This window comes from Podarcis vaucheri, assembly GCF_965113315.1.
Source record: "Podarcis vaucheri genome assembly, chromosome: 14".
NCBI lineage: Eukaryota > Metazoa > Chordata > Lepidosauria > Squamata > Lacertidae > Podarcis > Podarcis vaucheri.
The window spans coordinates 19,272,726-19,332,273 of record NC_138752.1 but is presented as its reverse complement, the minus strand read 5'-3'; the positions used below and the strand labels follow the sequence as shown (position 1 = coordinate 19,332,273).

The window sequence follows — 59,548 nt, the reverse complement described above, 5'->3', positions numbered from 1 at the left end:
AAAGGGCTCCCCAACCACTCTGGGCTGCTTCCAACAGAATATTAAAAGCACCATAAAACATCAAACATTAAAAGCTTCCCTAAACAGGGCTGCCTTCAGATGTCTTCTAAATGTCAGATAGTCGGTAGAGCCTAAGTTAAATATGTAACCTATATGTGTAATTTTTGAATGTATGTATGTTTATTGAAAATCAATAAAAATTTAATCATCAAACTAAAAGTCAGATAGTTGTTTATTTCCTTGACATCTAATGGGAGGACGTTTCACAGGGCTGGCGCCGAGAAGGCCCTCTGCCTGGTTCCCTGTAACCTCACTTCTCGCAGAGAGGGAACCGCCAGAAGGCCCTCGGAGCTGGACCTCAGTGTCCGGGCTGAATGATGGGGGTGGAGACGCTCCTTCAGGTATACTGGGCCGAGGCCATTTAGGGCTTTAAAGGTCAGCACCAACACTTTGAATTGTGCTCGGAAATGTACTGGGAGCCAATGTACTGGGAGCCAAGGGGTAATATAGGCACACAATTTTTCTCCCACCCCTATGCCATTGCATGCTGCCATTTATTCTTCCAAAGCAAAAGGGTCTGTTGGGTTCAAGCCTCTCTCTTCTCTTCCATTGTCTGGGTGTGTGTGTTTGTGCATATGCACACGCATGCACCCAGGTGTGCATGTTTTAATTTGAGGATCTTCACCCAAAATTATAATGAAACACTGCACACATCAAAGCTATACAACAGCTACTAAACTGTAATCCTCGGCATTTCTATTCAGAAATACTGGTAAGTCCCCTTTAATTTTATGGACGTTACACATCAGGCTTACTGTTGGGGTGTTTAAAAAAATATTGCTAATATCCTGAAGCTTCACCATTGAGTTGAAGGGAGAAGCACGTGAATAAGGGCCAAATGTTATATGAGAAATCTATTCTCTTGTTTTTACTTAATAGAAGCTGCAAGGATATTAAGGCAGGAACTTTGAATTTTTTTGCCCCATCTCCCTGAATGTTGACCAGGAAAATTGTTAAACACACCCTTCCCCCATTGCCATTGCTCTGATCTCCATTCGGGGCACCCCATGGTTGCTTTTACAAATAAAGTCAAGAGGTCTAATCACAGGGATTTCATGCCTAACATTCTGTAGTTTTGGCGGGCCTAAAGTATTGGGAATCAGTGACATCCCTAGGGAATTAAGACTAGGGGTCATGACAGATTCCAAATACCATCCCTGCATGGCCTTATAATTGTTATAAATGCATGCAGAAAAAGCAAAACATACCGGTATTATATGAAAAACTATCTGTTCCAAGAGGAAGTAAATACAGTACAAAGCTGCACATTAGAAAACACAATTTAACTGTTTTTTAAAGCACAGTATATAAAATGGGGGGTATTGGTTTGGTTTGGTTTTATTATGTATTTTGTATTCTCACTTTGTATTTTTCTGTTGTGAACCACTTTAGGATCTTCAGATGAAAGGCAGTATATAAATTAAATTAAATATTAAAGTATCATCAGCATCGTTATGCAAGCAAACAAAAAGCATAGGTGTACTTTATATTGAAAAACTGTAGATTCAATAATTAAGAAAGTTGTTTTTAATGTTGTAACCCTCCCTGGGACCTCAGGATGAAGGGCATGTAATTAATTAATTAATTAATTAATTAATATGGACCCCGTTTGACAGCAACCATGACCAGTCTCATGTAGAAAGAGGCACTGGAGTTTTTCATTCAGCTGCTACACAGCTTCTGACAGCTGTTAATAGATGCTGGAGTTTCTCTGCATTTCACATTTTTCCGTTTAGTTAGAATGGGCGGGGAAATTTGTGGTCCTCCATCTCCCATCAGTCCCAACTAGCATGGTCAACAGTCAGAGATGAGGGGAGCTGAGGTCCAGCAACATCTGGGAGGCCACAAAAGTCCCCCACCCTGAGTTGTATCCACTGAAGCTCTAAGTGAAAGGCGCTTAGTAGTGGCACACTCGTCCCAATAGTGAAATGCTTTGTGCCAGCAGATCACTGTTGTGCAAGAGAATGCACAAGCAGGTGGCTGGTAATTTTGCTGCACGATACGTTGCACAGTCTGCTGCGCAATGCATTTCCACTCACGCAACTGCTGTGTTGGATTCCTCTCTTGCACAACTTTTAAACTCAGCTATCCACTAGTAAAAGAGCTATTGTGCTAGCGGACTCAGGGAGTCAAATCCAGTCTTTGCCATCTTCATCTGTTGTCACTGCTACAACAACCAGTGGGAGCCAGTATGGTAGAGAAGAGGTTCAGAGCCACCGATACTGGGCATCATGGCAGCTTACCTGGACAGGGCTGGGACAGGACAGAGCAGTGGTAAGGTGAGAGCTGAACTGGAGTCAATCCAGCACTCCTGCCTGGGCACCCACACAGACCCAAGCTTGTTGCCAGCCTGTCCCACTCCACCAGGTAAACTGCAGCAACAGGAGAGAAGCTCCATTTCACCACACTGGTCACTATTGATGGTGACAGTGATGATGAATTAATGGAGTCTATCTGAACCTAGCTCCTGCCCACCTAGCAGTTTGAAAGCATGTCAAAGTGCAAGTAGATAAATAGGTACCGTTCCGGCGGGAAGGTAAACGGCATTTCCATGCGCTGCTCTGGTTCGCCAGAAGCGGCTTAATCCTGCTGACCACATGACCCAGAAGCTGTCTACGGACAAACGCTGGCTCCCTCGGCCTATAGAGCGAGATGAGCGCGCAACCCCAGAATTGTCTGTGAATGGACCTAATGGTCAGGGGTCCCTTTATCTTTACTATCTGAACACAATATTGTTGTTGTTGTTGTTGTTGTTGTTGTTGTTGTTGTTGTTGTTGTTGTTGTTTATTTATTTGTTTGTTTGTTTTTAAAAAATCTATCCCCTCCAAGGACAGCATACAATAATAAACAACAATCACAGAGCACAGTAAGAGGGAAAGGTAAATCATGAAACCAACTCACAAAATAAGGACCAATAAGGACTATTGGAGCATATATCTGGGGTGAATCAAGCAGGAGAAGAGATTCTCTTTTATCCTGACCTGAATGCACAAATTCCTCACGTGGCCCTTATTTCTGGGCAGAGTCTGAATGAGAAAAGGAACTGGAAAGTTGTGTGCATCGTGACCCTGCTGGCCTCTGGGCCCTCTGGGCTGTTTCCCTGTGCTGCAATGTTGTTATTCTAGGATGAGGAAATGGGGCTTGGATCCAGCCATGCTGTGGAAGCAGGAGATGTTCAGACTTCAAAGTAAACAACCTTTATATATATGCACAGACACACAAACACACAGTGAGATATAATGAAGTATTTGCATGGCCTAGGCACAGTCCCTCCTTCCCAAGACGCACACTACCAAGAACTCATCTACCACAATTGGGTGCGATGAACATCTAGGGATGGGGAAGAACTTTGGTTCCATTCACATATAAGAGTGAACTTACTTAATTTGCACTTTGGGTTGCTAGGGGGAGTTATTTGTTTGTTTAAGTCCTCCTGAAAATTCATCAGCATTTTCATAAAAATTTATCATAGTATGCACATTTTGCAATGCTTTAAGTTATCATTACATTATTCCACAACGTTCCACAATGCAAATCGAGGGAAGAAGAAACTCAATGATTATGTATCACTTGCCAACTGAAAACAAGAGCAAATACTGGTTATATTTGTTGGTTTGATTTCTGCTCTGCACATAGGACAAATAAGCAAATATTTGCAATTTCCAGCCCCCTTTCCATCAAAATTCTCCTATATCCTTAAGAGGCAGATCAGCCCCTCCTGGCATTTCTGCCCCAATTGCTCATCCTGAAAGCAAATGGCCTACAGTCCGTCCTTTCCCAAACACTGCTCCTTCTCAATGAACTATTCCCGCTTTGATCTCAGAGGCACAAGCCTCTCTGATAGGCACTGGGCTGAAGCTGTTTTCTCTCTCACTGTCTGATATCTACAAGAGGCTTTATCTGTCAAGACAGACTGTCTCCTGGTTACGAACAAGGAGACCTTGTCTAAAAAGGATGGGCATCACATTGCTTTGCATCAAAGGTCACACTCAGAAGGTACAATGAGCTGGAGCCACAGACTGCTGGGCACTTCTAACTTGGCCCAACATCTATTTTTGCCACCTGGGTGCATAACTTGTGTTGCCTGCTTCCCTGAGCAATAGCAATATCTACGAGCAGCAGCTTTGGTCTTGGTGCAGGGAAATTAATTGGCATTTTAGTGCGAAATTCTCCTTATATACACATTTTTGTATATTTTTCCCTATGAGATGTATTTTTGCAAAGCAATTTCGCTTAAATGAAATATCCTTTTGTATGCTATTTACACTTATATGATAATCCAGCTTTTACCTAGGGTTTTAATAGGTCATAAGATTTTATGGTAACTATATTTGTAATGTATTTTTGTCGGTGTTTGTCCTTTGATGCTATGGCCTGTCGGCTACGCAAATAAAGTCTATTGGTTGATTGATTGACTTTTATGCATTTTAATGCACACTTTACCCCAGTATATGCATTTTATTCACATTACTTGGCTGGAGAACTGCACTGCAAAATTCAGAGAAGTGTGAATTTCTAAGGACAGCTGTGAATTTCTAAGGACAGCTGTGGCTAACAATCTCCTTTCCCTTCCTTCCCCACAACAAACACTCCATGAGGTGAGTGAGGTTGTGAGACTTCAGAGAAGTGTGACTGGCCCAAGGTCATCCAACAGCTGCATGTGGAGGAGCAGGGAAGTGAACCCAGTTCACCAGATTACGAGTCCACCGCTCTTAACCACTACACCACGCTGGCTCTCAAGACTCGATGAAACTTCTTATTAACTGATGTCATTACTTTCTAATGTAGTTTTATGTTTACAATGTAATATTGTATGCTTAGATGTGGTTTATGCAGAGAAACTAATTTTTTTGTGGCATTGCCTGACATTTTCAGGAGATAAATTTTGAATTATTTGGTTTTCCAAGAAAACCAAACGTTTTCTTCATAAAACGTAGGTTAGCCAAGCTAAACGTTGTCCAATCATAAAAATCATAGCAGATTTGAATTCCTCACAAAAATGTATTTTTAAGACCCCTCCCCCTCACTGAAGAAATTTGCAAAAAAAAACCACACCAGTTTCTGAGGGTGGCAGAAGTACCATAACGGCCCCCTCTGCCAATCTTAACACCTGAGAGGGTTGGTCGTGATGGAGGTGGTCTTTTGGAAATTTGAGGCCCAAGTTGTTTAGGGCTTTAAACAACCTTGAAGTGGGTCCCAAAACAAACTAATAACCAGTGCAGCTGTTTTAAAACAAGGGTTATTTGAGCTCTGAATTGAACTCCAGCTAGCAATCTGGCTGATGGGTTTTGGACCAGTTGAGCTTTCCAAAGCATATTTAAAGCATCAAGCCCAAACAGCTGGGTCCATCTCTAGGTTTGAGGGGAGGCGCTGACAAAGTCATCACCCTGCATTGCTATACCCCCACCCCACCCTTCAGGATTACCTGCTGGGTGTGGGAAGTGAGAAACAGTTGCCGCACAGCCAGTTGTGCTAGACAGCTGTGAGCTGTGAGCTGTTTTAATTATACAGAAAGCCCCCCATATACTTGTTGGTCCTGCCATGCATCTGGGCCCGTGGCAACATCCCAAGAATGCCAGTTCTGAACCAGGTCTCAAAAGAAGAATGATTTCTTATCCTGCTCCAGCTGGCCAATGACAGTGAGGGCAGCCATCTTTGCTTTCCCAAGGACACCCCTGGGCACAGTGCTATATCATGATATAACATTGTTCCCATTAGGACATTCTGTCAAGGCAGCTAAGGGGAGCCAAAATGCTGTTTGAAGCAGTGACAGATTTATTTTTAAATGTGCGGGGCATCTACCACCTTCTCTTTAAAGACAGGACCCCAGAAAGTTATTATGACTCCCCCCCTTCCCCCGTAAAGATCAATATCTGTGAGCGTTTTTCTGTCCACACTCACCTCTCTGAAACTTCCAGAACTTACTGGGCCTGAATACTTCAGCCTAGCCAATATGGTGCCCTCCAGATGTTGTGGACTGGAGCCGTGGCAAATGGACAGGGATGCTGGGATTTGTAGTCCCAAACATCTGGATTTGGGGTGCAAGTTTTATTCCTGAGTTGGAAAAGGTTAAGGCAAGGATGGAGAATGTTGCTGGACTCCAACGCCCATCATCCCTGAGTACTGACCATGGTGGGCTGGGGCTGATGGGTGTTGGATTCCAACAGCTTCCCCATTCCTGGATTAAGGTCCTAGGCATCTCAGGTCCAGCATAACCAGGGGAAGGGCCATAATTCAGTGGCAGAACAGAAGGTCCCGGGTTCCATCCCCGACAACTCCAGGTAAGAGTGGGAGAGGCCTGTCTAAAACTCTGGAGAACTTCTTCCAGTCAGTGTAGGCAGAACTGAGATAGATGCAGCAATGGTCTGACTTGATATAAGGCCCTGTCCTCCGTTCCTAATCTTTCTGGGCGCGTGAATATCTTTGGAATATATCGCACGTGCAAAACCATGGACGCATCATCTCTTTTCCCGGTCCCACGTGGCTTAATAAAAAGAAATTGCTTGGCAAGAGCTTAGGACGATAGATGTTTAAACACTTAATAGGCATTAAAACCTGATCTGGGAAAAGCTGGATAGCAGAAAGGAGAAGGAGACTGGCGATTGTATCTGTTACACGGTTCTGTTAGTATTGGATTAAGGAGCTTTCTAACTAGGCGCCAGAAGAAAGGAGTGTGTTTGGGGTTGGGAAAAGGGCAACAACTTGACCAGAACCCAAATGGAGCAGCTTACTAGCTCGCGAAGTAGATTTGCAGCTTCTTGAAATTAAGGTCAGTAGGTGAGTAGCGGGACTAGGATAGACTTGGACACATCATCCCTCCACAAAAAGGAATCACATTACATCTAAGTAGGATGCTGTTGTGTGAAACACCATAGATATTGGAGATGCTGACTGATAAAATGTATGTGTTTGGGGAAGGAGTGGAGCATCTGTTGGGGAAACCCAGGCAGATGGGTAGGGTATTATTATTATTATTATTATTATTATTATTATTATTATTATTTGCTTTTTTGCAGAGGGTCTCAGGTTCAACTCCCCAGCATCTCCAGGTAGGGGCAGTAGTAGGATTGACATATTTCAAAAAGGTGAAAATCTGGACAGAAAAGTTGTTGATCTTTTTTCTTTGGGGTGGGGGGTTGTTGAGCTTTCATTCTATTCCCCCCCCCCGCTTTTGAGCTTATTTTGAGGGAAATCGCCAAAAACAACGCCGACATGGGTTTTTCCTGGATGTTTCACCAATTTCCGCCCAGACACTGTTTCCGATGGCCAATTGCTGGTTGTGTCCGTGAAATTCCGGACGTATGGCAACCCTAGGCAGTAGACAAGCCTGTCTGAAATCCAGGAGAGCTGGGCCAGTGTTCTTCCACTTGCTGTGTACACGTCATCTATTTATAGCACATTTATAGCACATTTCCACCTGAAAAATGTAGGATGGGATACATAAGTAGCAGTCAAGTACAACATTCCTTGTTTTCCTAGAGTGGACATGCAAGGGGATGTTTGGTCCAGTCAGTCAAAACATTCTGTTTCTTCCTGGGCTAGAGCATCCTTCCTTTTGCATGTGACCAGAGGTGGGTGTGACCTTACCTGTCCAGGTAGCAAAAAGGACAAGGCACGCAGCCATCTTCCTCCCTTTGAGCTTCTCTATCATTGAAGAACTTTTTAGCTAGAGATGCTCTGTTGGCTTTCTGCCAACAGAGGACAAAGGGACAAAGGGACTATCTCCATATGGGATAGGCGCACATGTATATACTTTGTAACGAAGTCTGCCTTCAGGGATCCAACTGTGAACTGATGATGTGAGTAAACTTCTTTCATATACTTTACACAAGATTGTGGTGTGTATATTCTTTTAAGGGGGAAATGAGGGAACTTACCAGGAATCTAATACTGAGAGGCTTAAACAAGCCTGCAACCGCCTACCTGCTGTGAGTTTAAAAGGGGAATGTAAAACTCTGCTAAGTTACAGAACTTGCTAGCACACCTTAGGAAGGATATTAATAAACAATATATCCTCCCCTTCCTCCCTGAACATTCCTACAGAATTCTGGGAAGCGTAGTTTACCCCTCACATGGCTATAATTCCCAGCATCCTTAAAAACTGCAGTTCCCAGGACTCGTGTGGGTGGGAGGAAAATGTGCTTTAAATGTGTGTCCATGACGGGTCCAGCTGCAGATGTCTTTGGCAAGCTGGTGGATGTCTGGAGACCGCAAGAAGGGAGAGGCCTTGATGGGACACCCATTGCTACATTCACCAAGCATGAAATCATTCCTAGTCGGGAGTACCGGTCTCCTGGGGAGGGCATGTTCATCATTGTTCCTTATTCCTTCCAACAATATGTAAAATGCTTGTTGTTGTTGTTGTTTTACACCCCCTAAAATAAATCAGCTAATTGGTTTGTTAACGAGCTTGCGGTGATTAAGATCTCATGGGTGCCTGGGCACCACCAGGTTGCTATGGCGTCTCCTTCCTGGAATGTCGTTTCTTTGCTAGAAAGCATTCCGGTGAGAATCTGTGGGGAGGATGGTGTGTTTAGGGTAATATATGTTGCAAGGAAGGAGATGGAGTCCAGGCCTCCGTCCTCTCTTTAAGAACATGGGCAGAACTCTTGTATAAAACAGCCCAAATGTCTCACAGATAAAGAAAGGAAATATATAGTATTAGATACAGACAAGTGGTTCCATCGAAGGGACAAGTCTGTTTTTAATTATCTTGTGGGAGGCTTTTTTTTATATGTGTGATTTGTAATTTTTATTCTGAACCACCCTTAAATGCTCGTGTCAGAGCCAAAAGGTGGAGTTTTTTAGGTCACCTCCAGTATTTTGCAAGAGGGATTGGAGCAGATACCGGAAATGTGGGTTTGTGCAATTGAAATGAATGAAAGCACTCTGCTGCCCTAGTGTAAGAAACCCTTTTTATTTTATTTATTTTTGTAAAAGGGGGTGGGAGGACTTATTGCAGTTAGGAAAGTGAAGGGAAGATGGACTGAAAAGTGTGGGGTGGAGGAATGATTGCAAGGAGGCATATAAAGAGCCCACAAGCAAATCTGGATGGATGCTCATCCTATGACTCTCCCATAAAGAAAGCTGCCAAGGTGGGATGGCCTAGTTGGTAGAGCATGAGACTCTTAATCTCTGGGTTGTGGGTTCAAGCTCCACCTTGGGCAAAAGATTTCATCATTGCAGGGGGCTGGACTAGATGACCCTCCTGTTCCATTCCAACTCTACAATTCTATGATTCTATTATTCTAAATCAGAACAAATGTTCAATGAAAATTAGACATAGCCCGACTTCCACATGCAAGCAAATCAGGATGAATACTCAATAAACTGGTAGTCTGGAAGAGACTTTACAAGTGCAAACTGCAACTAAATGTTGCTGTATATCCTTGCTCCCTAAGAGGAGTGCTTCCATATTAGGGTTGAGGTTGCCAGCTTCCGAGGCCATCCTCCAGCAATACTGTAAATTTTTAGGGGGCCCAGGCAAGCCCGTTCATCCTTCCCCTCCCGCTTCAGTTTTCCATTTTTCTTTTCCAGCTGATGTGTAGCATTCCGCAGCTCAACATTCCATATTAAACTGAAAAACCTTTCCTGAATACAGTGGTACCTCGGGTTAAATACTTAATTCGTTCTGGAGGTCTGTTCTTAACCTGAAACTGTTCTTAACCTGAAGCACCACTTTAGCTAATGGGGCCTCCTGCTGCCGCTGTGCCGCCAGAGCACGATTTCTGTTCTCATCCTGAAGCAAAGTTCTTAACCGAAGGTACTACTTCTGGGTTAGCGGAGTCTGTAACCTGAAGTGTATGTAACCCGAGGTACCACTGTATTGTAGAAGAAATCCCTTGCTTCCTCGATCAAAGGGAACTCTCAAAGTGTTTTAAGGTGTTGATATAATTATACAAATATATCACAGAAAAATATAGGCTTGTAGCCAATGTTAGTCCTACTCAGAGTAGGCCCAGAGTAGAAATTAATAGATCTGCCATGTCCATTAACCCAGATGGGTTTACTCTGAGTAGGACTAACATTGGATACAGCCAAGTGTGTTTTAATATCAAAACTCATTATTTATTACTGAACAATACATCTTGGATTTCTGTTTTTCTGTAATGTACGTGAAACTGAATTTCTACCCCATCTTTACACTGAGTATTGCAGTGATTCTAATTTTACACACACACATATGGATAGAAGAATGTGTCACAATCAGCACTGTAGATGAGTCTAAACAATGCCATATGCTGACTGAGCAATAGTCACAATTCTTATTATTCCATTAAATGTTCCACTCCCCCTCATTTCTTTGGCTCTGTTTTAACACTACAAATCAAAGCAGAACTTAAAGATACAATCAATACATTTTAAGGAGTCGGATTCAAATAGCAAATTCAGTTTCAGAGGTAACTTTCGCTGTGCTCAGTGGGGTTTACAGCCAGATTAGTGACAATAGGATTGCAGCCTAATCATCCAAACTTCCTTTTGTGCCACGCTTTCTGGGCACAGGTTTGGGATTTCCAGGTCCATGACAAAGAAAACCTGAGTCCTGTTTACTCCGATTCAGCTATAAAATGTGGGTTTTCCTGGGGAAAGGGGCGGGAGAAAATAAAACCACTTGGACACAGAAATCCCAAACCTTTGCCTAGAAATGAGGCACAAAGGAAATTTTGAATGAGCCCTGTGTGATCCTATACATGTTGACTCAAAAAACTAGCTCCAATGAATTCAATTGAACTTACTCCGAGGTAAGTGTGTGTATAAGATTGCAGTCTCATGTTAACATCTTATCATAGCTGTAAACATTTTCCTTTTTTTAAGGGAAATTCCCTTATTCCAAATAGGATTCCTCACAAGAAAAGGGAAAAGTTGACAGCTATGGATCTTATTAACTTTAATTCAGGCTAAAATGTTTGATGGGCAAAAGCCTTTAAACCAAAAAATCATAATACAGTGGTACCTCAGGTTAAGTACTTGATTCGTTCCGAAGGTCCGTTCTTAACCTGAAACTGTTCTGAACCTGAGGTACCACTTTAGCTAATGGGGCCTCCTGCTGCCGCCGCGCCGCTGGAGCACGATTTCTGTTCTCATCCTGAAGCAAAGTTCTTAACCCAAGGTACTATTTCTGAGTTAGCGGAGTCTGTAACCTGAAGCGTATGTAACCTGAAGCGTATGTAACCCGAGGTACCACTGTACTTCTGATGCATTGTACTTTGTTTAAGCCTTGTTTCCTGGAGCAGGATTTGGGCATATGGGATGCCTTGGGTCATATCTGCTCATAGCTGTCAACCGTCCCTTATTTGGTGGAAAAGTCCCTTATCCCAGCGCTGTGTCCCACTGCTGTCCCTTATTGATGATGTCCCTTAAATTTCCGGGGTTTCAAAGGAAGCAGCTCCTCTCCCTCCCTCCCTGCCGGCCAGGGAGGAGGGAGGCTCCAACTGTGTTGCTTGGCTGCGTTGCTCACCCAATAAGGAGTCTAAGAATGACTGGGGGGCTGGAGCTTGCATGCCTTGTGCCGATCAAATCGGCCACGTTGCCTGGGGACTTGCCTTTGCTCAGCGCTTCCCAGAGGAGAGGTGACGGTGCTTTTCCTTGATGCATCCCCTTTGCCGGGTTGCTGCGCTGTGGGAACCACCGCTTGAGGCTTCGTTTGGCTGCTGGCTGGGCTTTCTGCCTTTGGCTCGGAGGGGCTCAGAAGTTGAACATACCTGTGCTCTGAAAATCCCTTATTTTGGCTGCTGATCCCTTATTTTTGAGGCTGCTGGTCCCTTATTTTCAAATCTGTAAGTTGGCAGCTATGTATCTGCTTCAGCCCCACAGAGTTATGGGTGTCTCATTGTGGGAACCAATGCACTTCTGCAGTGTGGTTAGGAACGAATGGCTGCTTCTAGGGGAAGCTCTCAGTTAATACCCAGCAGAGCACGACTCCGCTGTTTTTCTCAGCTGCTTTCCCACCTTCCCAAGCCGCACCTCAACAAAACGTATTTTGCTTTTGAAGAGTTGTGGGCCAGGGCCTCCCTCTCCCCCTACGCCACTGCCCTTGCAACCCCCTTGCTGTTTTTCGGAAGTGCCGCTTGCCCTGGCAGCATCTTCTGTCATGGGTACGGTGTTTCCAGAGCCTCGGAGACACTGAGTCACCTGCTCCATTGTTCCAGGTCAAAGGAAAAAGCTGTCTGGTGTGATGCGTGTGGCGATGGGGCAGCGATGGCTCCCGAGAGGCCCAAGGAATGTGCTGAGGTGTATGCAGCCTTCTCTCCTTTTCCTGGAAATACCACTGAGGGAGGATGCATAATCACAATGCCTGTTTGCTGCCAAGCATCACAAATCTCTCTTGCCAAGGGATTGGCTGAGCTGACAGGGTGTCGCAGACAAAGGAGGACTGGGATTGGTTGGAGAGCAGGAATGGAGAACCTCTATCAGCCTTCCAGGGGTCATGTGACAATGACCAGCCCAACCACCTCTCTATACTGGGCAGAGTGGTTGGGCGATTAGGCATAGGATGGTGACGGCCTCAGACACATTTAAAATCCAAACATACTCCATTTTGATATAATGTATTAGAGGGTAGGACGCGGGTGGCGCTGTGGTCTAAACCACTGAGCCTAGGGCTTGCTGATCAGAAGGTCGGCGGTTCGAATCCCCATGAGGGGGTGAGCTCCCATTGTTCAGTCCCAGCTCCTACCAGCCTAGTACTTCGAAAGCACGTCAAAGTGCAAGTAGATGGCACTTCGCTCCGGCGGGAAGGTAAACGGTGTTTCCGTGTGCTGCTCTGGTGTCGCCAGAAGTGGCTCAGTCATGCTGGCCACATGACCCGGAAAAACTGTCTGTGGACAAACATCGGCTCCCTTGGCCAGTAAAGTGAGATGAGCACAACAACCCCAGAGTCGTTTGCGACTGGACTTAACTGTCAGGGGTCCTTTACCTTTATTAGAGGGTAATAAATAACAACAACAACAACCCAGCAGCCTCACCCCACCTGATGGCTGTGCCAGCCCTGACACTGAGCTTTGTTTAGACCAACTTGATCAATTTCCCTTACCAATTTCAAGACCTTTCAGGGTTCAGCTTCTTCCTGCGTTTGCAACCATCTGGCTTCTTTGGCTCACCGAACATGCTCTCTTTTTTACACTGGATTCCGGTTCTCCGTCCACTGTGTTTCAGTGCTCTCTTACACTATCTTTTGTCTCTCTAACTTTCCCTTATCAATAAATAATAATAATAATAATAATAATAATAATAATAATAATAATAATAATAATAATAATAATTTATTTATACCCCACCCATCTGGCTGGGTTTCCACTCTAGGCGGCTTCCAGCAGAATACAGTCATACCTCGGGTTACAGCCGCTTCAGGTTGTGTTTTTTTGGGTTACGGACCACCGAAACCCGGAAGTACCGGAAAGGGTTACTTCCTGGTTTCGGAGGTCATGCATGCGCAGAAGCGCTAAATCGTGCTTTGCGCATGCACAGAAGCACCGAATCGCAACCCGCGCGTGCACAGATGCACCGCTGCGGACTGCAGACGCTGCGGGTAGCGGATGTGCATCCTGCACGGATCACGTTTGCAACCTGAGCGTCCACTGTATTAAAATACAATGATTCATCAAATGTTAAAAGCCCTAAACAGGGCTGCCTTCAGAGATCTTCTAAAAGTCAGATAGTTGTTTATTTCTTTGACATCTGATGGGAAGGTGTTCCACAGGACAGGCGCCACTACCGAGAAGGCCCTCTGCTTGTTTCCCTGTAGCTTCAATTCTTACAGTGAGGGAACCGCCAGAAGGCCCTTGGAGCTGGACCTCAGTGTCCGGGCTGAATGATGGGGGTGGAGATGCTCCTTCAGGTATACTGGGCCAAGGCCCTCCAACATTTCTCCAATGAAAATAGGGATGTCCTAAGCAAAAGTGGGACATCAAATCCGAAACCAGGACAGCTTCTGTAAATCTGGAACTGTCCCTGCAAAATAGGAACACTTGGGGGGGGGCAGTCTGCATTACTTCAACTCCTCCCTCCCAACCTCAGAAGGGGAGCAGAATTCTGGATACAGGACCACTTCCTCTAATCAATTAGCTTCCATCACTTAGGTTCCTTCTCCTTTGAAGAAGTGCTGTGGCTCATATTTCTGTATGAAATATTTCTGTATGAAATATCATATTTCTGTATGAAGGATCCCAGGTTCTTTGTTTTTGAATATTTTTTATTGAGTTTTACAGATTTTCTCATCATCACAATCAACATTTTCTCAAAAACAGAATAACATATAAATCCCCAACCCCCCCCCCATCCCCGACTTCCTTTTCTGGTTCTTTGGATGTTTACTTCCCCTGCTTGTTTTATTTTACCTTAATATGTAGTCTTTAACTTAAATGTTATATATATATATATATATATATATATGCTTTCGTAGATTTTCACGGGTACAGGAATGCAGGTTTTGGTGTCTTCGGGTGTCTTCCCGTGTAAGAGTCGGGGTGTCTGGGCGACGTTTCGACGAGGTCTCACTCGTCATCTTCAGGCTGGTGCTTTCGGCTTCTTGTTACTGGAACAGAGCTCTGTTCCAGTAACAAGAAGCCGAAAGCACCAGCCTGAAGATGACGAGTGAGACCTCGTCGAAACGTCGCCCAGACACCCCGACTCTTACACGGGAAGACACCCGAAGACACCAAAACCTGCATATATATATATATATATATATATATATATATATATATGGACGCGGGTGGCGCTGTGGGTAAAAGCCTCAGCGCCTAGGGCTTGCCGATCGAAAGGTCGGCGGTTCGAATCCCCGCGGCGGGGTGCGCTCCCGCTGCTCGGTCCCAGCGCCTGCCAACTTAGCAGTTCGAAAGCACCCCCAGGTGCAAGTAGATAAATAGGTACCGCTTACCAGCGGGAAGGTAAACGGCGTTCCGTGTGCTGCGCTGGCTCGCCAGATGCAGCTTTGTCACGCTGGCCACGTGACCCGGAAGTGTCTCCGGACAGCGCTGGCCCCCGGCCTCTTGAGTGAGATGGGCGCACAAACCCCAGAGTCTGTCAAGACTGGCCCGTTCGGGCAGGGGTACCTTTACATATATATATATATATATATATATATATATATATATATATATATATATATATATAAAATCACATTTTTATACCCTGCGTATTTTCACATTTCGTCTTGCACTTTATTAGTTCCCCATTTTTACATCTTCATTTCTGTGTTGCTAATTGTAAATGTTTACTCAAACCCTGCTAGTGATTCTACTTCTTTACAGTTTTGAAAAGGGTTCCAGGTTCTAATCTTGGCATCTTCAGGTACCTCTTTTAAAGAGCCTTGTCGAAATCCTGGAGAACCACTGCCAGTCAGTGTAGGCAATATTCATCTAGATAGACCAATGACCAGACTCCACATAAGGCAGCTTGCTACATTTCCCCCTTTTGACTTTAGGCTTCATTTTCCTCTTTACTACCACTCTGAACTATTGACCCTCCCGTGAACTGTTAACCTTTCTGGTTAGAACAGACCCTTTCAAAAAGAAAACATGCGTTTTGGAACAGAGCACCGTCATTCACGTTCCTTCCTTCATAGTTTCACATCCCACCTTTAAATTCCTTCCCCTCCCCACGCACAATTAAAACAATAATATAGAATAATATAGAATTTAAATGTTGCAGTGAGTTCAGTAATAACAGCGGTGATATCTCCAGAGGCATCCCTAACCTAGAGAGAATGAACGGGCAAAACGCATTCCAAAATATATAGCAGATTCGTTCTGATTTGGTTATGGCGAGGTTATACAACAATAAGCATTCACACTGGGATCATACTGTTTTGTTTAACATAAGAAGAGTCTGTTGGATCAGGCCAAGGACTCATTTGGTCCAACATCCTGTTCCTACAGTGACCAGATGCCTGTGAGAAGCACGACCTGAGTCCAAGACACAGTGGCGTAGCGTGGGTTGTCAGCACCCGGGGCAAGGCACCGTGGATTTTAGCACTTGAGTCTCTTCCGCGCCCCCCCCCATGTTGCGCCCTGTGCGACCGGCCCCCCCTGCACCCCCCACGCTACCCCACTGCCAAGACACTCTTCTCTCTTGTAGGTCTCAAGAACTGGTTTTCAGAAACATTACTGCCTTCCACCAAAGAGGCGCAGTGTAGCCATCATGGCGAGTAGCTATGGATCGCCTTGTCCTCCATGAATATGCCTCATCCTCTTTTGAAGCCATCCCAGTTGGTGGAAATCGCTGCCTCCTCTGGGAGCGAGTTCCATAACTTAACTGTGCGCTGCATGGAGCTGTACTTTCTTTTACCTGTTCTGGATTTTCCAACACTTCGCTTCAATGTATGTCCATAAGTTATTGCTTGCGGGGTGTTTCTACATCGGCCCATTAATCAGTCACTTATCCCACATTTTTCAATCCGTTTCTCCATCACTTTCCCAACTGCAGGAGCGTGTAAGAGTGTGTGTGTGTGTGTTTAAGAAGACTTGTTAAACTATGGTGGCAGAGCACTTGAATCCACATTAAATAATAATAATAATAATAATAATAATAATAAATTTTGATTTATACCACGCCCTTCCCGGTTCAAAAACCGGGCTCAGGGCAGCTAACAACAAAGTTAAAACACTTAATTGTAAAAGCAACATAAAATACAGTATAAAAACATGAATAACAATAAAATTCAAAAATCAGTTTAGGGGAAATAAGCAATTAGATAATCCCCAGGGCTAGCTGGCTGAATTGGTCCTACTTGGGCCAGCGAGGAGGCCAGGGGAGAATTAGCCGTGGGGTCTCAGAGCGGGTAATCTTCATAAAAGGGGAGGGTGAGGGTAGAGAAGGGAAATAAAAGATCAGGCTGAATTCAAATTAAAGGCTGGGTGGAATAGCTCTGTTTTACAGGCTCGACGGAAGGAGGTTAAATCCTGAAGGGCCCTAGTCCCATGGGACAGAGCATTTCACCAGGTCGGAGCCATCACTGAAAAGGCCCTGGCCCTGGTGGAGGATAGTCTGAATTCCTTAGGGCCCGGGACCTCTAAGCTATGGTTATTCATGGACCTTAACGTCCTCTGCGGGGCATACCAGGAGAGGCGGTCCTGTAAATACGAGGGCCCTATGCCACAAAGGGCTTTAAAGGTCAAAACCAGCACCTTGAACCTGACCCTATACTCCACCGGGAGCCATGAACATAAATTTTCCAGTATGCACTGGAATCTCTCCCACAAAACAGTGACTGTCTGGAGGCACCCTTTAGAAGAAAACATTTTTTTCCCCCCTATTCAGTGCTGGCTGAGAAGCCAACTTAAAGGAATCCATCCAAGTCAACAGCTTATAGTTCAAGAAGTCTTTCCTTAACTGGGAGACTTGTAAACAATGTAAGGCAACAGACCCTATTGAATTGTACTGTCCTTCACGGAAAGGTTCTGTTTCTTTAGTTGTTGGTTCCTGCTCCCGCTGCAGTTTCCGAGACAATCAGGACCTGTGTCCACTTGCCAGCTGGAACTGGGTCAGACTGACCAAGCCTTTAAAGCCAGCCCAAGGTTTCTACATGAAGAGATCTGAGGGTTCCCATCTGAGAAAGCATTAGTCTTGCGTGGTGCAAGGTGTAGTAGTAGGTAGGGCTGCTGATAAAGACTCCAGCTGAAACCCTGGAGAGTTGCTGTAGATGCTGCTGGATCAAATGGGCCAAGGGTCTCATATAGGCAGCTTCCTATGTTTGGAAAGACCGGCACCCTTAGATGTGGAAGCCCTTAATTCCTCACATTCAGGGATTCTCTCTAGTTACTCAGCGAGGAGGGCAAGCTATGCACTTTGCAAAATGCTTGCAGGTGCTTAAAATCATCCACTGCCAGCATAGCACCCACAAACTTTATCTGAGGAGAGAGAAAAGTGAGGTGGGTGAACTGCAAAAAATGTTGAAAATAACTTTCATTTTTTAAAAAACAGAAGCTTTTCTATTAGGAATTTTAGGTACCGGCATTCCAAAGGAGCAGAAAAGACTTTTTATGTATGTGACAGTAGTCACACGGATGCTACTAGCCCAGAGATGGAAAGAAGAAAGAGTCTCTACCAGAGAGGAATGGCAAACTAAGCTGATGGACTACGCTGAAATATCAAAGCTGACTGGAAAGCGCAGGAACCAAGAGGACAAAAACTTTTTAAAAAGAATGGGGGGATTATAATTTACTTAGGAGACCACTGTAAACAGATGAAAACATTGGCAGGATTTTAATATCACTTGTAATGTAACAGGTATTATGGATAATATGGATGAAAACAAAATATAGAATAGGAAATAATATGTAGCTGAAAATGTTCACATTAGGACACATGGAAGGGATGGTCGTGAGATTCAGAGAAATCTCTTTATACATATATGCATTTGGTACTGTTATAAACTCATATTTGTAAAACCAAATAAAAATAAATTCAAAAGAATTAAAGAAATAAAAAAAGGGAGGTGGGTGGATGCTTTCCCCATGTAGGAATGAGCTACACATCCCAGCATTCCTGACAGAAAAATGATGCTGTTTCCTGGGATGTGTCATCCTAGTTCCTTGTGGGAATAAACTATCTGGGTATCTGCTGTGGCCAGCTCCCTCAGGTAAGGTTTGTTAGTCCTAGGGTGGGCAGGCAGTCTAGGATTGGGGCCAGCAAGGTTAAACCAGGGCTCTGCTCACCTTGACTCCACTCATGTGAGGAGTCAAAACAGGGATGGTCACTTTTGTGAGCACCCCTATTTGATACCTCAACCCCCCATCTCTAGCTGGTGTCCGCATTTACACACCACATTCTTCCAAGGAGATTGCGGAGAATAAATGAATTTGTTTTGTTTATTTAGTTATTTAATCATTGTGACTGTTAGGTAGTGACTGGCCCAAGGTCAGCCAGTGAGTTTCATGGCTGAGTGTGAATTTGAACCCTGGTCTATCAGGTCCTAGTCTAATAACTCTAACAACTACCCCACAGTAGTGCTCAATATTTATTCATTGCATCTGTTAGTGCTACTTTAAAGGTAAAGGGACCCCTGGCCATTAGGTCCAGTCATGGCCGACTCTGGGGTTGTGGTGCTCATCTCACTTTATTGGCCAAGGGAGCCGGCGTACAGCTTCTGGGTCATGTGGCCAGCATGATTAAGCTGCTTCTAGCGAACCAGAGCAGTGCACGGAAACGCCATTTACCTTCCTGCCAGAGCGGTACCTATTTATCTAATTGCCCTTTGACGTGCTTTCGAACTGCCAGGTTGGCAGGAGCAGGGACCGAGCAATGGGAGCTCACCCCATCACGGGGATTCAAACTGCTGACCTTCTGATCGGCAAGTCCTAGGCTCTGTGGTTTAACCCACAGCGCCACCCACGTCCCTCACATACACACAAAGGACCCAAAAACAAAGTCAAAGACAAACAGGTGAGATTGACTGAAAGACAACACACAAATTAAAATCCCTGAAGTGCTTATCCTGAGGTAAAACTGGACAGAGTCTCTCAGCCTATCCTATCAGGGATCCAGCGTTGACTGGTTTCCACCAAGCTGTCCAAGCAATTAGTGAAATGGCCAGGAAACCACAGAGTAGCTTTTCCAGAAACACGAGAGCCGATGTAGGTTCAAATCTCTAGTTAGCCACAAAACTTAGTGGCTGTCCTTGGGCCACTAAATATCTCCCACATTTCACACCACACATGGCTGTTATGAGGACTGAAAGGAGAACATATCTGCTGCCTTGATCTCTACAGATGACTGGTGGAATAAATATTTTCATGACCTTGATTGCTTTGGGGAAATGGTCTTGTAGCGATGCTCTAAAACAGGCATAGGCAAACTCCGGCCCTCCAGATGTTTGGGACTACAATTCCCATCATCCCTAGCTAACAGGCTCAGTGGTCAGGGATGATGGGAATTGTAGTCCCAAACATCTGGAGGCCCGGAGTTTGCCTATGCCTGCTCTAAAGAAAACTGAAGCACTGATCAGTTTCTCCCCCACCCCAAAAAAAACCACCCTTCGGTGCTATGCTTGCAGCCAGGAATTTCCTGGTCACAGGAGACGAGGATGCCCATCTTCGGATGTTTCCTGACCAGCTGTCTTCCAGGCACCCAGCAGAACAAGCATGCTGATAGCCAGGAGTTAAAGACAATGTTTGTCTCTGCAGCGTGACCTACAGCGTGAGGGGGGCTCCCATCGATTTCCTGCCTCTACATCCTGAAGCTGTTATCAGCAACTGCTCCCCAGAAAAAAATGTCGGAAGGATGCTTGTGGCAAAAGGCAGAGGTGCCAGGAAAATCTTGCTATAATCCATTCCTTTATAACCATGGGGCCTGGAGAACATCAAAGTGTCAAGGTATTGTGAGCGAGTTACGTGCATCTCTGGAGACTCGCAGGCTGAAGCCGATGTGTTTGAAATCGCTGGAATGGGGAACATCATTGTACCATTAACTTCTACTGTTGTTTAAACAAACCTCCAGTTAAATGCACAAAGAGAAAAAGGAGATTTACACAGTGCTTTGCTGAATTGCTAAAAATGCTTCACAAGGGCAAAATATCTGTACTCCTGATTACACCCCTGTAAAGTAGGCTATAATCTACCGTAGAGAACACCAGTTTGGCAAAGGTTGATCTATTCCATGCTGCAGATGAAGCTTAAGATTACGTGGTAAATCGATGGCTAAGGTTTGAATTTGTAACTTCACTGCTCAGATTCTAAAACACTACTCTATCAAGTGGCGTCGTCTGGTCACATAACTGATTAAGGCTGTGGTTCTGTGCATGCTTACCTGGCAGTAAACTCTACTGGAAGCAAAGGGACTTACTCCTGAGCAGACAGGCATAGGTGGTTGAAGAATGTGCTTTGGTCCAGAATTTCATGTGAAGCAATATGCAAATTGAAACACATAGCCATTATTTTAAATGGGCATGTCTCCAAATTTTGTTATGCAGTTCTCCAACCAAATAATGTGTATGAAAGGATGCATATTAGGGGAAATTATGCATGCATTCATGAAAATAGCATATAAAAATGCATAATGAAGGCAAATTTCATTGCAAAAATGCCAGCAATTGCAAAAAGAAATTGCTTGCAAAAATGTGTATATCAGGGAAAATCGTTTGTAGACATGTGAGAAAAAGTTTGCACTAAAATCACTTTTCATTAAGACCTTTAAAAAATTGCAACATTTATGGATACTGGATATATTTTGTATAAATAGATTTTGTAATGTTAATATTAATATTTAAAATGCAATGTGGAAATGTGGCAAACGGAACTCAACACTGGAAAAATGTGAACTTGAGAGAAAATGGACTGGTTCATCCAGTCCTAACAGTAACATAATTTAGTTTTATAACTTGCAATAATCTCACACTTCAATGGATCGTTCAGGATCCTCAGGAGAAAAGCAACTTTCTCCAAGAGTTGCATTAAGTAAGTGTATGAAATTTTTAATTCATACACTGATCAGTCAAAAGCCAGATAGCTATTCAGCTTTCTTTTTAAAATAAAAAATAAAATTAATGAGCTGACAGTCCTATTTAGAATTGTGGAGTGGGATCACAGGGCAAGGTTTTAGCCGATTTGGCAAGGCTGTTGCCCTGTCTTGGCACAGACTTTTATTATATCCGTGCCTGTCTCGGATAGCGGCCAGGGGCTGAGGAATTTACTAGAAGCTGGGAGGCAATTAAGAGCTGATCCATCCTCCCTCTGGGACTGGCACCTAAAAACCTTTGAATGTTAAACAGCTGCAGTTTGAGCCCTTCCTTTGGGGGCTCACACTTTCCCATGCATAGGGGAGAGAGAAGCAGCTCAGGCCCAGATGAGCTGGGAGCGGTTGCCAAATGAGAGCATCTGTGGGGCATGGCTAAGGCACAAAAGCTTATGAGCCGCTTGGTCACAAAAAACAGAGAGAGAGAGAGAGAGAGAAGGAGAGGGAGAGAAGAACCAACTCCCAATATTCTTCAAACGAGCCCCTTTTCTCTCTTTGAAATGGCTCACAAACCCTGAGAACAGGGGGCATTTGTTCAGCTGCCCTGGAAATAGGCTCAGATTCTCCCACCCTGGGTGATACAATCTGCCTATAGAGGCATCATCCTGTGGACAGTTTCCCTGCAAAGTGAACAGGCGTCTAAATAGCTCTTTCGGCAGCCAAGAGGGATGTTCTTTCTCACAGAATTTCAATCTTGCCCTTCTTGTGGATCGGAACCACCATTTGAAGGGTAATAATAATAATAATAATAATAATAATAATAATAATAATAATAATAATTTGATTATACCCTGCCCATCTGGCTGGGCTTCCCCAGCCACTCTGGGCGGCTTCCAACAAAATATTAAAATACAGTAATGCATCAAACATTAAAAGCTTCCCTAAACAGGGCTGCCTTCAGATGTCTTCTAAAAGTCTGGTAGTTGTTGTTCTCTTTGACATCTGGTGGGAGGGTGTTCCACAGGGCGGTGGGTGCCACTACCGAGAAGGCCCTCTGTCTGGTTCCCTGTAACTTGGCTTCTCGCAGCGAGGGAACTGCCAGAAGGCCCTCAGCGCCAGGGCTGGATGACGGGGGTGGAGATGCTCCTTCAGGTATACTGGACCAAGGCCGTTTAGGGCTTTAAAGGTCAGCACCAACACTTTGAATTGTGCTCAGAAACGTACTGGGAGACAATGTAGGGTAAGGGAGGACACCCTGGCAGAGCACTTGATGGAGATGCTCTCCCTCCATGGTTGGAAGAGGCAATAGTGCATCTGAATGCCGTTGGCGGAAATCGCAGGAGGGGTGTGTCCTCTAGCACTCAGGTCTGCTTGCGGGTTTCCCACAGGCATCTGGGTGGCCACTGTGAAAGCAGGATGCTGGAGTAGATGGGCTGCTGACCTCATCCAGAAGGCTCTTAGGTTCTGCACATGTTCTGCACATAGAAGGTCCTAGTTTTGATCTCCAACATCTCCCATTAAAAGGATCTCAGGCAACAGGTGGTGGGAAAGACTTCTATGTGGGACCCTGGGGAGCCACCACTAGTAAGAGTCGATTATGATGATGGGCTAGATGAACAAATGCAAAGGGGCAGAAGGTCCCAGGTTTAACCCTGGCATCTCCAGGTAGACCAGAGGGAGAGTTGGGAGAGATGCTGCCCATAAGCATCGACAATACTGAACTAGATGAATGTAAAGAAACTGAAGGTACTTTTTACCACCTTTGGTGGACGTGCCCGAAGATTAAGGCCTTCTGGGAAATTATATATAATGAAATGAAAAAGGTACTTAAATGTACTTTCCCTAAGAAACCAGAAGCCTTTCTCTTGGGCATTGTCGGCCAATTGGTGTTAAAGAAAGATAGGACTTTTTTATGTATGCTACTACAGCAGCAAGAATTCTCATCGCAAAGTATTGGAAGACACAGGATCTACCCACTCTGGAAGAATAGCAGATGAAGGTGATAGACTATATGGGACTGGCCGAAATGACTGGCAGAATCCGAGACCAGGGGAAAGAGATGGCGGAAGAAGATTGGAAGAAATTCAAAATTTATCTTAAGAAATATTGCAAAATTAATGAATGCTAAAATGTTGAGGGTTTAGAAAAAAGGGGATTACAGCTGTAAAAGGTTAAGTAAAAGAAAAGAACAAGGGAAAATTAGATAAACTTAAGGGGGAGGATTTGCTGAAACTAATTTGGAAATTGGGATGCAGAAAGGGGAGGTATGGGGAAGTTGGTGAAGTGAGGTTTAAGAAATAAGGATTTGAAATTATACATGTTTGTTTATGTGTTTGTCTGTTTGTATTGTGTATTGTTTGTGTTTATATAAATTGTGGAAAACCAATAAAAAAAAATTTAAAAAAAGAAGACAATACTGAACTAGATGGACCAGTTGTCTGGCTCAGTATAATGTAACTTTCTATGTCAAGTGTGGGGAACCTTTGGTTTTCGGGTTGTTGCTGGCCATTAGTAGCAGCATCTGGAGGTCCAACAGTTCCCTACACCTGTTCTTAGCCTAACCAGGTGCTTCCTGCTCCCACATTGCTTGCCGCTTGCTCTGGGCCGAGTCTGCACAGCTACCCAGGAGTGCCCAAGGCAAGTGATGGATTCTTCTGTAGCTCTTTGTTCTGGTCACTTGTCTGCATGGGCAAGAAGTGGGCAGGCAGTAAGCACAAGGAGAAGGTGGAGAAGCAGCCATAGCAGCATAGCCAGGAGTCTCCAAGGGCAGAGTTCGCTGCGACCACAGTCTCCGTAGTCATGCTACCAAACACAAAGGTGAGATTTCATGGTTGTGTGCAAGAGGTGCGAATAAAACCATTCACACAGCATCTAAACTGAGTACAGTGGTACCTTGGTACTCAAACTTAATTTGTCCCGGGAATCCGTTTGACTCCTGAAATGTAAGCTTTCAGAATATTTAAAATTAGCCAAACTGACAGATATAATAAGACAAAAACCAAAAAGTGAAGTGAAAAAGGGAGTGCCTAAATGAATACCTCAAAAGTCAAGGTTCGAGGACAGAAATCTGGCTGAGTCTGGCATAACCTTGTGAAGTGAAAGGATAAGAAAGAGAATTTATATCTAGATGCTAGGATAGAGATGATAAGGAGAACAGGATGATACAATGAGAGGTAAAGGAGGTGCTGTGGGATTGGTGGAAGTCAATGTTTGTTTTTCTTTTTAGTGTTTATATTATTAACTTGCAAGATATGGATTTGGGTTTTTGTATGCTGGTTTTTGTGTTTTGCTATTTTTTGATATTTTTCGTGTTGTTGTTGTTGTGTGGAAAATACTAATAAAATTTATTATTTAAAAAATTTAAAACAAACCTGTTCGAAAACCAAGGTGTGGCTTCCGATTGGCTGCAGGAGCGTCCTGCACTCAAGCGGAAGCCGCGGAAGCAGTGTCGGACATTCAGCTTCTGAAAAATGTTTGCAAACCGAAAGACTCACTTCTGGGTTTGTGGCATTCGGGAGCCAATTTGCTCAGGAGCCAAGCCGTTTGAGTACCAAGATACCACTGTATAATCTCCCAAGAAATAAGCATGATGTCACTTAACAAACAAACAAACCAGGAGGTACCTTATAACACCTTTGTTCTCGTCTGCAGGATCACATTGTGTCCTCTGCCCACTTCCACTATTCTGTTGCATACTGTTGAAAGCTCTTTGCTGCTTCCTCAATAGAGAACACTCTGTATTTAGGAACTTAGGAAGCTGTCCAAGATTTCAGCTAGGAATCTTTTCCCAGCCTTACCTGGAGGTGGTGGGGATTGAACCTGGGGCCCCCTGGAAAGTATGTGCTCTGCCACAGACCTTCCCAAGCAGGGAAGCCATTCACTCTGCAATAACCTGGCACTCCACAGCCTGATATGCCAAGAGAGTTGTTTGTTCTTACGGTTGGGGGAAAAACCAGAAGATTCCTACAATAAGTTGTCATCCGTTCCCACCATTCATCATCAGCTGCATTGTGCGAGAAATCACAGGCTGAGCTTTGCATTGTACATTGGAGCTCTTAGCTATTGTGGGGTTGGGAAGGACCATGGGGGTCAATTGTCCAATGCAGGAGTCTGGCAGCCACAGCATCCCTACTGCCTCTGATTAAATGCCTCCACTAAGAACATAAGAACCTGTTGCATCAGACCAATGGCCTATCAAGTCCAGCATCCACTTCTCACAGTGCCCAACTAGATGCTAGTGGGTAAATGCTCAAGCAGAACCCAGGCACAAGAGCATTCTTCTCTCCTGTGGCTTCCAGCAACTGGTATTCGGAAACTTCTTTCTTCTTCAGCAATCACCCGTGGCCAAGTAAGATTGTCTTCCATGTCTTAACAGTGTGTTTGCAAGTGACTGTGGAGGCCAATTCTGGATCCGCACATCCTTCCACAGTGGGAACATAGGTTTCCGGGTGGGAGTTGATCCCAGTAAGGATTTGCCAAGCGTGCCTTCCTCTTGGCTCATTTCTCCCTTTCATTTTGAGTTCGTGCTTTTTGAAAGTCCATGAAGTCTTTGGTAGAGGCTATTCTCCAATTGGAGCACTCACAGGCCAGTGTTTTCCAGTTTTCAGTGTTTATACATTTTTTATATATTTGCCTTGAGAGCGTTTTTAAACCTCTTTTGCTGTCCACAGGCATTACGCTTTCCATTCTCAAGTTGGGAATAGAGTAGTTGCTTTGGAAGATGATAATCATGTATCCGAACAAGACCATTGTTGTTGTGACAACATTACTGCCTCCACCAGTGGAGTCTATCACCTTCTAGGGTAATGGACTCCATAGCTGGTACCATGGTGATCATAAGATAATTATTCTCATATTTAGCCGAAACCTGCTTTTTTGCAATTTCCACGCACCAATCCTATCCTACTCTTTAGGGCTGGGTTGGGGAAGCCTGGTGTATCTATGCAAACATACAGGTTGAGAATAGGTGGAATTTCATGGCAGTAAACATGCCAGATCTCCATTAGCTTCCTAGGTTGAACACCATCGTCATCATGATTTCTTGTAGCAGGTATGGTGGACTTCAATCAGGGTCCCAATTTGTCTCACGTTTTCCCCAAACCATGCCCCCTTGCCCCACATCCATCATCATATGTGAGTCTTGACAGCAAGGCTTCTAGGATCAGCTGTGTTGTGGAAGTGGTTTAGCAATTCATTGCTCTTAATGGGGACCTCCGGAAATTTTAGCTCTCTTGGGGGAATAGGGGTCTCCTAGCACCTCTCAGTGTCCTTAACAAACTATAGATCCCAGAATCCTTTGGGAGAAGTCATACGACTGTTTAAAGTGGTACAGTACTACTTTAAATGTATGGTGTCAACATGTCATGTAGTTGGTTTAAAATAGCATGACCATCCAAAGGAAAATAGGGCTTCAGAAAACCCAAAAGGAAAGGCCACAAGATGCAACAATGGCCAAAGGCATAAAATAAATGGCTTTAATGACCAGGGTGTGGTGTGAAGGCACATGAGACCACCATGTTGCTGAAACTAAATCGACCTAAGTGTGGTCTGCACCTGGGAATCGTATGCCACCATGGAAGAAAGGTGGGATATAAATGTGAGAAAATAAATCACAAATAAAGGGAGATTAGGCAAATGCATGGGTGAATAGTCTATCCATGGCTACTGGTCATGATAAACAGCGGAGACTGGTCCATGAAGGTAAAAAGGTCCACCGAGGCCACCAGTCCTGGGAGGTGGCTTTGGCTATCTGCTTCTTCCTTGTGTATCTGAAGAGGTGTGCATGCACACGAAAGCTCATACCAAGAACTAACTTAGTTGGTCTTTAAGGTGCTACTGGAAGGAATTTTTTTATTTTGCTTCTTCCTCCTTAGTCTCGGTTTTGCCATTGTGGAACTCAGCAGTAAAGCAGAATGAGTTTTCTTCCCCTGCCATTGTCTCTGGCGCCACCTACTGTTGGCCTCCCTCCTTTACACCCTCCCAGTCCCAATAGGCACCAGCCACCATTGATGGTGGTTATGCATTGCCTCCAGTATCAGAGGCAGAAAACTGATGATGAGAGTGAAAATTTGCTGAATACCAGTTGATACAGACAAGGAAATATTTATTGCCTCAGTGCTCTGCTTATTATGGGCTTCCCAAGAGGTGTTTGGCTGGCTACTGTTTGGGACAGGATCCTGCATTAATCCCTCATCATCTTCTTCTTATGATGATGATGTAGTCCTCTCCACCGCCAGCTCATGCCTTTTCTCCTTTGCACATAAATAATCAAAGCCTTCTGGGCATCTCTAACACATCACCAGCTTTTCTTTTTTGGAGCTTGCTTAGCCAACCCTCCCCAAAGGAATGTCTCTCTTGAGCTCACGCTTTGACTTAAGAGTCTGGTTCCCAGCAGCACCAGACGTCACCATCCCATCCACCATGCAACCTGCAGCTGGAACAAGTTGCAGCTGTAATCTAAGACCTCAAAGTATGACATTGGAAGGCTGGCATGATGCACCCAGGAAGCATTTGTGGATCAGGAAGCAAGTGCAGCCAGTAGGGTAGGGGTGGGGCCTGCATTTATCCAGCAAGCCAGATCTTTACCTCCCCCACCTTCCATGACTCAAGCTTGACAGCGGGCAGGGCTGCTCACCGGTCCATCACCTGACACCACAATGGCTCCAGATGACCCATTTTCACTTGAAACCCTACGTGCAAAGGAACAACTGATCATTGGTACCTCTATGCCATTCACAGAGCTGCAATTCCCAGCGATTTAAGCATAAATCCTGTTTCCCCCCCCAAAGGGAACTCTGGGGACTGTAGCTCTCTGAAGGAAACAGGTGGTCTCCTAACAAACCTCAGCACCCTTTAAAAGAAAATTCTAGCTCCCAGGAAGAGGGGACTGAAGTGGTATCATAATGCTTTAGATGTATGGTGCAAATGTGATTCTCTCTCTCTCTCTCTCTCTCTCTCTCTCTCTCACACACACACACACACACACACACACACACGGGGGGGGGGGATGGAATTGCCAAAAGGAGAGGAAAGTAGGAGGGATAATATAAACAGCCTTGCCAGATGCATTGAGCTCTCCCACCCCACTCAATAGGTTATCAGTTTCCTCCTCTGTGGAGACAGTGGAATTGCCAGAGCCAAACCCAGACTGGGCCTGTGTGGGCCAGAGATGTCATTGTTTTGTGCTGATGTGGGGCACTTTTTGAGTACACACCACCACCTGTATTGCACAGGCCAGACTCGGGCGGTTACTTGTGCATTGTCAAGTAACAAGAGCACAATAGACCAGAGTTTTGCATAAAATGTGGGTTTATATATATATATCAGTGCAAATTTAGAAAAAATGTAACTTGAAGGCAATATATGCCCCCATGTTGTGTGGGGGGGTGACCACGTGAGCTGGCTGCTGGGAGTCTTCTTCATCTGCTGTCTGGGTGCTGCTCGTAGGCAACTTCAAGGCACCTGATGGTCTCCCTGATGTCTTTAAAACTCAAAATGGGCAGTCCCTCAAATAGAGGCAGTCTTTCCAATTGAAGACTGTCCTTTGATTGACCTTCCAAGAGAAGACCATCCTCTGCAGGCAGGGCACATGGCTAGCCTCAGCCAGATGTGCTCGGAACAGGTTTGCTCCAAGCACAGAGCACTGCAGAGTGAGCAGGCAACAGCACACAGGGAAATGACTGACCGAGAAGATCTATAGCTGGCCTGCCATGGTGCAACATAATGGATGGGACTCCCTCTTATAGGCCGGCACAGATGTAATGCAATCTGCCTCTTAACCATGTTTAAGACATCAGAGACAAGCCATAGGATTATGCACACCCTAGTCCTGCCTCCCTGACACCAGCCTTAACCAGGGTTAACATTTATATTAGGACAAGTCTTCACCAGGGTACCTATTGACCTTGGTTCTGCAACTAGCTTCAGAACCCTGGTTTACAATGTCAATATATTCCTCAACCAGTCATGATAAGCAATGGGGATTTGTGCTTGAGCAAAGTCAGCCGGGCAAAGAATGCATACTAATCGGTGGCCTCATTCCCAAACCCTTAACCACGGCGAAGGAATGGCTACCCAGTGCATCTGCTTCATGTGAAGAGACAGTTCAGCTCATTGGGATCTGCCTTATCTTACAGCAGGGCATCTTCAGATTTGGGCTCCTTTCTGATTGGCTGTCACTCTTTCCAAGCACTGGATGTTGTTATGCTTGCACTAATATAGCACCAGAAGCATGAAGTTGGAAGACCTCCTTGTCCATTGGCCTTGAGGGCTGTGTGTGGCCCTTAGGTTGCGTATTAGAGCACCTGGGTTACTTTCTACACACATGCATACACCCCTCTCCCTCCTCCCACTAGGGAAGAAGCATCACCCAAGTGCAAGGACATTTTCCAGCCAGGCAAATATACTAAGGAGGGAGAACAGGGCTAGTGAGAGGCTTGATGTGGGGGTGTCTCATGGACCAGACAGAAAGGCTTGGAGGGGCCCATTTGGGCTCCCAGGGCCAAGGCTCTCCACTGCTGACTTAATACCATTGGCCACCTGAAGACAACTTTCATTGTCCATCTCTTTCATCTGTACAGTAGGCCAGGAACTTAACAGTATTATCTCTCACCCCCAACTCTGCCTCCCTCTCCCCCATCCATTGGTTCTGCCTGGGATTCCATGCGTTGAAAGAGACATCAAAAAGCAAGTGTTCTTAAAGTTTGTTTTAATACTGAGAGTCTTTACTTAGGGACTGTGTCTTGCTGAGAAGCCATAGCGGATACCCTCAGAATTTCCTATGGCTTAAAAAAAAACCTGTGCTCTGGGTTAATTGCTTCCAGATCCCAGACGGTGGCCCTACTTGAAGGCCCTCTTATTAGGTTTGTCTTACCGAAAGCCATGTGTTCCCCCAACCGCCACCACACAGACCCCTTCCAAAAGGGACATTCCACATTTGTTTTTGTTTTAAAATGCTGTCCTTCCTTCCTTGACACAGCTTCTCAGAGCCCCGCTTCTTCACAGGGCCTCTGCCAAACGTGGTCTCCAAAAGAGAGAAGCAATTAGGGGAAGCTGTTGCGTTAGTCGCAAGGAGAGGGGCCTAGTGGGTTTAACAAACAACAGCAACAACAACAGTGCCGTGTCTTTTTCAGTATGCAAAAACTGGATGGTTGGGGAAAGGTTAGACTACTGCCAAAACAGTCCCAGCAAAGTTTGAGTAATACTTTACAAATCTGTGAGTTCACCCAGTCTCCAATCTTTTAACATCCTGAGAAAAATTTATCAAGGGAACAGGTAAACTGGGAACAGGGCTATGTGGATTTCATGCAGTGACTTCCATTGCTGGAGGAAAAGCAAGCTGCTAGTCCCTCATGGCTTTGAAAACGAACTTGGGAAAGTGTGAGCAACCGCGTGGTTACATGTGAGGAGCCGAGAGGGGCGGAGGCCTCTGTTTCCAGGAATTAGGGGCATTATGGGCATCTCTGTGACTTGTGAAAGCAGAATAAATTACGCTAAACTTCAACTTATCTTGCAAAAACTTAGAACTTTGAAACCCTGGTTTTTTTGGTCTGAAGTTCTGATCATGTTTTGAAAAATGATGATGATGCAAGGGAGTATATATACAACACTGCCTGTGATCTACATCGTACCTAGGCTATTAAACTTGCATCTTAGACCAGCCATTGGTTCCTCCAAAGAATTCTGGGAAATGTGGCTCTGGGAAGCTGCTAAGCATTTTCCGTTACAGTCGCCCCACACCTTGAAGCACAGTTTCCAGGGCTCCCTGGAGAGAGGGCAAGGACTGTTTGAACCGGTTTGTGTGCACGCCGATGTCGCCAGGAGGGAATCAAGCATGCATGGGGTAGGGCTTACAAAAGCAAGAGCCCAGACAATCAACAGTGGCTCTTAAAGTGCAGTGCAAGGGACCCGCAAGAAGGGGCCGTGGTGATGCAAACAAAGTAAGCCAATCCCTGAAGGAGCCAGCTTGTCAATCGTTCTTCAAAAGCAAAAGGTGAGGGGGAGATAGAAGACAAGCAGAGGGTCAAGGAGGTAACAAGGCCCCCGGACCATGATAGCTGCTGGCTCTACAAAAAATGGTGTTCCCAGTGCTTAACACAGGGCATAGGATTTTTTATCAATTGGAACTAGGAGTAGTGGATTTGGGAACAGAAAGCGCCACAGGTCCGGGGATGCAGGGGGCAGGAGACAAAGTGGGTGGGGAAGTCAGTCTGGCTCTCTGCTTCACGGCCTCCATGGTCAGGGGTGAGGGGGCTACTCATCACAGCCCAGAAGCTCCACTCGCAAGGTGATGCGGTTGTGCCAGGATTCGGGGAGGATGCGCACAAAGCGGGTGTAGAAGGGAACGTCAAACACATTCTTCTTGTGCGAGTTGTTGTCGTAGTTGCCTTGGAATATCTGTGCCAGTGAAGAGAAAGAAGAACGGTTAGAAAACACAAGAGCGGGAAGGAAGCAGGCCGGCTGACCTCACAGGGCTGTAAGCAAGGGTTACCCTTTCTTGATTCTTCAGCATTTTAGTGTGAACTTCTCTTTTAATACACACACACCCTTGGCTAATGTACCCTTTGTTGCAAGCAATTTCTCCTGATATAATGCTGCATTCTATGTTTCTTTTCACTAAAGCATTCATTTTTAAGCCCTGAAAAATGTCGGGGAACTGCGTTGCAAATTTCGGATAAGTGCAGATTTTGAAGGGTGGCTGTTTTTGGTTCTCATCTTGTCCTGGAGAGCGCAGAATTGATAAGATCTGGCCTTAAATGCAAACTGAATTGAATTTCTCTCCTATTCCTCAGTGAGGATGGGAGTAGTTTCTAAAGCACAGAGGATGCAAAATTCCCCAAGCCTACCTTGGTGGCGTTTGTCCTGCTATCCTTGTAAAGAGTCCAGGACTTCCCATCATCACTATAGGCCACTTTGTAGGCTGCAACATATTGAATGTGCCCAAAGTCACGAGCTCCTTGCGTAATGATCCCTGTCACCTTCTTCTCAGCCCCAAGATCAATCTGCAGGGAAACAAGGACAATGTTTAATTTGTGAAGATGATGAAGAAAAGAGGGGCCCAGACTCAGGTGAGGCCACCTTCCCTGGAAACCTTTTAACCCCAATGCACAAGTGGTTAACCCATCCAAGGTTGAAAACTCCTCTTAAGACTCAGAAGATGTGCAGGAAAAGCATCCAAACCTGGGGGCAAGTTTGCATACAACTGAGGGCTCATCCGGACTTCCTTTTGTGCCACGTGTGGGATGTGACATCACTGTAGCAGTCAAATAAAACACTTCCTGTTTGCCCAGAGTGGACACACAGGGAGGTGTTACTCCAGCCAGGAGGACTTCCTGTCCCACCTGATCTGGAGCATCCTCCCCCTGTGTGTGACTAGATAGATGGGCATGACCCTGTGAGACCTTGTAAAAGGGCCAGTCACGAAGCCATCTTCCTATTTTGCTGCTCTCTTCTGATACTGATGCTTTTGCTGTCTGCTGGCTCTTAGCCAGCAGCACATGGGCTTTTTCCCATATGGGATGAACTCAAAAACTCTCTTCTGTAACTACAAGGTAAAGCCTGCCTTCAGGGAACCTACTGTGAACTGAATGTGAGTAAACTTCTTATCATTACTTTTAAAGAAGACTGTTGTGTCTTTATTCTTTTTCAGAAGGATAAAAAAGGGAATTTACCAGGAACGAGCCCAATCTGGACAAAGCCCGATTTGAATGCTTAACTCATGAGATTCAAACGAATCTAGCAACTATGTGCTATGTGCGCGGCACAATTTGGCACTTGTGCACATGCGTGAAGCGAAATTTAGCGCTTCTGCACATGTGCGCGCGGCAAAACCCGGAAGTAACCCTTTCTGGTACTTCCGGGTCACCATGGGACGCAACCTGAAAAAAAATAACATGAAGCAAACGTAACATGAGGTATGACTGTATATACCATCGCTGTACTGTGTATGTTGGGTCTATGGAATGCAATAAAGTGCTGTGTGTGTGTGTGTGTGCGCGCGCGCGCGCACGCACGCAATTCTTCAGCCAGTACTTCTTCATGTGGCATAGTTAAACTGTGCAACTCACTGCTGCAGGAGGCAATGATCGCCATCCAAATGGATGACTTTAAAAGAGGATTGGACAAATTCAGGGGGACAAGTCTATCAATGGCTACTAGCCATGATAGTAATCTTCCAGGCACTGAATATAAGGTGCTGGGAATCACAGGTGAGCAGGATGCTGTTGTGCTCATTCCCAGCTTCCAGGTTTGTTTGAGGAATCCGGTCGGCCACTGTGAGGGCAGAGTGATGAGCTAGATGGGCCACTGGCAGGCTCCTCTTATGCCACACATTCAAGTGCCCAGTCTTCACCCTTGCACTGCCCTTCCACCCCTCCTTCCTGCATAGGAGCAGCAAGGCCTTACCTGAAGCCACTCGTCCTGTTTGTTGCGGAGGGCAGCCCAAGCGTTGCTCTTGCCCGTCCTGTCTAGGCGGGCATAGTGCGGGTGCCAAGTGAATGCGTCGATGCCCCATGTCTTGTAAACGCTGGAGGCTGTGATCTGCTGGTCGCTGATGAAGTGGGATTTCATGCCCAGCGGCTCCGAGCAACCTGCCATGTTGAAATACACTGTAACACAACAGTTTACACAGACACAGTGAAAGGGAAGAGACCGGAAGCAACAGATGCTCAAAAGAAAACAAAATTAAGCACCATCAGACAGACAGAAACACGCACACACATCTTCCCCAAAGCAGCAGCTTTCAAAACTTTCCATGCCATCGGCCTAGATCCCCACGTATAAACATGCCTGCCACAGAAACTCCCATGTGTTGCGAAGATTCTGGGGAAGGTTCTAAGGCAGAATTCTGCAACCTGCATCCCTGTGCTCTGAACATCAGCAGTGGTGAAGTGCTGATGGATGCTTCAAACCAACTTGTCCACCATTAGGGATCTCACTAAAAGCAAGTCTTGCAGCTTCCCGGAAACTGTTTTAAAAACAAGGAACCAAAGCACAGGTGGAAACACAAAGGCAGGGGGGACAGGAGGAAGCCAACCCAAAAGATGGAATCCCAATGATGTCCGCAAATATTTACAAGTCACTTTGAGGGTGCAAGAGCTGGGCATCTAACATGTAATCTTTCAAGTGTTGCTGGATGACACCTCCTGTTGCCCCAATGATCAGGGAATGATAGGAGCTGCAGTCCAGGAATACTTTGATGTATCATAGTATTTTAATATTCTTTTGGAAGCCGCCCAGAGTGGCTGGGGAAACCCAGCCAGATGGGCGGGGTATAAATAATAAATTATTATTATTATTATTAACTAGAGCATCAAAGGTTAGCCACCCTGGTTTTTACCCAATAATGGTGTAATTCCATTCCAATTTCACCAGTGGATATTCCTCAATAATTATCCTTCAGATTTCCCACTTCTCTGAATTCTGTGATACGCTTCTCACAACACATACCCAAATGCTATTCTAGGATAAAATATTTGAGATGCATACTGAGAGCAAAGATATTTACTTGGCGTTTTGTGATTAAGTGATAATTTTTTTAAGTACATATTATAAGTCATGGGTTAATGCGGAGGGTGGGAAGAGCTGTGGCTCATTGTTAAGAACATATGTATTGCATGCAAAAGGTTCCACATTCAATCTCTGGCATTTCCAGGAAGAACTTGGAAAGACCCAGGAGAGGTATTGCCGGTCTGTGTGGGCAATACTGAGTTCTGTCACCCTCCACCAACATTTCAGCTGTAAGGTCCTCAGGGCAGGGGCCAGTCTGGGTTTCGTGACACTGCTCAGCAAAGCACCAAGCAAATTTACAATACTACATCAGAGCTGTGACAGTAAGAAGTAGGAAAAATAGTCAGCTGGCCTATAATTCTGAGCACCACCAGAGGGTGTCACTGTACAGTCGTACCTTGGTTTTCAAACAGAATGCCTTCCGGGAGCCCGTTTGACTTCCGGAACCATTCGAAAACCAAGGCACGGCTTCTGATTGGCTGTCCTGCAGCCAATCGGAAGCCATGCTGGATGTTCGGCTTCCGAAATTCGTTTGAAAACCAGAACATACACTTCTGGTTTTTGATCGTTCAGGAGCCGAAATGTATGAGTACCAAGGCATTCAGTAACCAAGGTACGATTGTAATTATGGATGCAGAGGAGGAGGAAGAAAGAGAAAGAGCCCCAAAATCTGGATGTGGGCAGTGGTGCAAGTCGAGCCATTTTAGACTTTGGGCTTCCGCCTGCCACTTGAAAATGCTAATATGCGTTACTTCATCTATTCTGGAAACGCGTTAAGCCATATTCCCAAAAGTGAAAATCCAAACAAAGTTGTTGGAGGGCGGGCGAAGTTGATGACCTTTCTCTGGGAACATGTCCCCCCCAAAAAAGAGTTTTGGGGCTTTGGGGGGATTTTTAAAGGAATTTTTCTTTAAAAATCGCTCCAGTTGCCATACATCCGGGTTTTCTTATATATATACATTTTATTGTGTTTTTTTACATATCATTTCCAACATTCATTTAACATAACTTCTTATCTTATACAATATTTTAGACTTCCATCAACACCTCTGATGATTTTCCATTCTCTATCACTTATTCTGCATTTCTTAATTTCTCTATTACTCTTAATTATCATTAACTAATAATTCTCCTCATAGTCTTTCTTGCAATATTTTAAATAGTCCTCCTTACAGAACTTCTTGCAGTCCTACTAGCGTAATCTCATACATCCGGGTTTTCCAGGACATTTTGCAGATTTGGTAAAAATCTACCCAGACGCCATTTTGACAGTCCAATTCCCGAACGTATGACAGCCCTAGTTAAGCCAACCCTCCTGGACTGGGAAGCCCACCTGCTCATTCTATTGTGGGGACCCGAGGCGTTTGCCCATAAGTCCCGCCCTGACAGCACCACTGCAATAGGGAGGCCTCCTGGCCTGGACAACAGGACCCAACAACCAAGACTCCATCACTGTTAGGGAAGCCAAAGAAAGCCTAGTCCTACCAGGCCAGTCCTCACCAAGTGTCCGCTTCCAAGATCAAACTGGAAATGACTATTTTGAGCAAAGCCCAATGGTGGAGATCCATGTGGTTGGAAGGGACCACAAGGATCATCTGGTCCAACCCCCTGCAACGCAGGAATATTTTTGCTCAACACGGGACTCAAACCCACAACCCTGAGATTAAGAGTCTCATGCTCTACCAACTGAGCTATCCCAGAGAGAGTTTGTCCCATAAAGAGGAGACAGAACAATGCATCAAACCCCAGCCAGGCAGATGCATATTTAAAGTTCAGAAGTGAGGACTGTGTATCAAGTCTAGTCTTTTCTTAGCTTCCCAGCAGCTTGGAGAAAGATTCTCAGTTCCCCTCTCCGTGGCCCAAACAAAGCCAGATTAAAAATATGATGCAAACAGCAAGAAATCATGCAAAAACAGGCCTTTTCTAAGTGCAAAATCTGGGCTGCCTCTGCACAGAAATGTTAAAAACGTTTCTTTACAGAGCAGACAGAGCTGGCAATTATCCACAGTACCCAAGTGGCCAATCTGAGAGTCCCAGTTTTCACAGTTAAGTGCCAACAGATTTTGGAAATTAGAGGTCAGCAAAGGCAACTGCTTCAACCCTGAGGAATTCCCCCAGGGCAATTTGGGTGACCTGTTATGGGGACGGGGGTGAAATTCAATTCGGTTCACATTTTAATGTGAGCATACCTGGTTTGCCTTTTCCAAAGCAACATGCAAACCAAATATACAGCTATCCTTGGAAAGTTTGCATTTTTCCAAATTTTGAAATGCAGTTCTCCACAGACAAGTAACGTAGGCAAAACATACATATGTCAGGTTAAAGGATGAAAATATATTAGTGAAAATAACATACCAAAATGCATTGTATTAGAAGAGATGGCTTTGCAAAAATGTACATATTGGGGGAAATTCACAATGAAAAGCCAATGAATTTTCATGAGGACCTTTTCTTTTTAAAAAACAAAGTTCACAAAGTGATGTGCAAATGTGGAGAACTGAACTTAGATCTGGAAAAATGAGAAACTGAGAGAAACCAACATTGACCTATACCCCCATCGCTAGACCTACAGCGACATTTTGGCTTACCCAAACCAGATCAAGGAAAAAGAATTCCAACATGGAGGCAAGGACGGTGAAGTCAAATTCTCCAGGGTGCTGCTGCCCTCTGATTATCCATGCAAGAAAGTCCACCACCACCAAAGACATTTAGGCCACATTCGCACCATGCATTTAAAGTACTCTGTGACTACTCGAAACAGTCACAGCTTTCCTCAAAGAATTTTGGGAGCTGTGGTTTGTTGTGGGTGCTGATTTATTTGGGGACCCCTATTCCCCTCACAGAGCTACGATTCCCATAATTCCCTGGGAAGAGGGACTGGCTGTTAAACCACTTCTGGTTCCCAAAATCCTTTGGGGAAAGCCATGAGTGGCATCGCAGTGCTTTAAACGTACGGTGCCAGTGGCCTTAGACCAATGGGAAGCATTTACCATTCATTTCGCAGCCGACCAGCTCGAAGCGCAGAGTGCAGGCTCTACGGCAGATCACAGGGTAGATGCGGAGGTACTGGGCTGTTACCGGAGGATTGAAGAGGTTGGTCACCGTGTCTTCATAGTCTGAGTTGCCAGTGTAAACCTGCCAGGAGAGAGGGCAACGGTGAAAGGATGAGACCTTAGGAACAGAGTTGATGGTCTAGAGCAGGGATAGTCAACCTTTTCATAGCTACCGCCCACTAATGCATCTTTCTTGATGGTAAAATTTCCTTACCACCCACCAGTGCTCGATGGAAGGAGGATTCCGCTTGTGACGTAGAACCCCCTACCGCCAACCTAGAATCCTGAAATGCCCACTAGTGGGTGGTAGGGACCAGAATGATAACCCCTGGTCTAGAGTCACATCTGCTCTCTAAAGAGGAGATCTTCTTAGGCAGCTACTTCGAAGAGGCAGCATGGCAGAATGGTTAGAATGCTGGCACTTTTTGACAGAGATCACGAGCTCAAATCCAGCTCACACTTCTAGCAGGTTTCTTGCGATTATAAACGTGTAGTGACCTGCATCTATGCAAACTATCCTGAACTCAATGGAGGAAAGTTGAAATAGCAACAGAAACTCTGCAGCTCAGTGGCATTGGCCTTACACGCAGATGGTGTTGCCAGTTGGTGCAGACAATACAGAGCTAGATGTATCAAGGGATGTGGGTGACACTGTGGTCTAAACCACTGAGCCTCTTGGGCTTGCCAATCGTAAGGTCAGCAGTTCAAATCCCCACGACAGGGTGAGCTCCCGTTGCTCTGTCCCAGCTCCTGCCAACCTAGCAGTTTGAAAGCACGTCAGCGCAAGTAGATAAATAGGTACCACTGCAGCAGGAAGATAAACAGCATTTCCATGCATTCTGGTTTCCATCACGGTATTCCATTGCACTGGAAGCAGTTTAGTCATGCTGGCCACATGACCCGGAAAGCTGTCTGTGGACAAACGCAGGCTCCCTTGGCCTGAAAGCAAGATGAGCGCTGCAACCCCATAGTCGCCTTTGACTGGACTTAACTGTCCAGGGGTTCTTTACCTTTACCTTTAGATGTGTCAATGGTCCGACTCAGTTTAAGGCAGCTCCCTATGTTCTTTCTACTTCTACTATAGAGGAGTTTGGAGCTTGCAGGAATAACAGAGGGAGCCAATATATAGGAGAAGGAAAACTCTGGTCCTAAACCTCTGTTGCCTTGCGGGATACCAACTCAAACAGTTCTGCTAGCTCACAAAACAAACTTGCTGTAAGTATAATCAGAACAGCTTAAACCAGCTATTTAATTGGGGTGAGGTGGGGGCTGTTCGTGTGCTGGGACCCCACACACACCAACTCCCCCCCCCTTTCATGCAGAAGCTAAATCAACTCTTATGTACCTTTATCAGGCTTCCACTGGGACAAGAGAAAACGTTTAAGGTGGGGTGGGGAAGGGTGGGTCTGAGGAATGGCTACTATGCAATGTGTTTCTGATTATCGCACTTAGGGGGGCTTTGTCGGTGCTTGCAGAAAAGCTCAAAGAACTTCTGGACTTCCCAATATTCAGCATAGCCTCCTCAACACCTGCACGGGGACAAGTAAGGACCCACCAGGCTGAGCACAGTGAATTAAGCATCATTAGTACTCTCTGAGAAGAGCTAAAATGTTTCTTCTTCCATGGTTGGGAGAGGCTGGAATTGCAGCAATCTAAAGGAAACAGGGAGGGCAGGGCAGCAGAGCCCTCAAGGCACACCTGCCAATTTCAGTTTGTCTCAGTTTTCCCCCCCCAAAAAAAATCTTAAATTAAGTTCTCCACCTTAGTTCGCAAAAGGCAACTTTTAAGTCCTCATGGAAAAACTCCTGCCGCTCATAAGATTCCTTGCAACACCATTTGACAAGCTCAGATATGTTTCAATCACAGTGGATTCTTCTACGATTGCAACTAAAAATGCATGCTGTCCTCAAAACTGTTCCTTTTTTGTAGCAAAAGGTGATGCGCTTCAATGGAAAAGACGGCTGGTGGCAGAGAGGAAGCCCATTTTTTTCTAAGCAAGGCATTTGTACAATGCACTGCCCATCTAACAAGGCCCTCCTACAGTCCAGCTTATGAACCCAGGCCATTTTTTGTGCTCAATTTTGCCTAACATCCGGTGCTAGTCATGGTAGGAGCACTTTTTTGAAATCAAAAGGGCATTACTAACCTAGGTCCATTCATTTCAATGGGTCTACTCGGAGTACAGCTAGCATGGGAGTCACCCCACTGTTTTTAGTTTACTAAAAGTAAGTAAAATACACATGCTAAATTTAATCATTCTCTAGGGCAAGAGTTTGGAGGAGGGTTAGGCTGAGGGCCAGATCCCCTCATGGACAACCTTCTGGAATCCACATACGGGGGGGGGGGGGCAAATGGAGATGGGTCGGAGGGGGGGAAATGGGCAAGGAAACTGATGTGTCCTTTGTACATCAGGAGTTCTGTGGGAAATTCAAGCAACTGCCACTCTGCGCCAATCAAAATCCCAGTTTTGTGGGTTGTGGGGCAGGCATCAGCATCCGAAGCAACTACAAAAAGCGACTGCGGGATGGTGCCAAGCCTAACAACAAAGACGCTGTTTCAGTGGCCTACCTTGGGAGGCTGCTGTTAAGAAAAACAAGGTAATGTATTTTATAAAGCACTTCAGCATCGTCCAGGGGTACAGGTGGCGCTGTGGTCTAAACCACTGAGCCTCTTGGGCTTGCCGATCGGAAGGTCGGCGGTTTGAATGCCTGCAACAGAGTGAGCTCCCGTTGCTCTGTCCCAGCTTCTGCCAACCTAGCAGTTCGAAAGCACACCCGTGCAAGTAGATAAATAGGTATCACTGCAACGGGAAGTTAAACGGTATTTCCATGCATTCTGGTTTCCATCACGGTGTTCCATTGCACCGGAAGCAGTTTAGTCACGCTGGTCACATGACCCGAAAATCTGGCTCCCTTGGCCTGAAAGCGAGATGAGTGCCGCAACCCCATAGTCACTTTTGACTGGTCTTAACCATCCAGGGGTCCTTTACCATTACCATCATACCATCCACTTTTTTTTTGTTTCTCCACCTCTCAGGCACAGCTGCAGCACCTGCCCCATTTGCTCACCTTGTCATGATCTTGCTCCTCATCCTTAATGTACACAAACTCACGCCCGTCGAGGCTGTAGGCTACTTTGTAGGCCCGGACATATTCCAGGCGGCCTACGCGGCGTGCACCTTGCGTGGCAAGGCCGGAGATCCTCATCTTCCTCATCAGGTTGACCTGGGGTGAGGAAAAGCAGGCAGAAACTGGATAAACATCTCTGTATGTGTGTGTGTTTGTGTGACTCAACACTAATCAGATGTTTTGTGTGTGGCTTATTTGCCCAACAGCAGGCTGGGAGTCACAAAAACAAGCACAGCACATTGAAGCACCCATTTCTCTTTTCGCCCCCACCCATATCTATTTATTTAATTTATATCCATTTATATCCCTCCCTCCCAAAGGAGCCTTAAAACATCAGCCTTAAAAACAATGAAAGCAACACAATCCAAGCTATGCTTATTAGACTTATTGGTCACTTGTAACCTAAGAAGGTATCAAAGCAACTTGCATTAAAATACATTACACCATAAAAAGGAAGTCACATTAATGTTTCTATAATTCAAACAAGCTGCCTCAACAGTAACAGCACATTCACCATTATTACATAATCAACTCAGTCTATCAAAGGCCTGTTTCCACCTGGCCCTCCCAGTTTGAGCGAATGCTCCTTGCTTAGTTTTTGGCCTCCCACGTTTCGAAGCCCACCATTACCTGAATCCAAGGGCTCCTGTCATAGTTACTGGAGGTCCAGGCATTCACAATCCCCTTGTTGTTGAGGCGGGCGAGCTCTGGCCCCCAGCGCTGCAGGCCAAGGAACCCGTAGTGCACTGAAGAGGCGGCAAGCTGTGTGTTCGAAATGGCTCCTGACTCCATGCCGAGCAAATTTGCACATCCTGGAGGGGGTCACCAAGACCATAGGGAGGAGGGCAGGGAAAGAGGGAGAGAAGAAGAAACTGAAACCATTACATATTGCTTCCCTGTTAATACCTGCCTCCACTTCCCTCCCCAGCTTCTTCCACTGTGTCAGCTTTTCGACTGTAAGCTCCTTGGGGCAGGAACCTGCCTCTTGAACTCTGCAAAACAACACACACACACACACAGCGAGAGAGAGTTGGCACCCTGCAAACAACACCACAGAGAGAACTGCCACATCAAGAGTAGGAGAGCATCAGACTTTTTGGCTGTGAAGTATTTATCATTCTATATGAAGCAAAGTGGTACTTCAAAGTCTCAAGCAGAGACTGTTCTGTGCTTTTATAGAATTTTATTCAGATCTGCACGCACTCAATTTATTCCATACCGTGTTATTTTATTTTAACATTTGTTAAACAAGAACATCCCCTCCCTTTTTAAGAAGCGTGTTGCAACCTGCCAGGGAAACATGGCATTTTAAGTTTGTTTATGATGTTGCCTTGTGTTACTTTTCATATGGTTCAAACTTTGGTTCTTGGGATGGTTCCATAACTATATACCATGGGTGGCCAACTCCCAAGAGACTGCGATCTACTCAGAGTTAAAAACTGGCAGTGATCTACCCACTTTTGGGGGGTTCAGGTGAAAGAGTTGTTGAGAGGAGGAAAGCCCCCACTTTTGTGGGTGCAGGGAGAAATGTTGAGCTTTTTTTTAGGCGGACCAAAGTTGTTGAGCTTCTATGGGTTTGGTTGGAAAATGGCATCGCCAAACTTGGAGAAGTGCACATTGCAAAGGATAGCTGCATTTTCGTTCCTGCACTGATCTGGAAAGAGCAAATCAGTCAGAAGAATTCCTCTCTCAAACCCAGTTGCCCAGGAACTGGCAAAATCAGAAGCAGGAGCTCATTAAGGTCTGGGTCTGTCTGTTGCTTCCCAGGGTAGTGAATCACCAAGAGTGTCAGGATGCAGCATTTCCCTAGGGAGCAAAGGGTTCCCAGTCCTTCTGAACAGGTGTGGCAATGCAGTTCTTCTGAAGCCCCACCAGTTCTTCTGAACAGCAAGCCCTACAGCATGGGGAGCAAACTAAGGCCCAGGGGCCAGATCCGGCCCAATCGCATTCTAAATCCAGCCTGCGGACAGTCCGGGAATCAGCATGTTTTTACATGAGTAAAATGTGTCCTTTTATTTAAAATGCATCTCTGGGTTATTTGTGGGGCATAGGAATTCGTTCATTTTTATTTATTTTTTCAAAATATAGTCTGGCCCCCCCACAAGGTCTGAGGGACAGTGGACCAGCCCGCGGCTGAAAAAGTTTGCTGACCCCTGCCCTACAGCCTTTCCAGGGTGTGACTGGGCAGTAATAGACTTTCCTGGCTCTTGACCAGAGTTCCTTGGGAAGAAGGACTGACTGTTAGGCCACTCTGGAAATTGCAGCTCAGTGAAGGGAACAAGGGTCTTTTAACAATTCTTGTTTATTGTTTGTTTTGTAATACAAGGAAAATTACATATCGTTTCTCCATTTTTCGATTCATAGTGTCTTCTTCGCAGTTTGTTTACATGCGGTATGAGGCACTATTGTCACAGCCATCATGTGGTTGGGGTAAAAGAGTGGGGGGGGAGAGTTGGGGTTAGTGTTCTTTCTGCATAGTGTTAGAGTATGGTTTTGTGTCAGCATTGTACAGGTAGGTCCTTTGTTTGTTTGTTTGTTTGTGTGTACACATACATACATACATACTCACTCACTCACACACACATGCATGCATATATATATATTTCTTTTTATTTGCACTGTAAGAGATTAGAGCTTGGTTGGAAGCCATGACTGCTTCACAATGCAGAGGGCACCTTAGCTCACTATTGGCTTATAGAATTTTCCAAGATTTCTGCATGTATACAGGTGATAACACTCAACGCAGAAACTGGGTCATCCATGGGCAGAATTTTATGGGGTGGTCGCATGTTTTGCATATACAAGATCATCAAACCATCAACTCTTTGCATATACAAGATGCTGGCGTAATGGGTTTTTTTTTTTAATTAAAAAAACACACACACAAAAAAAACCAGACTAGGACCAGGCTGAAATCCCCTCCCAGCCATGAAGCTCTCTGAGCCATTTGGAGTCTCTCAGCCTAACCTACCTTGCAGAATAAACTCCAGGGTGGGAAGATAACAGATATCAGTGTAAGCAAATAAACTTCAGTTCATCAACCTGTTTGCAAGCTTCCCCAGGGTCTTCCAGCCGCTAGTTTTCTGAAGCAGACTATTGGGCTGTATCACAAATGTGAGACCACCCACCCCACCCCTGATCTTGATGGATCCCAACTCTCAACAGCCCAACCAGCAAGGCCAATGGTCATGGATGTTGCAAGTTCTAGTCCAACAACATTTGCAGGACCAATGATTCACCAGCTATGCTCTAAACAGATCTTGGTCATTTCATCACCACCACCCTTCATACCCATCACGGATCATGAACTTACGGAGTTGGCAGGATTTCCCCAGGTAGGGTGGCATGCACTTGCAGGCATAGTCCCCACTGAGATCCAAGCAGGTTCCTCCATTCTTACAGGGCTGCGAAGAGCATTCGTTCATGTCTACAGCCAAAAGGAAAGAAGAATTGAGTTGCTCACTCCCAATGCAGCCAAATCAGGATCCCCGTTTCACTAAATACCCATGCATTTGATGGCTTAATAATATTGTTCCTGGCAACCTCAAGATTGCTGGATGGAAGCATGTTCCAAATTGTAATTGCTGCTAGAATGTTTTGGTCTGTTTTAGAATTGGCTTGATGTGTTTTTCTCTTGTATATCTATTTGCCTCCCTGTCCTCCTTGGGGAGGAAGGGCAGGATATAAACTCTATAAATGAAAAGAAAACCATAAAAGAAAGCTTTGTTGCATTTGTCAGCCATGTCTTAAGACTGCAAATCTCTGAAGGTCATTTGTGGCCAAACAGAAGATAAGGCGGGGTACCACTGTACTTTTCCTATCTTCGATGCTACTTTTAGTTGCCAAAAGACAGATAAATTGTGATTTTCTTTGCTGAACAGCTGTAACAGTTACCGGCTGAAACTGTATCTGCCATCAACAACAGACTCGCAGAGGAGAGTACGGAGTATGAACAGCGAGTATAGTGCACTGGTTAGAATGTCAGGCTAGGACATGCAGGACCAGGGTTCAAATCCCCACTCTTCCAGGAAGCTAACTGGGTGAGCTTGAGCCACAGTCACAACATCTCACCCTTCGTTGCCTCTCAGGGTTGTTGTGAGGGTGAAATGGGGAAAGAGAAGGGACCGAATTGCCACACACAGGAAGAACAAGGATATAGTTTGAGTGCCTCACTTGTACGTCTATAAATCATTTATTGGTCAACACAAATAGAAGTTATTAATACTGCAGCTGTTGTATAAGGGATTATTATATTGACCAGAATGTAATTGAAATTAGTAAGATTTTGGAATGCAGAAATAAAGAGGGAAAGGGAGATATAAATGTAAAATCTGGCCTACTATAAACATGGATGTAATTGCAAGAGGTGGTTGTTGCCCTACTTGGGGGCGTTCCTAGAGGAACATAGCTACAACTGCTGGAAACAGGGTACCAGACTGATGGGCCATTTACTCCAAGCCAGCGCGAGCTTCTCTTCTGTTTGCAGCTGCAACTTTCCCAAAGACACATCTCACACTCACTGTTTTCGCAGTGTTTGCCTTCATAGCCCGAAGGGCACTTGCAAAGGTATTCGGTGAAGACATCACCCCTGTTGGGAACCACCTGGCACTCGCCCCCATTCTGGCAGGGGTTTGGGTGGCAGGCACCTGAAAACAAGTGGTGCAGAAGGAGAAATTAGATGCAAACAAGAACATCTCACAGCCCCTGCTAGATTTAACTATGCAAGAGAAGGTCGACAAACCACCACCTGCCAAAGTTATCAGCGCCCCCAACACACATGCGATTTCATTAGAAATCTGGTTGGCCGCTGTTAGAACAGGGTGATGGAGTAGATGAGCCACTAGCTTGATCCAGCAAGACACTCCGTATGTTCTAAAGAAATCATGTATGTCAGAGCAGCTGATGGTTTGCAAATGGCAATCAGGATGTGAATATCCTTTCCCAACAAATGAGATGTGCATGTCATTAGCACTGCAAAATATATTCTGAAGTGCAATGGAATAACAATAGCATAATTAGCAGGACTGGTGTGCTTGCACTTATTTTAACTCCGCCATTGTTGCAGTAAGCATTTGGGGTCCCAAGGTGGAGAGATTTTGAGACCACTGCAGAACTTGTGTCAGGAGTCAGATCAGTCCCTTATCCAATGCCCTATCTACCGTATTTTTCGCTCTATAAGATGCACTTTTCCCCTCCTAAAAAGGGGAAATGTATGTGTCTTATGGAGCGAATGCAGGCTGCGCAGCTATTGCTGAAGCCAGAAGAGCAAGAGCGCAGCAATCCCTCTTGCTCTCCTAGCTTCAGGGATAGCCACGCAAAGGCTCTTGAGTGCAGCGGGAGCGCTCCTGCCTCTTCGCTCAAGAGGCTTTGCATTGCTTTCTTGTTTCTTGTTTCCCTCCTGTAAAAACTAGGTGTGTCTTATAGAGCGAAGAATAAGGTATTCTGCGGTTTAGTCATGCTGGCCACCATGACCTGGAAAGCTGTCTGCGGACAAACACCAGCTCCCTCAGCCTGAAAGCCACAACCCCATAGTCGCCTTTGACTGGACTTCACCATGCAGGGGTCCTTTTACCTTTTTTACCTATCCTGCATTTCCCTCTCTGGGCTCCTCCAAGCAACTTCACTATCGAGCATTCATCCTGAGTTGGTTTTACTCTTTTTAGAGCTTGTGTTGTATTCCATTTTCATTATGCACATCGTTTTGACGGCTTAATGGTAGCCTATAAATTTGTATTAATAATCATCATAAACCATCCTCTGCTTGCTTAAGTTCTAACGATAAACCCCGTGCTCCGAACACCACATTTACCTTTCTCGGTTTCATTGCAATCAATCCCAGTAAAGCCTTCTGCACAGATACAGAAGAAAGGAGATTCGGTGATGCCGGTCAGGCAAGTTCCTCCGTTCTGACACTTGTTCTCTTCACAGAAGTCACCTGGAAAACCAAGGGAGTGAATCAGTGCAAGGCAGCAGCTTTGTAGTGAAGGTCCCTCTTCCCCACCATTTCTGAATCATAAAATACCAACGGGGGTCAGGATGCTGATTTGTATGAGGTTCCCATTTCCAATTTTGTCCAGGAGTGGGGGAGGGGTCACAGAAAACATACAGTGGTGCCTTGGGTTACATACGCTTCAGGTTACATACACTTCAGGTTACTGACTCCGCTAATCCAAAAATAGTGCTTCAGGTTCAGAACTTTGCTTCAGGATGAGAACAGAAAGGCCAGGACTAGCCGTCTGAAAAACAGTTTCTACGCTAATGCAATTCTGGTTCTAAACTCAGCATAAGGGGTTTCTGTAGTATAGTGTGTTTTAAAATGGGGTTTTATAGAGTTTTTAGGGGTTTTTGAATGTTTTATGTAGTTTTGTAGTAGTTTTATGTAGTTTTTATGTAGTTTTATGTAGTTTTATGTAGTTTTCAATTTCATTGTTCCGCAAGGGACAATGACAATAAAGATATCGTATCGTATCATATCGTAAGAAATTGTGCTCCGGCGGCGCAGCAGCAGCAGGAGGCCCCATTAGCTAAAGTGGTACCTCAGGTTAAGAACAATTTCAGGTTAAGAACAGACCTCCAGAATGAATTAAGTACTTAACCCGAGGTATTTGGAGAGGGGCAACAGCTCAGTGGTACAGCATGTGCTATGAAATAGAACAAAAACAATCCCCAGAAACTATTTTTATCCTGCCTGTTTTTCTAGGGATTATTTAAGTGGGGGGGGAGCATCCTCACAGGCGTCGGAAACCTTTGGGCATCCCGATGTAGCTGAACTACAACTCCCATCAGGCATACCAGCACCTAGGGGCTGAAGCAGTTCTGTGAGGACCATGTTTTTGAGGGGGGCGGGCCCTCTCAATGTTCATAGAATCATAGAGTTGGAAGAGACCACAAGGGCCATCGAGTCCAACCCCCTGCCAAGCAGAGGGGGTTTGGCTCATCGCATCACGTTGGGCCCCCTCAATCGTCTTGAGAAGATGGCGCATCTGACTCAAACCATCTTTGGCAACTGGCAATGCTTGCTGGGGCTGACAGGAGTTCAGCAACAAGTAAAACCCTGGTCCAACTGCACTGGCTACCAATTAGTTTCTGGGCCCAATTCAAAGTGCTAGTTTTGACCTATAAAGCCTTAAATGGCTCAGGACCGCAATACCTCAAGGACCACCTCTTCCCATTTGAGATCATCTTCTGAGGCCCTTCTTTGTGTGCCCCTCCTTGAGAGGTTCGGAGGGTGACAACACGAGAACGGGGCCTTCTCTGCAGTGGCTCCCCGTCTGTGGAATGCTCCCCCCAAAGAAGTTTGCCTGGAGCCTTCATTATACACCTTTATGCGCCAGGCAAAAATGTTCCTTTTTAACCAGGCCTTTGATTGCTCTGATTGACATCCTATGCCCTTTTAAAAAGTGGCTCTTTGGGGGGGGGAGTGCATTATTGGGTTGTTCTTTTTATTCTGATTATGTAAGTTGTGGTTTTATGTTTATCTTTTCTCTGAACCACCCTGAGACTTCCGGGTATGGGGTAGTATATAAATTCAATAAAATAACAGCAACAATAACAATAACTAGGTCAAATGTTTCCCACACCTGGTGTAGCAGCAAATTCCATAGTTAACTATGCGCTCTGTGGAGAAGTACTTGTGTATACTTAAGTACATTAGAATAGCCTGCTGAATTAGGTCCATCTATTCAGGCATCCTGTTTTCACAGAGGCCAAACAGATGCCTAAGGAAGCTATGTCGAAGCACTGGCTGGCTTCACAGTTTTTCATGCATCGTGATTTTTGCACAGCACACACACGCACATGATGATTCGCAACATATTGCCAGGTCAAAAATTATGAAACCGGTATCACAATATGGACTTCAAACCGGTTTTGGGCGATGTATTGATATATTGCCTAGCTCTAGTCATCATTGTGATAGGAATTTTATGGTCTTAGATATATGGTAATGTTCATAAGCGTACCAATCAAGCACGTACATAGATCAGCACAGGAAGACCGACCTGGAACCATTTTGATTCCTAAACTGAGCAAATGTTTTCTCTGCACGGTCAAAGTGGGAAACACTTTCCTCACAAATCCTGTCTTAAGGGCACATTTAAGATATGAATAGGGTGTGAGCCTGTGACATGGCCCAGGAACCAAGTATTTATCATTACAAAAGACTGGCCAGGCTACCCAGGCAATCCAATCAAGTAACCTGCCAGACAGGAGATAAACAAGGACAGGAGAAAAACAACATTCAAATTTCTGTTTAGACCACCTTTTCTGTGATGTAGGTATGATGTATCTGAGGGGTGGTCTTAGGTTACACCCCTTCTGTGATGTATGTACGATGTTTCTGGGGGTGGTCTTGATCTACAGGGTGGCAATTTCAAAAGTCTTTATAAGGCCTTGCGCGCCATTTTTCTGGGTTCCTCCTCTCTCCTGCGGGTGAGGGGAGCACCCTGTTGCAACAGATCAATAAAGATCAAGCTTACTAGCTGCTTTGCTTCTCAATATTCTCTGGCTGGCCTCTGTTATTCTCTCCTACCAATAGGGAACCTATGTAAGGACTCTCTATGAGCTCTTGGATACCCCATAAGGCAAAAGGGCAATTTTTGTTTACAACATCATCTTGCAGAAGTTAATCCCACAGTTTAACTATGCACGGAGAGAAGAAGTACTTTCTCTTTGAAGAATTCCTTTCGTTTTGCCTCTTCTGAATCTCCCGCTGTAAAGGGCCCAATGCAGATCCTCCAAAAATAGCCTCCAGGCTCCTTGTTTGCTGGGGTAGGGCTTTAACGTCCATGGCAGACAGATTTCATTAGCTTAAGCTACTCCTCCCAGCATTATTGCTCGTAAGTCTTTTTATAGCAGAAGTCCCTGGGGTTAATCTCACTTCCTAACACTCTGCTCCTCCAGTGTGCCAAGAAGAAACCAGGCTCCAAACTGTGTTCAGAGGTGCATGGGCAGCTCTCACAGCCCAGCCTGGGAAGGGAAAATAAAAAAAAGCAACAGAGCTCAGGCACTGCCTGTGCTGTCGCCCTGGCTGGTGCCAGATGACCTCATCTTCCATCAATGCGCTGCCACGAGCCACAGCCAGGGAGGAAGGGATGGCCATAGCAATCTGAGATAAAGGAATCGCTTCCGATCTGACTTGCTCCCAAACAGACAGGAGTACTTAGCTACCCTCTGTGTCTCTCTGCCCTACCTTTTGGACAATTAATGCAACTGAGAGCCGGGTTCCCGTGGAGTGGAGTGGGCAAGTTACTACAAAAAAACAATAACAACACTAAGCGTCTTCAGTGAAAGGAGGTGGCTGAACAGAAAAGCATTGGCAATCAGCAGGGATGTGTGAATGCCAGAGCTTTACAAAAGGGTAAGGGGAAAAAATTCAGAATCCAGGTTCCAGAGAACCCTTTTTTCCCTGCTCAGTGAACCTCTGAGTTGTACTGAATTAACTTTTACTCAAGAGTTCCAGGGGTCAGCAAACTTTTTCAGCAGGGGGCCAGTACACTATCCCTCAAACCATGTGGTGGGCCGGACTATATTCTGAAGGGGGGGGGGAATGAATGAATTCCTATGCCCCACAAATAACCCAGAGATGCATTTTAAATAAAAACACACATTCTGCTCATGTAAAAACAAGCTGATTCCCGGACCATCCACGGGCCGGATTTAGAAGGCAATTGGGCCGGATCCGGCCCCCAGGCCTTAGTTTGTCTACCCATATAATTGACTCATCAAACTTAATGGGCATTCATTTCAATTGGTCTAAAAAAGTTAGTTGAATACAACCCCAAGTTTTCATTTAAAAACAACCCACCACCACCACCAAGTTTCTAACCCTTAAAATGCTGGGAAAATAATATTTGGCTGTACAGTGGTACCTCAGGTTACATACGCTTCAGGTTACAGACTCCGCTAACCCAGAAATAGTGCTTCAGGTTAAGAACTTTGCTTCAGGATGAGAACAGAAATCGTGCTCCGGTGGCGCGGCGGCAGGAGGCCCCATTAGCTAAAGTGGTGCTTCAGGTTACGAATAGTTTCAGGTTAAGAACGGACCTCAGGAACGAATTAAGTACTTAACCTGAGGTACCACTGTATTGAGGATGGGCAGCATCCCAGAAGTTTCAGACGCCAAGTAGAGGTGATTTCAGAACATGGCATTTTGGGACAGATGCCAGGGCCACAGCAGGAGAGCTGTTAACGCCTGCTCTGGGGCTGCCTTTAAGGGAGGGTAAATTCATGCCCCAGTGCTTCAAGCAGTCCTGCAGCTGAGGTTGGTGGGAGCTAAAGTTCAACAACAACTAGATCTACCTTCCCTGATCTGCTTTGGACTCCAATGCCCATCAGCCCTAGCCAGCATTGTCATGGTCAGGGATGATGAGAGCTTTCATCCAAAACGCCTGGAGGACCAGTGTAAAAAACCCAGATTGGTATATAAGCTAATCACTGTTGAGTCACGCCAACGGAATGTCTAGGCGCCATTCCACCGGGAATCAGTTTTTCATTGTTATTGTTATTCATTTCATTTCTATAGCACTTTATATTTTAAAGAAAAAAATCTCAAAGCAGTTCACAACACATTAAAAATCACATAAAACAATCCAGAATAAAATAAATGCAAGCGTCAAGGAAAACAATGGAGGCAGCAACTTTTAAAACCTCAGAAAGTGCCAGGAAGATTATCCGTGAGATGTTCAGCAAAATTGGAGCATGTGTGATTACATAGCTTCCAAACTTGTCCATCATGGTACTTTCTGAATTGCCTGTCTTGAACCGCCATCCATAGTCAGACACATTTAATTTCCCTGTCCAGACACTTTAACTACCCCTGTCTCCTTCTCCCTCCCAGATCTGTTCTTCTTGCTCTTGCCCAAATTCTCTGATAAGCAAAAGACCCCCATTTGACAGTTCCCATCTTCTATTGATGAGCAACTTCCTCCAACCCAGTTACAGAGCACTTGACACATTCTCAGCCCACTGAGGGGTTTCTGAGATTCCTGGCTACATCTTCAGAGGTGGCTGCTCGGGTAAAATACAGTCCAAACACTGCTGTTCTGTCCACCTTTTGGTTTAATAATGTATAATTTGACATGAGCTTCATTCACAAAGCATGGTTTCCCATTCATAAAACATATTATCTCTCATGAAAAGGTTATGAATTGAGCTTCTCTGGGCGGGGTGGGGGGGTGTGCAGCATTCACCCTCAATTTACAGCAGAACCAATTAATTTCCCTAGTGTGTTCCTAATAGGACAGGCATTAAGTAGGTCTCTGCACAGCTCTGCAAGCCGCTTACTATTTCAAGGAAGAGGCTAGAGCAGAGGAGAAAGTCGACAGCGTGCAAAGGAAAAAGTGAGTTTTAAAGGGTGACTCTCCTGTCTGTGAACTCCTGCTACAATTTCTGTGACAATGGAACTCCCAAGTCAAAAGGTGGGATATAAATACCTTAATAATAAAATAACATCTTCATTCCAGGAAGCTGTCTTTTTACAGTTGCTTTTATACTTGTAATTTTGATGTCTGCCTTTATTTGTTTGTGGCCTGCCTAAGCAGTTCTTCTGGAAATGAAAGTGGTATATAAACCCTTTTAATCATTAACATCTGAAGCTAGACAGGCCAGTGACCTGACTTGGTATAACATGGTTTTTGAAGTCTCTACAAGTCTCAGGTTCAATCCCAAACAATTCCAATTAGAAAGGACAGGTAGCAGGCAATTGTCATAGGAGAGCGAGTCACACCAGAAATCCTTCAGAGCTGCTGCCAATCTGAGTATGAGTTATTATTTCTTTTATTTATTATTGACATGTCTAAGCAGCCCCAGAGCGAGAGGTCTCTGGGCAGTGGTGTAGATAAAAATGGCTTAAAATCTCATGTGCCCCCTCCATGGGAGATCTGGACAAAAACAGGGCCTTTTTAGTGGTGGTTCCCCACTCACAGAATGCTCTCCTGAAGGATGCTTGCCTGGCGCCATCATTACATATTTTAGGTGCCAGGCTTTTCTGCTAGGTCTTGGGCGAGTGGGATGTTTTAATCCTGCCTTGTAAAAATACAGTTGATTAAAATTTTCTTTTTGTTTTATGCTTTTTGTAATAATAATTTATAAAGGGACTAGTAAATTTAAATAGCAACAACTATAATATAAAACAGAGTAGATTGTACTAGCCTAGATGAACAAGAAGCCTGATCTGGTACAAGGCAGTGTCATATCCTACATGTAGTCTGTTCCTTTTGAATTATGGTGCTAGAGGAGACTCTTGAGAGTCCCATGGACTGAAAGAAGATTAAACCTATCCATTCTGAAGGAAATCAGCCCTGAGTGCTCACTGGAAGGACATGTCATGAAGCTGAGGCTCCAATACTTTGGCCACCTCATGAGAAGAGAAGACTCCCTGGAAAAGACCCTGATGTTGGGAAAGATGGAGGACACAAGGAGAAGGGGACGACAGAGGACGAGATGGGTGGACAGTGTTCTCGAAGCTACAAACATGAGTCTGACCAAACTGCGGGAGGCAGTGGAAGACAGGAGTGCCTGGTGTGCTCTGGTCCATGGGGTCACAAAGAGTTGGATACGACTAAACAACCAAGGGTCCTCTTTAGGGAGTCCCTGCAGAATAAAAAGGTTGCTCCCACACCCATTGGTGCTCCTTTATATTCTTTTCCTTTCCCCCATTCTGACTGCAGGCTAAGAATGTTTGTGTCCTTTGATTAGCTACTACTTAAAAACCAGCTCATTCCATTTGGCCCTGATAAACAAACCAGCAAACAATGGAAAGGGGGAAACGTATCTTCTGGTTGGGATAAGAAACTATTGTCTGCTTGCAGAGGGAAGGATTGCCTAATGATTAAAAGAATACTATGTGTCTGCATCGGGACTGTTGGGTCAGAACCAATTCCCAATTATCACTTCACTCACTGCCATGAGGCAAGGAAATCGGATGAGAAACACAATCATGCCCCCATGTGTGAGAACAATGTGTCTGTTTCCCAGAATCAGAAGTGCCTGGGGAAAAACAGGATTCCTTTAAGGCTAGAGAAGAGGGGAAAGTAGACAGCGTGCAAAGGAAAAAGTGAGTTTTAAAGGGCAACTCTCCTGTCTGTGAACTCCTGCTACAATTTCTGTGACAATGGAACTCCAAGTCAAAAGGTGGGATTTAAATACCTTAATAATAAAATAACATTTTCATTCCATTCATCTTGCCTGGAACCGGAATAGCCCCAATTCCTGTTGCCCACCTCTCCCTTATGTTTCATGACCCCCAAATAAAAGCCCAAATCATTCCCAGAGAGTTTTGATTCATTGGGAAGAGTAGCATTTTCTGTACGCTTGACTCTAAATCGCTTGGCAGAAGGAATGAGAATTATTTTTGCAGGGGCATCACTGATTGAAGGTGGCTTAGGTCACATTCACACCATACATTTAAAGAACATTTTACGCCCACATCTTCCTTCAAAGAACCCTGGGAATTGCAGTTTATCCCTTGCAGAACTACAATTCCCAACAACCTTGACAGGCTACAGTTCCAAGGATTCTTTTGGGGAAGCAATATACTTTAAATACCCTGTGGGCCTGATAGTAAAGTAAAGGGTAAAGGGACCCCTGACCATTAGGTCCAGTCGTGACCAACTCTGGGTTTGTGGTGCTCATCTCGCTTTATTGGCTGAGGGAGCCAGCGTACAGCTTCCGGGTCATGTGGCCAGCAGGACTAAGCCGCTTCTGGCAAACCAGAGCAGCGCACGAAAACGCTGTTTACCTTCCCGCTGGAGTGGTACCTATTTATCTACTTGCACTTTGACATGCTTTTGAACTGCTAGTTTGGCAGGAGCAGGGTCCAAGCAACGGGAGCTCACCCCCGTCGCGGGGATTCGAACTACCGACCTTCTAATCAGCAAGTCCTAGGCTCTGTGGTTTAACCCAGAGCACCACCCGCATCCCATCTGCCAAATATCAGAGGCTGGTCCCCTATTCACCCCTATATTTTGGGGTTGGCAAGTGTGGCGAGTGAGTGGGGGACCTTTATCACCATTGAAGGAGGCTGGATGGCCCAGAGGTTGCCAGATGTGGAACTTAAGTTAGAATTTTTAAAAGGAATGAGGACAAGAGAACAGATTGCACCAACAGCAGAATCCACTGGGATTTTCATTCATGCAGAATCCAGTCTAATCCCTTTCAGCTACGTACATCTCTGCACCTCCACCGTCCTGAGTTCCGGGTTGTTGTTTTTTTCCTCCTCCAACAAAGACTTAGAAGTGCTGACTCTGCCCTAAAGTGCTAACAAGAGAGGAGGCAGATAATGCTTAGCTCACTGTTGGGTTCAGGCCCGTACCCATCACAGCCCTGCCGTAAGCATTTAAACAGTCTCCTCCCCACTGTCACCATCAATCAGAAATATAAATATGCTGTGTTCTCTCCTCCAGCAGTTGCCTTAGGAACCAGGTAAAACTGTGGAAGAAAAAATCCCCGATTCTGACCACACAAAGGAAGCATTGCCAAGTGTGGGAAGAGATGTTACAAGGAACATATGCCCTCAACTTCCTCATTCTATTGGCAACTTGTTTTTTTATCCTGCTCTCCTTTCAAGATCGGCATACTGCACATGATTCCTTCCAATGCATGCACGTTCTGTCCTGACAGCAGCCCTCTTAGGTAGGCTAGGCTAAGAGGGAGCTGTTGGCCAACAGTCGGTTAATGAGGTTCAGGGCCAAGTAGGATTCAACCCCAAGTCTCCCTGACCCAAGTCCAACAGCCTATCCACTAGAAAAGGGGTGAGCAAAATTCAGGCCTGGAGAATATGCTTTGTTGTTGTCGTTTTTACTATATACCCAAGGTCCACCCATGGGAAACTGGAGCAAAAGAAATGCATATAAAATTAAATAATTCTCATCCCAAGTGTTTGCTCCAAGTACCAAAACCGAATGGAGCTCACAGTCCTTGCAAACAAAAAATCCCAAGTTTCCTTTCAGCGGTGTTAATCGGGAGTCATTTGCTTGCTACTAGTACTATAAGCAATTAGGAATCTGACTCCTTGCGGATGAGGTGATCACCAGCCACTATCCTATCCACAGCCTCGTCTGCACTACACAATAAAGCTGTATCATACCACTTTAATTGGTCGTGGCTTCCCCCAAAGAACCCTGGGAAGTGTAGTTTGCTGAGGGTGCCAAGTCATTAGAAAATCCCCTATTCAGTTAGCAGAACTACCATTTCCAGAGTGCTTTAACAACCAATCCCTCTTCTCAGGGAACTCTGGGACTTGTAGCTCTGAGAATGAAAATAACAAACTACAGTTCCCAGGATTCTTTGGGGGAAATCACAACTGTTTAATGCTTTAAATGCATAGTGCAGATGGGGCCCAGATCTCGCCTCGCCCCATCGCTGTACTATATTATATTGGCTGTTCAAGGCCTATTTACCATGTATAGGGCGTAAGAAAAATATGATGCTTACATCCCAATCCTGAAAGCAATTGTTTGGAATTACTTTTCAAAGAGCTTACTAGGGAAGAGGCACAGTTCAGTGGTAGTGCATCTGCTTTGCAAGCAGAAGGTTGCTAGTTCAATCCCCAGCAACTCTATGTATGGCTGAAACCCTGGAGAAGCTGCCAACCAGAGTAGACAATTCTGAGCTAGATGAGCCAATGATCTGACTCCACCTAAGACAGCTTCCTGTGTCCCTATGTACTTATTTGTTTATATTCCACTGTTTCTTCAGGGAGTTCAATACACTGCATCTTCACAACAGTCCTGCGAGGTAGGTTAGGCTATGAGAAAGTGACTGGCCTAAAGTCATCCAGGGCACACTTTGGAAAGAGGTGACATTTCATACTCAAGGCAACTGAGAATACCTCCATGGTGAGCAGAAAAGGAGTTGAATTATTTTGCAAGAAGTAGTAGTTTTTAATTTCAGACCATCACTTTAGCCCAAACTTACACATAAAGCTAAACCAAACCAAGGCTTAGTGCAAGCAAGCAAGTTCCCTGACTGAAGGGAACTTTTGTTTTTATTGTGTATTTCATGTTTTCATATTGTGATTTTATGTTGCAACCTGAGACCTGCGGGTATAGTGCAGTATACAAATTTAATGAATAACCAATAAATAAATAAAAGATCACTGTGACAATACTCCTCCCCAATGCCGCTGCCCTACAAGGGACGAAGCCATGGTTTGGCATATTGTTAAAACCCAGACTTATGGTTTGTCTACCCTTGATAAAGCGGTAAGCCAGGAACACACCTTGGTTAAAGTGCATGGTTTGTCTGGAGCAAGACAAACCATCGGGCCAAAATCTGGATGCAACGTTAAGCCAAACCATGGTGCCTTTAAAGCTATAGGAGCCTCAGTATGGAGGTGCACATCTAGGTAAAACTTCCAGACAGTGGCTTCCAAGTAAGATTAACCCTTGTGAGGGGCCACTGCTCAGAGGTAGGGCTGGGAGAGACTTCTGCCTCAAAGTCCAGAGAACCATTGCCAGCCAGTGTTGACAAAACTGAGCTAGACAGAGCAATGATCTGACCGGTTATGGAAGCAGCTTCCTACGTCCCTAAGCTCCTTTCGGAAATGAGTCACTGCACTGATCCAGTGTCTTCCACATCCCCACAAAAGCCTACCGACATCTTGCCCACAAGCACCCAAAAAGACCCTTGGGAGATTTACTAGGAAGTCCCTTTAACCAAACATGCACATGTACCTAAGTCCTGGAAATAGGTCGGTATAGAAGGAGAACAAATATACATCTCTAGCACCAAGTTTTAAGAAAAGAGGTTACTTATCCCCAAAACTACCCTGAAAGCCTAGAGCAGGCCCCCTTAGGCTCTCCTTTCACTTTCATTTCCACAGACCAATTCCCGTGGGAAAATATGGTGCCTATTTTCCCACATTGCAAAATGTTAGTCTGATGATCCCCAAATCAAGTCAAGGTTCAGAGGGTGGGGGAAGAGAGCACAGCCTTACTCTTTGTGTTGATCCCACTAGCTATTGTTTGTAAAATGTTACTGAGGAACGATACAGATAGGCTAAAACTGGGCGAGTCAGAGGCTTGTGGATTTCACTAGCTCCCTTTCCCTTCCTCCACCGTTTCCCTCCACAATTTGAACACAGGGCCTGCTTCTCTAAACTTCATAACCAGGTCTTCGTCTTAGAGCTTGCCAAGGCTAAATGCCCCAAAACACAGGCAGGGAGGAGGAGAACCATAAAAATAAAGCCAGGACTTAGCGCCGCCCGCCGCCCCTGGCGAATCCATCATTGCGCACAGAACTTCTCGAGCATGTACAGAGCGCTTTTCCCTAACCCTAATCAAACCGCATTCCAACCCAACGCGTAAACATACCCTGCTTGTGCGTTCGGCTGATCTTTTCAAACGGGCATTTCGATATTTCACGGCGCTTTAACGCGAGTTTCGTGGAAGGATTTGGTCGGCAGCGAAGGAATAAATCGAGAGGGGCTGGGCTGACAAACGGATTTAAAGCCAGGGCAGCTTCGCCTTCGAGGCGCCCCGCGCGCAATTTAAGAAGGGCTCCCCACCCACCACCTCCAGTAGCCAAAAACCAGGCAGCGGAGCGAGAGAAGGGAAGGGGAAATCGGCGTTGCCTACTCACCGCTGACAGCAACCAGCAGACAGAAGGCGAGGAAAGGCCCCAGCAGGAGCTGCGAGGAGCTGGGTCCCTTCATGGTGCGTCGTTCCCCTGCGGGGCTGGGCTGGGCTGAGCGCGCCTCCCGTCTCGTCTCGTCCTGCTCCGCTCAAGCTCGGCAAGTTCTGCCGCCTGTTTGTGTTCCTGCTCCGCACAGGCGAATGACTCAGTGCAGCCCAAGGCAGCGAGCGAGCCCGCCCCCTCTTTCCCTTAAGGCTCAGCCTGCCAATTACGCCCCGCCGCCACGTGCTCCGGCTGTCGAGCCAATAGCAAGCGGCGTCGGAAGGAGCAGGAGCAACAGCAGCGCAAGGAAAGCCATTTGGCCCATTTGGAGGGATGGGTGAGCGGACCGGGATGGGCTGCTGGGCGCCTAGACGCCAACATTTGGCTAAGCGCAGTCGTGCTTGAAATAGGTTTACCACCTTTGTTCTGGTATAATACAGGGTGGGGTGGGGGGAGCCCCCGATTTATTTATTTTCCATCTGATGCGAAGTGACTTCAAAGCAAACCATTATGATCTGATTTTTTTAATTAAATAGTTTTCATTTGATTTTACAAATTTGTTCACATTCCAAATCACAAATAATAAAAAATACACAAGATTCTTCCGAATCTTGAGACTTCCCTCCTCCCCTACATGGGTGCTTTAGTTAACCTTTAGTTAACCTTTTCAGCTATATAATATAAGTCATCTAATTTTTCGGTTCTCCATTGTGTCCAAAGTCTGTGTAACATTACTTGAGTTATTTAAGACCGGCTAAAGAGTTCAAATGCTTACAGTGGTCTCTCAAGTATAGT

The 59,548-nt window shown here is 45.3% G+C and overlaps 1 protein-coding gene and 1 long non-coding RNA gene across 3 annotated transcripts; one reads left to right on the top strand and one right to left on the bottom strand.

Moving 5' to 3' along the window:
- Window positions 1-30,142: 30,142 nt before the first annotated feature.
- On the bottom strand, window positions 30,143-58,931 carry MFGE8 (milk fat globule EGF and factor V/VIII domain containing). Of its 2 annotated transcripts, none has more exons than XM_082198632.1 (10): window positions 58,718-58,931; window positions 46,947-47,072; window positions 45,658-45,783; window positions 44,451-44,564; window positions 41,768-41,949; window positions 41,078-41,233; window positions 37,947-38,091; window positions 33,853-34,055; window positions 32,295-32,450; window positions 30,143-31,845 (listed from the first exon to the last, which is right to left on the bottom strand). In XM_082198632.1, exons 1-10 carry the CDS (start codon window positions 58,788-58,790, stop codon window positions 31,702-31,704), a joined length of 1,425 nt encoding a protein of 474 aa, XP_082054758.1. In that variant the 5' UTR covers window positions 58,791-58,931; the 3' UTR covers window positions 30,143-31,701. The 2 variants fall into 2 exon arrangements, with proteins under 2 accessions (XP_082054758.1, XP_082054759.1); XM_082198633.1 differs by having other exon boundaries at window positions 33,853-34,037; window positions 58,718-58,930.
- Window positions 34,062-36,145, top strand: LOC309518567. The gene is made up of 2 exons (XR_014213502.1): window positions 34,062-34,647; window positions 34,758-36,145. It is a non-coding gene; the product is annotated as an uncharacterized lncRNA (long non-coding RNA).
- Window positions 58,932-59,548: the final 617 nt, after the last annotated feature.

What these genes read in the sequence shown, in the direction of transcription:
- MFGE8 (XM_082198632.1), bottom strand. Translation starts at nt 58,790, where the DNA reads ATGAAGGGACCCAGCTCCTCGCAGCTCCTGCTGGGGCCTTTCCTCGCC. An exon ending in GGGGAAATCCTGCCAACTCC is followed by an intron (nt 41,950 to 44,450) that starts GTAAGTTCATGA and finishes GACCCCCTCCAG; the next exon opens with GATGTGCAAATTTGCTCGGC. An exon ending in ACAGGAGCCCTTGGATTCAG is followed by an intron (nt 41,234 to 41,767) that starts GTAATGGTGGGC and finishes TCCTCACCCCAG; the next exon opens with GTCAACCTGATGAGGAAGAT.